The following is a 72,089-nucleotide window of genomic DNA, read 5'->3' as shown; positions in this document are numbered from 1 at the left end:
ACTAGCTACCAAACGGTGTGTGGCGGAGGGCACAATTTTCATCATAGTCATATTTCCGCCCCCTCTGTTCCACTCGCGGATCGCGCAAGGAAGAAACGACTGAACTCCTGAGTACGAGCTCTAATGTCCCTTATCGTTGAATGGCGATCATTGCACAATATGAAAGTTGGTGGTAATAATATATGCTCTACATCCTCGGTGAAGATCGGATTTTGAAACTTAGTGAGCAGCACCTTCCGTTTAGCGCGTCGTCCATATGCAAGTGTGTCCCACTTAAAACTTTCTATGAAATTTGTAACGCTCTCGCGATGGCCAAATGTACCAGTCACGAATCACTTGCGGCTCTTCTTTGGACCTTCTCAATCTCTTGAATCAGACCTAACTGGTAAGAATCCCATGCTGGCTAACAATACTCCAAGACTTGACGAACTAAAGTCTTGTAAGCAATTTCCTTTGTTGAAGGACTGCATCGCTTCAGGATTCTACCAATAAACCGCAATCTAGAGTTCGCCTTAGCCTTTGCTTGTGTAATCTGATCGTTCCATTTGAGATCATTTCGAATAGTCACACCCAGATACTTGACGGATATTACCGCTTCTAAAGACTGGGAATTTATTTTGCACTCGGGCATTAATGGGGATTTTTACTTTGTTGTACGCAGTGGGTTACACTTACTAATATTGAGAGATAACTGCTAGTCATTACACCATGCATTTATTTTCTGCAAATCTTCACTGATTTGTTCACAGCTTTCGTGTGGTACTACATTCCTGTAGCCTACAGCATCATCGTCAAACAGTCTAATGTCGCTGTCAATACCATCAACCAGATCGTTTATGTAAATCGTAAAAAGCAGAGGACCTATTACGCTGCCCTGGGGCACACCTGATGTTAATCTTGTTCTGTTGAAGTCTCCTCATTCAGGACGGCATACTGCTCTCTGTCTGTTAGGAAACTTTCTATCCAACCGCATATGTCATCGTATATACCCCAAGCTCGCACTTTTTGGAGCAAGCGACAGTGCGGTACTGAGTCGAACGCCTTTCGAAAGTCGAGGAACATGGCATCAACCTGCGAGCCGGTATTTAGAACCTGTTGTATATCATGCACAAAGGGGGTAAGCTGTGTCTCGCATGACCGCTGTTTCCAAAAACCGAGCTGGTTTCTACAGATGATCTTCTCAGAGTCTTGAGAGATCATTATGTCTGAAAACAAAATATGTTCCATGATTCTACAACCAATCGATGTCAGTGAAATTCTTGTACACAAAGCATTCTCCATTTCAGATGAACAAAGTCTGACGGTTGAACTGCTGCACTTGGAATCCGTCTTCCTCGAAATGAATACAGCAACCGACAGAGTCAATGGCTCTGCAACGCGAGAGTCCCAAGAACGCACATAGAAGAAGATGAGAATACTACTTTCAGACTGTATGGTGACAAAGTGTTGTCAAAAACAGGCAGACAACTGCGAAATCACTGATTAACGCCTATTTTTCTCGGGGCTCAAAAAAGCAGGTGTGTTCAAAGTTCTGTTTGTAGGCAGAATAAATTGTTTTAAACAAACGATGTGTTCAGCTGAAGATAGATGTAGAGAATATGAGCTCCAACCCGGTTACTGCAGTCCAACAAGTCTTCAGTATCAGTACACTGCATTGGAAATGGACGTAAAACGAATTACCAGCAAACGAGAGTCCTCGCGACCAGTGAAAAATTTTGGGACCGCATTTTTAAAACAGCATTTGAAAATCACGTGACTGATAATTTAATGAACAGGGACAACGGATTGCAACTGAGAGGGCATGGGAGCCAATAGTGAGATACAAGGTAGTGAAAGAGGACACTAGAATGCGTGACGCGACAGGGACGGCGGATGAAAGGCAATTGCGATTCTCCCCTCCACCGTTGCAGGCTCACGCACCGCCACTGTGGAGCACGTCGGGAGACTGACGAGGTCTGAACTCTGGACCGGCAGCCATAAACACCGCCAGCTTGCATCAGGCACTTCATTTCATTAGCACCATCTTATGATGGCAGAACGATAGGGTACGGCAGTACACCCGCCGGCCACGGAAGCTGTAAATACGCCGGAAAGTCTCAGATGACATATTGCGTAAAATTTGTTTTTGAAAGAATTAATCTCTCTTTCCACACCACTTCATTAGCCACGCAAGAAGTTCTGCAGACTGTCCACAAAATGAAACAGAGACTCGTGAGCTCCAGCACATCAGCCACGTAACGTGCGGGAGCGTAGCACGTTGTGCGCCACTCGAAATTTCGGCCACGTTTATCGGCAGCGCCCGTTCGGCTGCAGTGAAGCGCGGAGGGCACACGTGGTCGGTGTAAAATAATTAAAACCAGTGCGAGAACATTTTGCGTGATTAAGCCAATCCCGAACGTGATTGGGAAGTCGTTCACAAAACATAAAATCGTTAAACCGAAATTATGTCAAAATGCTAGGCACAAATGAGTAAACTATGTAGTTATCAGTTCCAGTAGTGGGCACGTGATAAATATTTTGGGAAACAGGTAAGAGGAATGAAACATTCAATTTCAGTAAACGAAATGTTGTGAGACAGGAACTCATTCCCCAATTGCTTTTGAATAGCCTGTCGATGCAAAGCGTATTTGTTTCAAAATTCCACAGCACACGCCTACCCGCTCCCCCAAAGCTCCACACAACAAGGTGTATAGTGGTGGTGAAGCGGTGCCGGCATTGTACTAAAAAAAAAAAAAAAAACCCACACGTCTGTACCAGAAAAGTCTGGCTTTTTTTACAGATGACGAGAGGAACTGAGTATGCTATGTAAAAGGAGAGTAGAATCTTTTCGTAGGTTGCGCGTCTGACTTTTCCAGTTGCTGTGTAGTCCGCAATATCTATAGCGGCGGAGAAGAAACCATCAGTACTCGAAAATGGTGGAAAAGACGAACCACTTTTGTTAGTTCATCTACGGAATTTGAAAATTAAATGCTGTTTAGGAAACCGGCTTCCGTTATGGGCTATTTTGCAATCCACCATCATGGATTTAAATTGGTATTTAGATGAAGTTTGTCGCTAAAGTATAATGTCGCCTCACAATGTCTCCTTTCAGTCGTTGCAAGAAATTAACCGATTTATTAACGGCACAGTATTATTTGTAATAATATCACTGTTGCTCAGTGCGTGATTAGTAGCATAGCTACATGAATGAGCATGAGTGATGTATTAAGGATTATTACTATGCCATGTTGTTATGTGATTCGGTGCTACATTATACAACATTATTAGCAATACCTACGTCAGCCTTCCAGTATTGTCAATGTTTCTCTCGTTTCTCCATTTCAGGTTGTCAGCTCTAGTTCAAAAGTAAAACATTATCACTATGCGTACCTTGAATTTTCTTATAACATGGCATTGGGTACTCTCTTGCTCACGGTCACATTTCGTGGCTAACGAGGGTACTCTAATAGTGAAACCCGCTTGTGTTACAGCAGTGAGACAAGAGGACGAGATTGACAGAAAGACGGAGGAGAAGAATATGTATGCAATATGCATGATATACACATATAAGAGCAAAGATACGTGTATAAGGTTCCTATGTAAATAAAAATCTTACAAAAATCATAATAAATCAGCACACATCAAAAAAAGTTTTGCATCACCCCAGTTCCCAGAACTCCTGAAGATAGACGTTGACTATGGTTAATGTATCACATACACAGTTCTTTGACTGCAACTGCAGTGTTCGGATGCAGGCTGAGTTGGCATCCCTTCGCTCCCAGCTTCAGCCAGTGTTGGCTTCGGTCACACAGCTTGAGGTTGTTGCCAATGGGCATCACTGTGGGGGTCTGGATGGGGGTTTGTCGAGGACGGCCAGCTCGTCCCACGCATATCTCGATCGGACTAAGACTGTGGCTGCCCAGGGTGCTGCCCACATTGAGGCTGACCCCTCATCTGTGGTAGAGTGGGAGGTCGTCTGGAGGTGTGGCAGGGGGCGAAAGACATTCCGGAGGGCTGAACGGAAGGCCTCTCCAGTTTGTCTGACGAACCAGTTTCAGGCTCTGTCTCAGGCTGATGGTTCAAATGGTTCAAATAGCTCTGAGCACTATGGGACTTAACATCTATGGTCATCAGTCCCCTAGAACTTAAAACTACTTAAACCTAACTAACCAAAGAACATCACACAACACCCAGCCATCACGAGGCAGAGAAAATCCCTGACCCCGCCTGGAATCGAACCCGGGAACCCGGGCGTGGGAAGCGAGAACGCTACCGCACGACCACGAGATCTCAGGCTGATACTGATCTTCGGGCGGACATGGCTGCTTGTCCTATTCCAGAGGTTGCCCCTCAGTCTGCAAGATCCGGGCGGTCGCAGAGGGTGGGCTTACTGGTAGATGGGAGCTCCAACGTCAGGCGCGTAATGGGGCCCCTTAGGGACATGGCAGCAAGAGAGGGGAAGAAAATCAATGTGCACTCCGTGTGCATACCGGGGGGGGGGGGGGGGGGGGAGTCATTCCAGATGTGGAAAGGGTCCTTCCGGATGCCATGAAGGGTACAGGGTGCACCCATCTGCAGGTGGTCGCTCATGTCGGCACCAATGATGTGTGTCGCTACGGATCGGAGGAAATCCTCTCTGACTTCCGGCGTATATCTGATTTGGTGAAGACTGCCAGACTCGCTAGGGGGAAGAAAGCAGAGCTCACCATCTGCAGCATCGTCGACAGGACTGACTGCGGACCTTTGGTACAGAGCCGAGTGGAGGGTCTGAATCAGAGGCTGAGACGGTTCTGCGACCGTGTGAGCTGCAGATTCCTCGATTGCGCCACAGGGTGGTGGGGTTTCGGGTTCCGCTGGATAGGTCAGGAGTCCACTACGCGCAGCAAGCGGCTACACGGGTAGCAGGGGTTGTGTGGCGTGGACTGTGCGGTTTTTTAGGTTAGATGGCCTCGGGCAAGTACAGAAAGGGCAGCAGCCTCAGAGGGTGCGGGGCAAAGTCAGGACTTGCGGGGCCAAGCAGCAATCGGTATTGTAATTGAAAACTGTCGAAGCTGCATTGGTAAAGTACCGGAACTTCAAGCGCTGATAGAAAGCACCGAAGCTGAAATCGTTGTAGGTACAGAAAGCTGGTTGAAGCCAGAGATAAATTCTGCCGAAATTTTTACAAAGACACAGACAGTGTTTAGAAAGGATAAACGGCATGCAACCGGTGGGGGCGTGTTTGTCGCTGTTAGTAGTAGTTTATGCTGTAGTGAAGTAAAAGTGGATAGTTCCTGTGAAATACTACGAGTGGAGGCTACACTCAACAACCGAGCTAGGTTAATAGTTGGCTCCTTTTACCGACCTCCCGACTCAGCAGCACTAGTGGCAGAACAACTGAGAGAAAATTTGGAATACATTTCACATAAATTTTCTCAGCATGCTATAGTCTTTGGTGGAGATTTCAATTTACCAGACATAGACTGGGACACTCAGATGTTTAGGACGGGTGGTAGGGACAGAGCATCGAGTGACATTATACTGAGTGCACTATCCGAAAATTACCTCGAGCAATTAAACAGAGAACCGACTCGTGGAGATAACATCTTGGACCTACTGATAACTAACAGACCCGAACTTTTCGACTCTGTAAGTGCAAAACAGGGAATCAGTGATCATAAGGCCGTTGCAGCATCCCTGAATCTGGAAGATAATAGGAATATAAAAAGAGGAGGGAAGGTTTATCTGTTTAGCAAGAGTAATAGAAGGCAGATTTCAGACTACCTAACAGATCAAAACGAAAATTTCTGTTCCGACAATGACAATGTTGAGTGTTTATGGAAAAAGTTCAAGGCAATCGTAAAATGCGTTTTAGACAGGTACGTGCCGAGTAAAACTGTGAGGGACGGGAAAAACCCACCTTGGTACAACGGCAAAGTTAGGAAACTACTGCGAAAGCAAAGAGAGCTTCACGCCAAGTGTAAACGCAGCCTAAACCTCTCAGACAAACAGAAGCTAAACGATGTCAAAGTTAGTGTAAGGAGGGCTATGCGTGAAGCGTTCAGTGAATTCGAAAGTAAAATTCTATGTACCGACTTGACAGAAAATCCTACGAAGTTCTGGTCTTACGTTAGATCAGTAAGTGGCACGAAACAGCATATCCAGACACTCCGAGATGATGATGGCATTGAAACAGAGGATGACACGCGTAAAGCTGAAATACTAAATACCTTTTTCCAAAGCCGTTTCACAGAGGAAGACCGCACTGCAGTTCCTTCTCTAAATCCTCGCACAAACGAAAAAATGGCTGACATCGAAATAAGTGTCCAAGGAATAGAAAAGCACCTGGAATCACTCAACAGAGGTAAGTCTACTGGAACTGACGGGATACCAATTTGATTCTACACAGAGTACACGAAAGAACTTGCCCCCCTTCTAACAGCCGTGTACCGCAAGTCTCTAGAGGAACGGAAGGTTCCAAATGATTGGAAAAAAGCACAGGTAGTCCCAGTCTTGAAGAAGGGTCTTCGAGCAGATGCGCAAAACTATAGACCTATATCTCTGACGTCGATCTGTTGTAGAATTTTAGAACATGTTTTTTGCTCGCGTATCATGTCGTTTTTGGAAACCCAGAATCTACTCTATAGGAATCAACATGGATTCCAGAAACAACGATCGTGTGAGACTCAACTCGCTTTATTTGTTCATGAGACCCAGAAAATATTAGATACAGGCTCCCAGGTAGATGCTATTTTCCTTTATTTCCGGAAGGCGTTCGACACAGTTCCTCACTGTCGTCTGATAAACAAAGTAAGAGGCTACGGAATATCAGACAAGCTGTGTGGTTGGATTGAAAAGTTTTTAGCAAACAGAACACAGCATGTTGTTATCGATGGAGAGACGTCTACAGACGTTAAAGTAACCTCTGGAATGCCACAGGGGAGTGTTATGGGACCATTGCTTTTCACAGTATATATATATATGACCTAGTAGATAGTGTCGGAAGTTCCAGGCGGCTTTTCCCGGATGATGCTGTAGTATACAGAGACGTTGCAGCATTAGAAAATTGTAGCGAAATATAGGAAGATCTGCAGAGGATAAGCACTTGGTGCAGGGAGTGGGAACTGACCCTTAACATAGACAAATGTAATGTATTGCGAATACACAGAAAGAAGGATCCTTTATTGTATGATTATATGATAGCGGAATAAACACTGGTAGCAGTTACTTCTGTAAAATATCTGGGAGTATGCGTGCGGAACGATTTGAAGTGGAATGATCATATAAAATTAATTGTTGGTAAGGCGGGTACCAGGTTGAGATTCATTGGGAGAGTCCTTAGAAAATGTAGTCCATCAACAAAGGAGGTGGCTTACAAAACACTCGTTCGACCTATACTTGAGTATTGCTCATCAGTGTGGGATCCGTGCCAGATCGGGTTGACGGAGGAGATAGAGAAGATCCAAAGAAGAGCGGCGCGTTTCGTCACAGGGTTATTTGGTAACCGTGATAGCGTTACGGAGATGTTCAGTAAACTCAAGTGGCAGACTCTGCAAGAGAGGCGCTCTGCATCGCGGTGTAGCTTGCTCGCCATGTTTCGAGATGGTGCGTTTCTGGATAAGGTATCGAATATATTGCTTCCCCCTACTTATACCTCCCGAGGAGATCACGAATGTAAAATTAGAGAGATTCGAGCGCGCACGGAGGCTTTCAGACAGTCGTTCTTCCCGCGAACCATACGCGACTGGAACAGAAAAGGGAGGTAATGACAGTGGCACATAAAGTGCCCTCCACCACACACCGTTGGGTGGCTTGCGGAGTATAAATGTAGATGTAGAACTATTAGACGGACGGGGTCCAATAGGCGATCAGTTCCAGTCATTCCACCAGGAAGAAGGTACATGGCTTGTGTTGTCTGTAGTTCAACCATGTCTAGACCCTTAATACTGCGGTACTTTGTGCCAGGAAGGGTTGTCAACAAGGGGAGTGTCCAGGCGTCTCGGAGTTAACGAAGGCAATTTTGTTCGGACATCGGAGGAGATACAAAGAGACAGGAACTCTCGATGACATGCCTCGCTCAGGCCACCCAAGGGCTACTGCTGCAGTAGATGACCGCTACCTAATGATTATGGCTCGGAGGAACCCAGACAGTAAGGCCACCTTGTTGAATAATGCTTTTAGTGCAACCACAGGACGTCGTGTTACGACTCAAATTGTGCGCAATAGCCTGCATGATGCGCAAATTCACCCCCGACGTCCGTGGCGAGGCTCGTATTAGCAACTACGACACTATGCAGCCCGATGCACATGGGCCCAACAATGGACCGCTCAGGATTGGCATCACGTTCACTTCACCGACGAGTGTCGCATATGCCTACAACCAGACAATCGCCGGAGACATGTTTGGAGGCAACCCTGTCAGGCTGAACGCCTTAGACTGTCCAGCGAGTGCAACAAGGTGAAGGTTCCCTGCTGTTTTGGGGTGGCATTATGTGGGGCCGACGTACGCCGCCGGTGGTCACGGAAGGCGCCGTAACGGCTATACGATACGTGAATGCCATCCCCCGAGTCACAGTGCAACCATATCGGCACCATATTTGCCAGGAATTCGTCTTCATGAACAGCAATTCGCGCCCATATTTGCACATCTTGTGAATGACTTCCTTCAGGATAACGACATCGCTCGACTTGAGTGGCCACCACGTTCTCCAGACATGAACCCCACCGAAGATGCATAGGATAGATTGAAAATGGCTGTTTATGGACAACGTGACCCACCAAACACTCTGCAGAATCTACGCGGTAACGCCGTCGAGGAGAGAGATAATCTGGACCAAGAGTGCCTTGTTGAACCTGGGGATAGTAGGCGACGATGAATACAGTCATGCATCAGTGCAAGAGGATGTGCTACTGGGTATTAGAGGTACCGGTGTGTACAGCAATTTGGACCACCACCTCTGAAGGTCTCGCTGTATGGTGGTACAATACGCAACGTGTGGTTTTCATGACGAATAAAAAGGGCGGAAATGATGTTTATGTTGAACTCTATTCGAATTTTTGTACAGGTTCTGAAACTTTCGGAACCGAGGTGATGCAAAACTTTTTTTTTATGTGTGTAAATTTGCTTGCTTCTTTATTTTAATTTTACAAGAAAATAAGAGTTAAATAATTGATAGATTATTAGTAAGTATTATACCACTGTTCCGTTTCATGTATTTTCAGATGAAAACAAACTGAAATTTTCCTTCATTAATGTAAGAGGCGATCAAAAAGTTTTCGTTTGAGAGCGATGCTGCAGCGTACAGTATGTAAAACGTAGCGCTAATCCGACGTGAGCGTATAGACCCAAGCACCAACACGCGGGTAAGAGGTTCGTATCTTTCCGATGTGTGTACGTTAAATGCGGAAACGTGAATTAAGATGCAGTTATCACCAAATGCTTCCGAATAGGACCACCGTACTATTATTCTTTCCTTGGCTATAGAAGGACAAACACTAGTAGACCTTCATTTGAGAATGGAGAAAGCACATGGGGCAAAATGTCCGTTGAAAACCACCATTGTGGAATGGTGCGCTAAGTTCTGCGCTGATAACGCAGTTCTCCACATCGCTAATATCGTAACGTTGAATTAAGCCAACTCAAATGGGTGGCTTTCTAGCACTCACTCTATAGTCTGGATATCCATACATGGTTTCTACGATCACATACAAAACGGCCTTCAAGGGCCGACGATTACTGTCGGACGAGAATGTGCACCAGGCAACTACATCTACATCTACATCCATACTCCGCAAGCCACCTGACGGTGTGTGGCGGAGGGTACTTTGAGTAACTCTATCGGCTCTCCCTTCTATTCCAGTCTCGTATTGTTCGTGGAAAGAAAGATTGTCGGTATGCCTCTGTGTGGGCTCTAATCTCTCTAATTCTATCCTCATGGTATCTTCGCGAGATATAAGTAGGAGGGAGCAATATACCGCCTGAATCCTCGGGGAAGGTATGTTCTCGAAACTTCAACAAAAGCCTGTTCCGAGCTACTGAGCGTCTCTCTTGCAGAGTCTTCCACTGGAGTTTATCTATCATCTCCATAACGCTTTCGCGATTACTAAATGATCCTGTAACGAAACGCGCTGCTCTCTGTTGGATCTTCTCTATCTCTTCTATCAACCCTCTCTGGTACGGTTCCCACACTGGTGAGCAGTATTCAAGCAGTGGGCGAACAAGTTACGGACTTCTTCATACAACAGGATGCAGTGCTTGTGCGGGTGGTATTATCAACCAGGTGCGTAGGTGCGATGATTATCTGAATGTTCACAGCAATTTTCCCTCACTGGCAAACCGATTCTGTTCTGCATGGCGTTCTATCGGAAACGTTTTGATTGACACTTGTACATCACCTCTGCTATTGTTACATGCCACGTTTTTTGTCACTAGACTCTTCCTAGCTAGTGCTCTCCTCTTATGAGCATAATAGAATGGCCGAATGAATCACAAAAATAATAATATCTGCAATTACTATTTCTCTCAGACAGAAAATTGACCAAATTTGTGCAGACAGTGTCTTTTGCTTATAACAGATGGCCTTACTTGTTACAGTTACAGAAGAATGGTGCTTATTTCAAAATACGACAAACTGATTCAACAATAGAATTTAAGGTATATACAAATGAAAATTATGCTACGCCCTTATGTTTAGAAAGTTTCGGACTTAAATGATGTTAATGGCTATATCTATCACTTCCACATCCTTTCGACTTCTTCCTACCCTCTCTCTCCATCCAGCCCTCCTCCCCCTCTCTCTCACTCCCTACTCTCTGCATCTAATCCTCCTCGGCCATCTTTCTGTCCATCTTCTCCTACATCATATCCGGTCCTCTTGCTCCACCACCTCTCTACTGTCCATCTCCCCCTTCACTCTCTGTCCATCATCTCCTCCCATAACCATCTATCTACCTCCTTCTCCCATTCTCTATGTCCATTTTATCCACCACTCTGTCTCTGTCTCATTCCTGTCTCTAACTACCTATCTTTTCTTTCCCTTTTCCTATTCAGAAGTGCCTGTCTGCACATATACTCCCTGAAATACATTACAATTCCACCTGCACAGCATGCCAGTAGTGCAGGGCAGCCGAAGTGCTAGGTGTTATCATGATGACAGCTGTTACCAAAACGTTGCCATCCCCCACCACGACTGAACAGAACGACAAGAAAGAGATTTAACCCTTGCATGCATCAGAGGCTGGACTCTTAAAATTGCATGAGAGGAGTCTACTAGGCCCCTACCTCAGAGCAACTACAAAAATCTGTTGATTAAATGTGATATGATCACATCAAATAATTTTGGTGCTAATGAGAAAGTATTTACTATGGTAGTGCAACCTTGATTTTCGTATATGAATTCTAATATCATAAATTATGTCACAATTTTACTGAGCATACTGTAGAAGTTCTTCTCACTGGATAAACCTACTTTATAACTAATAATATTACGTTCTTGCTAATATTTCTTTTTATATTTTCTGCGTTTTTATTCTCTTTTTCTGTGTGGACACATGGAGAATCTGCTTTGTGGTGATCTTCCTTTTCCTGTTGGCGCGTAACTCCACAACGTGCCACACGTAGTAGCGTGGGTTGTTGACTGTCTTTACTATTTGACGCTGCGTCTTTTCTTCCCCTAATTCCTTCAAAGACATTCGCTTTTTACCATATCTGCCTTCCCTTACTGGATTTTGGGATGTCAATGCCAAAATAGACACTGAGCATTTATGTGTGCTACATCCATTATGTCTGTCCATAAGTCAAAAGACTATACTCTTGACCATTTCTTGCATTAATACATGAATGCCTTGAGAGTCAACTCATGATTTAGTCTATTATTGCCTTATGTCCTTCATTTACTGTATCTCTGTGATACGGAGAACTGACCAGTATGAAAGTTTCGCTCTTTAAGGCGCACAGCCCACAGTTGTTACGACGCATTCAAAACCATATAATGAGGATAAAAAGTCTCTGGTCTGTGAATGCTTATTTTCTCGTGAAATTTTCTAGTTGTTTCGCCTCAAACTTCCCATTGTTGTAATTTTTTCCTGTAATACTCTCCAAACAATAGAATATTTGAGAAAAAATTTACATTTTAGTGTTTTGAGATTTCTTCCCAACGTTTTTGTTAGTGTCTTTCTTGAAGTAGAAACAAAACTGATTCGTTCTGACTGATCCAGGTTCCAAAAAATGCATTCACATGATATTCTGCCAACTATTTTCTTGATACTAGTAAGTGCCTACTTTCCAAGTTAGTAGAAGTTGAAAAGAAAAACATAACTACAAAGAAGATAACTGCAAAGAAACCATTAGTAACAGAAGAAATACTTCAGTTGATCGATGAAAGACGGAAGCTCAAAAATATTCGGGGAAATTCATGAGCAAGAAATGAAACATACAGGAAGAGCAGGGAAGCTAAGGCGAAATGGCTAAATGAAAAATGTGAAGAGATCGAAAAGAAATGGTTGTCGACGGGACTGATTCAACATACAGAAAAGTCGAAACAACCTTAGGTGAAATTAAAAGCAACGACAGTAACATTAAGAGCGCAACGAGAAATCCGCTGGTGAATGCACAAGAGAGAGCGGATAGGTGGAAAGAGTACACTCAAGGCCTCTATTATGGGGAAGACTTGTCTAACGTGATAGAAAAAGAAACAGGAGTCGATCCAGAGGAGATAGGTGATCCAGTACTAGAACTGGAATATAGAGGAGATCTGGGAGATTTAAAATTAAAGAAGGCAGCAGAGATAGGTAACATTATCGGTACATCAGAGTTCCTAAAATCATTGGGGGAAGGGCAACAAAACGACTACTCACATTGGTGTGTGGAATGTATGAGTTTGGATATATACCATCAGGTTTTCGGAAAAACATCAGCACATTTCCGAAGATAGCAAGAGTGGACAAGGGTGGGAATTATCGCGCAATCCGCTTAACAGCTCATGCATGCAAGTTACTAACAAGAATAATACAAAGAAGAATGGAAATGAAAACTGACAATGTGTTAGGTGACGATCAGTTCGGGTACAGGAAAGGTAAAGGCACTAGAGAAGCAATACTGACGTTGCGGTTGGTAATGGAAGCATTACTGAAGAAAAATCAACACACTTCCCTAAAATTTGTCGACCTGGAAAATGTGAAACGGTGAAACATGTTCGAAATTCCGAGAAAAATAGGAGTAAGCTATAGGTAAAGACGGGTACCATATGGACAAGAAACAATAGGGAATAATAAGAGTTTAAGACCAAGAACGAAGTGCTTGGATTGTAAAGATTGTAAACCAGGGATGTAGTCTTTCGCCACTAGTTTTCCATCTGTGCATTGAAAAAACAATGATAGAAATAAAAGAGAGGTTCAGGGATGGAATTAAAATTCGAGGTGGAAGGATATCAGTGACTCGATTCGCCGATGACATTGCTACCCTGAGCGAAAATGAAAAAGATTTACAGAATCTGCTGAATGAATTGAACAATGTAATGAATACAGATGGACTGAGGGGAAACCGAAGAAAGATAAAAATAATGAGAAGTAGTAGAAATGGGAAAAGTTAGGAACTTAACATCAGGCCTGCTGATCACGAAGTAGAAGAAATTAAGGAATTCTGTTATTTAGGTAGCAAAATAACCCATGATGAACGGAGCAAGGAGGACATCAAATGGAGAACAGCGCTAGCGAAAATTGCATTCCTTTCGAAGAGAAGGCTGCTGGTATCAATCACAGGCTTTAAGTGGAGGAAGAAATTTCTGAGAATGTACGTCTGAAACACAGCATTGTGTGGTAGTGAAACATGGGCTGGGGGGGGGGGGGGGGAACCGGAACAGAGGAGAATCGAAGCATTTGAGGTGTGGTGCTAAAGACGAATGTTAAAAATTTGGTGGACTGATAAGGTAAGGAATGATGGAAATCTGCACAGAATCAGAGAGGAGAGTAATATGTGGAAAACACTGAGCCGGCCAGGGTGGCCGAGCGGTTCTAGGCGATACAGTCTGGAACCGCGCGACCGCTACGGCCGCAGGTTCGAATCCTGCCTCGGACATGGATGTGTGTGATGTCCTTACGTTAGTTAGGTTTGAGTAGTTCTAAGTTCTAGGGGACTGATGACCTCAGACGTTAAGTCCCATAGTGCTCAGAGACATTTGAACTATTTTTTGAAAACACTGACAAGGAGAAGGGACCGGATGATAGGACATTTGTTAAGACATCTAAGAATAACTTACATGGTTTTAGAGGGAGCTGTAGAGGATAAATACTGTAGAGGAAGAGGGATATTTGGATAAATTATACGTAATATGTGGGTGCTACCCAGAGATGAAGAGGTTAGCACAAGGGAGGACTGATTATAGACCGAAATCGATCGTCCGTAATAAAATATGCCTCTAGAGCAGTGTATCGCATAATCCAGTCCTTAAAACCAAATTATATTTAGAAGGATTACGCAGAATATAAAGTAAAATATTTTTTAGTCAGTTTGCGGATAAAATCGACAGTTGCCACGTCCGGAGGTTATTATTGCAGTGTTAACCAGTTGGAAGCTATGTTTAAAATTTCAAGTTTCTGTCTCATCGATAAGTAATAATCAACTGGAAAATGGGAACCCAACACACATACAAGATAACGACCTAATATAAATTTGGTGAAAATAGAAATTACAAAGTATAGTTCTTACAAGCTGCGTTCAATAAGTAATGAAGGCCATTTTTTCTGAAAGCAGGGTGGTTTTGTTCTGGATTCCAATACATCATACTATTCCCCACTCTTCTGGCTACATAACCCTATTTTCCAAATAATGTCCGTTCAATACGACAGCCTTAGGCTATGTTAGTTGTGGCGTTCGCTTTGTTATTCAGTGATTTGGTATTTAACTAATTCGTAAATGAAAATGATAATGTTATTATATGACAGTGAGTAATTACAAAATATATTTTTCTCCCGGCTAAAGATTTGGTCAAATTGCTAAAGAAATCCAAGCTAACGTTGTGTTAAAGTGTTGTCAGTAAGATGTGTAAGTGTCATTAAATCACAGTCCATCCAACACACTGTATACAACTCTTGATTATGATGGAAACAGTTATCTTCAGCAAAATGATCAATAAAACCACCGAATATTAGCCGCGCAATGCACTGACGTACGTTACCTGAAACAATATCCTTCGCAACTCGTGCGAAATTAATTTCGGCTCCATACATCAGCAAGAAAAAGTTTTGTTATATGGATCGTGCTATGAGCACTGTTTTTAAAGAACCAATCGGATTCGAATTATTTTCATTAAAATGAGTTCGAGACCACCGGTGCACATTTATTTTTTCACATTTTTATTACCTTCGGCATTTATGTCTCCAGAGTTACGTAATTTGAATTTGCCGCTGAGATAATTCTTAAGTTGGCGGCAGACAATTGACAGAGACTTTCTATTATTATAGCAAATTTCCTTTTAACAGGATAAGTATTTTAATCAATTCAGATTAAACTTTACTTTTATATTGTGCACTATTTAGACTAATTTTCATCAAGCAATCCTTTGATACTTTCGTAAGAAACATTGATAAAAATGCGATACAAATCGCTATCATCAATGGCTGCGCTCCTTGCAGCGGAAAGAAATAATTAACAGAGATAATACTTCTTGGGAGAGGAATTAAAGTTACAAATAATTATTCACACATACTTTTAATAATAAAGAACTGTATTCTCAAGTAATAATTAACAAATAATTACAATTCTTAACAGACCTCAGTTTGATATACGTCTTGCGACCGCAACCTACAAAATCCAACCAAAAAAAGGTAAAAACAAAGGAAGATGAACGCAGATCATAAAAGGAATTTACAGTTACCATTGTCTTTGTGTGATACACATCGATATGTTCAATTACATCATAGAATATTATACAAAAAATAAATATTTATCATCATTTTGTTTTACTTTACTGTTTTGTATATGTCGGATAGATAATGTTTATAGCTGTTAGAGGCATAATTTCCTGTCATTGCACTGTAGCTAAAATTTATCTCGTGGATGTTACATAGTGCGTAGGTCTATGTGCACGCGTGGTACCATTCCACTGGTCGACATCGCAGCAAAAGTCCTGCTACATCAGTAACTTATCGATAACGTCCCCATCATCCGCAGGTGTGCAGCGAGGCGTTAGATTGTGATCCGTCAATAACGTCGAATTGTGAGTCTCATATGTGTCTGGCCGGACAGCACACGGGGAATCGGGCAGATCTGCGATGACGACTGATGCCTCGCTCAACGACTCACCGTGCTTTTGTTTACTTCTGGATCTCCGTAGACATTGTGCAATCTCCCATGAATATCTGCGATTCCCTGGTTCTCCACGAAAAGAAACTCAATGACAGTTCTCTGTTTGAAATGCACCTCCATTACAGATGCCATTTAGAAGGCTAAGTGGAGCACCGCCACCTGCCGGAACTTGATGAAAGGTTAGGCGCCGAAGCGGAAATATTCTACGATGTCCCACAAAGAAATAATGCCTTTTTTCAGACTGAAACTGTCAGAGAAAAATGCGTTGCATTACTTATTGAGCGCCCCTGGTACGGCTGATGTGTTGGCCGCTAATATGTTCCCCAAACCGACGGTTGCGGGGCCCCAGAGGGACCGTGTACAGCCGGGCCTGGCCTCGTTGTGAGCGCCTCCCTCGTGTGGCGCCAGACAGAGCAGAAGCGTGTTTCTTGCCCGCCCGTGTCGCTCCGACAGGTAGCCCCTGCCCTACCCTGCGCTTCCTGGCGGCTCGCGTGCGCCTCGTTAGCCCCGGCAGAAGGCATCGCGTGTGCCTTGTTGCTGTCTGCCAGCAATCAGCCGGCCCTGTCTCCCATCCTACCGCCCGCGCTGCTCTTTTGCTCGCACTCAGCGCCAGAGCAGAAGCAACAGCGTGCTCCAAATGGAAGCGACACCGCTCGATGACGGTTGTCGGCAGCTGGTGTATGGGGGCGGCTTCACGGCAGAATTCTAACGGGGCGGTTTCCTGTCTCCCGCCGACATAATAGACGTTCGTTACTGAAGAATTCTGCACCCTGTGCAAGCAGTAATGTAAGCTATGGAGAAATTTGAAGTGGGAACTGAACTTCAAGAAATAGAAACACACCCATGAAAATCTCCGATTTTATACTAATTATTGTAAAACGAAGGAGTTTCTGCAGGAAAAATCACAGTCAAAACCATATTCCTGGATGTTTTTGAGGATGGGTTCGATGAGGATCAGTTAAGCCTTAGGAAAGGTAATCGCAGCATAGAGAAAATTCTGACGTTGCGGTTGATAATAGAAGCATGACTAAATCAAAATAAAGACACGTTCATAAGATTTGTCGACCCGGAAAAAGCGTTCGACATTCTAAATTGATGCAAGATGTTTGAAAATCTGAGAGAAATAATGGTGAGCTATAGCGAGGGACGGGTAATATACAGGGTGTTTATAAATGAATATCGGAGTTTTTAACGATATATAATATTTATTACATTTAACTTACAGTTATAAATGATATTTAAAATGAAAGAGCAACTCAAACAGTTGTGTTTGGCACCACCTCGCTGGGATAGCGAAGGAAGCAATTGATTGAACTTCACTGTACCGAAGCGCTGGATGGGCAACAAGGGGCCCAATGACAGAGCTTGTTTTGCATGGCCTATACGTTCACCCGACATACCGCCATGCAATTTTTATTTGGGGCTTCATCAAGGATCGTGTGTACGTGCCTCCGCTACCAGCAGAATTAAGAAATTGGATTGATGCAGCTGTTGCTACAATCACTGAAGACACATTTATCAACGTTTGGGAAGAACTGACCTATAGACTTGATGTGTGGCGTGTGACAAATGATGCTCACAATGAACATTTACGAGGTTCTCGGTAAAACTGTTTGATTTGCTCTTTCATTTCACATATCATTTATAACTGTAAGTTTAATATAATAAATATTATAAAGCGTTAAAACCCCGATGTTCATTTATAAACACCCTGCACAATATGTACATCAGCCGAGAGGGAATAATAGGAGTGGACGAACAAGAACGAAGAGCTCGGATTAAAAAGGGTGTAAGACAGGGATGAAACCTTCGCTACTAATGTTCAATCTGTGCATCTTAGAAGCAATGTTAGAAATAAAAGATTCAGGAATGGATGTAAAATTCGACGTCAATGGACATCGAAGATAAGATTCGCTGATAAAATTGCTATCCTGATTGAAAGTTAAGACGAATTACATGATTTGCTGAATGGAATCAAGAGTCTAATGAGTAAAGAATACGAATTGGGAGTGAATCGAACAAAGACGAATGTAGTGAGAAATAGCAGAACCGAGAACAGTAAGAAACTTGACATCAACATTCATGGTAACGAAGTAAATGAAGTTAAGGAATTGTACTACCTAGGCAGCAAAATAACCAATGACGGACAGAGCATGGAGGACTTCAAAATCTACTTGCACTCTCAAAAAGGGCATTCCTAGGCAAGATAAATCTACTAGCATCAAAAATACGCCATAATTGGAAGACATTTCTAAGATCGTACGTTTGGAGCAGAGCATTTTATGGTAGTGAAACATGGACTATCGAAAAACCGGAAAAGAAGAGAATCGAAGCATTTGAGGTGTGATGCTACAGACGAATGTTGAAACTTAGGTGGACTGATAAGGTAAGGAATGAGGAGGTTCTGCGCAGAACCGGAGAGGGAAGTAATATGTGGAAAACACTGACAAGAAGGGACAGGATGGTAGGACATCTGTTAAGACATCAGGGAATAACTTCCAGGGTACTAGAGGGAGCTGTAGAGGGCGAAAACTGTAGAGGAACGCAGACATTAGATACATCCAGCAAATAATAGAGAACTTAGGTTGCAAGTGCTACTCTCAGACGGAGAGGTTGGCACAGGAGAGAAAGTCATGGCGGCCCGCATCAAACCAATCAGAAGATTGACATTATGCCGCGGTCGAATGGGTTTCATATAAATCCCAACATTTCGTCCCCATATGTGAAAAACATTTTCAAGGATATCATACTTTCTGTAAGCGTCCGATGCATTCCCTTGCTCGCTACTGACAGCAGCAAAATTCCGTTTACGCTTGCTTCCACGAAGTGACGTGACGGCATCTGCCATGAATATCAGAGCGCATGTGGCCGTCATCGGTTGCGGTCGTCCGCTGTTACTATCAAGGCATGCTGAAAGACTAGTACACATTCAGCATCTGGATCCAGGTATCATTCAATTTGAAGCACTTCTACTTCCTATCGAAGTTCCTTGGGTGTTAACAATATGTGTGAACACTCTTATAGCCTCTCATGGTATCCTCTTGTTGCTGTCAGTACTTGATGTGGTGATCTCCTGGATGCAAAGCATGTTCCGCAACAGCTGATATATCAATCACTTACCTTCTACAGTGGCTCTACTATAGTTCAATTCTTTTATCTTGGCGGCTCGCGCATGCCCGCCCAGACGCGGGAGATTGCTGCGTTGCCAGTTGCACACGACGCACGCGCCAATAGATGCAGCGCCATAGGATAGCATAGTTCGCAAGCTTACGTTTAGGGGGGAGCACGCAGTTCATGAAGTAAAGCTACCACAGCCGCATTAACCCTTTCGCTGGTACAAAGACGTTCTCCCTGCATTCCGCGCTGTGCGCGATTTTGTCACTGCACTGCTCGCCTGTGCAGACACATCGTGTTCCGACTGCTTTGACACTCTTATCATTCGATTCCACAAAAATTATTTGGCCCAAAAATTAGATTTTTACATGTCTTCTTGACTGATACCTTCCCCCCATAAATGACTTAATTTTGTTTCGATGTTCAACGCAGTTATTATGCAACATTAAATATTGTAAACCATTGTACGAAATTTTGAAGAGTTTGCAGAGGTAAAAGTTGAGGGGGGAAGGTATCAGTCAAGAAGACGTGTAAAAGTCAAATTTTTGGGCCAAATAGTTTTTGTGAAATCGAATGATAAGTGTGTCAAAGCAGTGGGAACACCATGTGTCTGCACAGGCGAGCAGTGCAGTGATGACAAAATCGCGCACAGCGCGGAATGCGGGGAGCACGTGTCTGCAGCAGCGAAAGGGTTAATGAAGAGACAAAGCACTAGAAATTTCAAAAAATTGCATTCAAACGAACATAATTCGTGAAGTAATGCACTTCAATATTGTTTTCAAGCAATGAAAATATCGCACACCACACAAGGCTTGAACTCATAACCTTTGGCATAGAAGCCCAACACCTTAACCATTACGCTAACACAGCTCGTCTACATGCAGAATGCCATGAGGACTCTAACATGGCACGCAAAGTACTGACAAAAACTGTTGGTATGACTATGAATTACTCACGCTTCGTCGAAGTACAATAGGAAATAAACAAGTCTTTGTTGCGAAAAAGCGGTTCGTGAGATTGATACAAACACCTTTCCTTGCTATCGCCTGAATTAGGAGTCTTATTGCTTGTTTGGTTTAATTAATTAATAGAATTTGAAGCTATTGGTATAAAGAATGCTTTTTCCAAACTTTCTATAAAAGAAAGTCTGCTATCAAGGCATTGCTTTTGTTCTATTACTTTATTTATGACTGAACGTTCCTAAAACTGAAGACACTCGTCCATGCTCTGCACTGCAGTCGAGATCTGGCAACGTCGTTCTCTGTTCATTGGCTGACTGTGTTTTGTGACGCCAGATGCGCAGGACGAACCTAAACTCGGCAGCCAACATAAGTGACGCGCACTTTAGTCGTTTCTTGACTGTTATTTTTGTAGTATCAGCGTACATCTCCTCGCAACTACACGGAATACTTTGAATTCCTGCTTTTTCCAGTGGTTTGCAAGCATCCTTTGCCAATAGGCAAAACTTTATCTTCCGGGTGGGTTTGTAGATTACCGCCATGTTCAGCTTTTTTTCCCAACTTTTCTTCTATGTGGTCAGTAACCTCCTTGATGAAAGGGAGGAAAACATTCCGTTTCACAGACGCTTGTTCATTGCTACGATTTTTGCACGGCGGTCTTAATGCTCTTTTTATCTCAGTGGATGAAAAACCATTCACGAGCAAAGTATTGGCAAGGTATTTTAATTCTGTGTCAAACAGCTCTAGTTCTGTTCCTTGCTCCGTCCGCTAACTTCTTTTTTTTATGATGCTTCCCTTTTGTTTTGGGTGATGACTTGAAGCCCCTGACCTCCGGAGATGGGGACCACTCGTTGGATATCTATGTGAAACCTATTCATCCACGGCAAAATAGTCCGGAATGTATTATCCATTGTGTACTAATTATGTTGAAAAAGGCAGAGGACTTCGAGATCAGTCGAACTGACTGTCACTCGAATAATAAAGAAAAAAATGAAGCGGAAGTAATTGAATGGAATCGAAATAAGTTACATGTTAATGCTGCTATTGCATTGTAATATGAGACTGTGAAAGTAATAGACCCGTTTTGCTATCTAGGTATGTAAATTACTGATGGGGACGAAACAAATCAGGACATATATTATATACTGCCAATAGCAAGAACAACTTCATCGAGAATAAATTTAAGTGTATGCTTATGTTGATGTGGACCAAAGGCCACAAACAGTACTGACGATAAGCTTCAGAACGGCGATATTACAACGGAATGCTGAAAGTTCGATCAAAAGGTCGAATAACTTATGAAGACGTAGAGAATAGAACTGAGGAGAGACAGACTTTGTATCATACATCGACTAAAAAAATGAACTGGTTAATAAAATACATTTTGAGGTGTCCTGGAGTGGTTAATTTTGTAATGGAACTGTGGGGCGAGGGAGGTAGGTACTGTGGAAGGAGACTAAAGAATAAATGCAGCAAGTGTATTCAAAGTAATACACACATCAAGAAAAGCTTTGCATCACCTCGATTCCGAGAGTTCCGGAACCTGTACAGAAAATTGGAATAGAGATCAACATAAACATCATTTCCGCCCTTTTTATTGCTCATGAAAACCATATGTTGCATGCTGTACCACCATACATTAGACCTTCAGAGGTGGTGGTCCGAGTTGCTGTACACACCGGTACCGCTAATACCCAGTAACACGTCCTCTTGCATTGCTGCATGTCTATATTCGTCGTCGCATACTATCCACAATTTAATCAAGGCACTGTTGGTCGAGATTGTCCCACTCAACGGTGAGTGGTTGGTGGGTCACGTCGTCCATAAACAGTCCTTTTCAATCAATCCCAGGCATGTTCGATAGGGTTCATGTCAGGAGAACATGCTCGCCACTCTAGTCGAGCGATGTCGTTACCCTGAAGGAAGTCTTTCACAAGATGTGAATGATGAGGGCGCGATTTGTCGACCATGAAGACGAATGCCTCGTCAATATGCTGCCGATGTGGTTGCACTATCACTCGGAGGATGGCATTCACGTATCGTACAGCCGTTACGGCGCCTTCCATGGCCACCAGCGGCCCCACATAATGCCACCCCAAAACAGCAAGGAACCTCCACCTTGCTGCACTCGCTTGACAGTGTGACTAAGGCGTTCAGCCTGACCGGCTTGCCTTGAAACACGTCACACCCACCGGAGAAGAGAATGTGATGCCAATACTGAGAAGTCCATTCGGCATGATTTAGGGCCCAACTTTACTGCGCTGCATGATGTCGTGGTTGCAAAGGTGCACCTCGACATGGACGTCGGGAGTGAAGTTGCGCATCATGCAGCCTACTGGGCACATTTTCAGTCGTAACACGACATCTTGTGGCTGCACTAAAAGCATTATCAGACATGGCGTTGCTGTCAGGGTTCCTCCTACCCATAATCCGTAGGTAGCGGTCATCCATTGCAGTAGCAGTGCTTGGGAGGCCTGAGCGAGGTATGTCACCAACAATTTCTGTCTCTCTGTATCTCCTCCATGTCCGAGCAACATCGCTTTGGTTCAGTCCGAGACGCCTGGACACTTCCTTTGTTGAGAACCCTTCCTGGCAGAAAGTAACAATGCGGACGTGATCGAACCACAGTATTGATCATCTAGGCATGGTTGAATTACAGACAACACGAGCCGTTTACCTCCTTCCTGGTGGAATGATTGGAACTGATCGGCTATCGGACCGCGTCCGTCTAATAGGCGTTTGTTCATGCATGGTTGTTTACATCTTTGGGCGGGTTTAGTGACATCTCTGAACAGTTAAAGGAACAATATCCAAAGTCAACGTCAATCGTCAGAAGTTCTGGAAACCGGGGTGATGCAAAACTGTTTTCGACGTGTGTAATTCAGATATGGAAATACTTGTGCTGGACTGACCAGCGTGAAGAGGTGCAGCAAATAAGTGTTCCGATGACTATGTCAACAATGAAATCAGTTCAAGAGTATGGTAGTGCCGCTGATCCGACAGTCGATGGTTCGGTGTGCCTTTATCAAATATTGATGTCATGTTTGTTTGCTCCGTCAAGTAATGTTGTTGTGATTATGTATACCGTATTTATCTCAGAAGTTTTCAATTATTCTTTTACTGTTTCGAAACAATCTAAAATCAATTACACTATCCGGTGCCTCTTCAACTACGTTTATATAATCAATCGAGTTCTCACGAAAATAAGCCACTACGGTGAGATGACAACTTACTACGCATAGAATTTGGAGTGGCAAGCATTTCAAATTTTTAGAAAATTTTCTACTGAGAGGCGGCCAAATACTTCACAATAGCTACAAAAAATAAGTAATGCAAGTCGAAGATGTAAATACTCACGTTTTGTTAGGAAGGCACGAGGCAAGTAACAGTAAAGTGGCACATTTGTTGAACATTTAGCTGTACTGAAGGAATACAAAGAAAATTTGAAGATCGTAACGCATTCAGAGGAGGATAGGTAACACCACTGACAAGGATACATCACCAACTTGACGTAATAGTTTAAGGAAAAAATGCACACGTGCAGGATATCAGCCTCAGCACTCGATCCCGCGTGAAAATTTTGGCCATAATAATGATGGTGACACCCTGTTATGGCCTTCTGAAGGTACAGGGTTGAAACTTCCGCGCGCACCTGTTGTCAGTCAGTCCCTCCACCCCAACGCAACCTTCTGATGCCCGAGCGCGAAGTTCTGCGCAGCAGAGTGACAACCAGAGTCCTCCTATTTGCGGGCAATTGAAAGCGAGGAAGGAGTGGATACATCTGTCCAGCGTATTTCGAAATTTCGTTAGACTACACGTGTTATTCTACGTGAAAAATATTAAATAGCATGAATAAATAATGTGTCAATCTTACGCATATACATTCAGTATTATTTTAATCACATTCTCATATTGGTTTGTGTAGCTACAGATCAAAAATAATATGTCAAATAAACTGAAGAAACATTATGAAATGAAGTTAATGATTTTTGATTGACAATTTAATTGTACCTTTACTGTTGAAGAATGGCTCTTCGCCAGCAAATTTATTTCGCTTTTATAATACCAGCTTTGAAATACAACGGAAATAAAACACAATGGCATGTTAGTAACTGAACAGAGCTGCGCTACTTATTTATAGATGCACTCATTCATTTAATTAATTTAAAGTGAATTTTTTGAACTGCAATGTAGAAATCTTAGGAGCACAGAGATCTCAAGCATGAGCTACTGGTTGGACACCTCGCACTTCGAACAAAGCGAGTTACCAAAGTCAGTAATTCACGAAACTCTTTGTCAGTTCACTGTACAGTAATTCGCACTCGACCAGCAGTAGTCCAAGTAAATGAAGAACAACCGGTGTGAGTGAAAGTTTAAAAGCTGTATTTTTAAAAATCTCATAATGACATACTGTCACAATTTTTGCATATGATCAATTACAGAAGCTGATATGCTGTAAGTTGCCAGATGTATCCAGGATGATAGCGATGACGTCTCCCAAGATAGCAGCCTGTGGTCTTTGCAAAGCTCATGATGTCATCCAAGTTGGCGGCCATGACGTCATCCAAGATGGCGGTTTTGCCAGGAGGTTTGAAATTTTGCAGATCAAATTTAGGAAGTTCAAATTCCATCAGGACAATGCAACACACCTCTAATAGCCTAAGAAAATGGCCGGAGGTCACTTGGTCTGCTGCCACTAACCTAAGTCTTCCGACCGCCACCTCTTCCTAGCGATTGGTGGGAAAAGGACTCAGCCTGTGCTGGGCTGCTGGAGAGAATAAGAAGTGTACTTTATTTATTTTGGAACAATTTTTTTAGGGATGGAGTTTGAGAGATAGTATATTTATCACACTAAAAGAAAACACGCACCTTGACATGCTTGGGGTCATGCCAAACAGCCAACAGACCTGTAAACTACTCCTAAATTACCGAAACAACGCTCTACTGACACAACTCCTAAATTACCGAAATAATTTCATTACACAGCACAAAGACATGGAAACTACTCCTAAATACTGATGTGCAGACACGAAATCAACTCGTAACGGTCCAAATAACACATAGCACAGCCTATATACCTGGTCACAAAATAATGCAACAGACATCCAAAGAACGTGCACATGCACCGCCCGCCACCCCCTGCCCACTGGACCGCACAGGAGGCTACCAGACATGCTCCCAGAAGTTGGAATGCGAGGACAGACCTTGCGGTAATCAGCTGCCAAGCCACACACAGGTATCCATTCCAGTCCCTCAAGCATGACCCAGCGGCATCCCTAACACGTTTGCTAATTGTCAAATGTCAAAATCACGCACTGCAGACCTGTTGGCAAAATAATGCAACAAACACCAACACATCTTTCAGATCGTTATAAGATAATGCATGTGTAACGCTCACAATGCTTAAACAGCCGAATATAATCCAGTACACAAACACTCAGTGCACGCTAAAAACTCTTCCGAACTATCAACAGCCGGCCGCGGTGGTCTAGCGGTTCTAGGCGCTCAGTCCGGAACCGCGGGACTGCTACGGTCGCAGGTTCGAATCCTGCCTCGGGCATGGATGTGTGTGACGACCTTAGGTTAGTTAGGTTTCAGTAGTTCTAAGTTCTAGGGGACTGATGACCACAGATGTTAAGTCCCATAGTGCTCAGAGCCATTTGAACCATTTGAACTATCAACAACCGCAACTGTCAGAGGCTGCAACACACTCTGCAGGGCCCGCCGGAAGCAAGCTAACACAGGAGCGCTGCCGATTCCATGTCAAAGTCACCTGTACAGTTGAAGTTCTTTGAGTGTTATACTGACATAGCATGTCTATTTAATAAGCACAAAGTCATCCTCTGTGCTGCGCGCACGTGTGTTCACCGCTGCTGGCGTGATCCCTCTCTCTACCTGAGGCCTGGCGAAGACCTAACTGCCGAGTGACTCACCCTCGCAGACACTAGAGAAATGTGTTCCAGAATAGCACAGGGTGCGTTGTTCTATGCCATACTAACAGAGTATGTGAGACGTGTATAGCAGTGATTTTGACACAACACCAAGAAATGTGCTCGCATAGCTACAAACCGTCGCAACCGCATTTAACATGTTTCTCAATCTTATACTGGTGTCACATGGCTATGTAAAATAAGAACCAAGTCAACCTCTCGGAAATTGTATAGTTGTATAGTGTCCTAGGAATAGTTAACACTTGCTTTTGTAGGAGCTTTTGTGATGTTTTGCCTTGTATGCATGGAAATTCTTGCCCTTACAGAACCTGTTCACCAAAATAGCGCAGAATAACGACGAATGCATTCCTTCTCGCGGTCCTAACGTGGCACCACCTCCATCAAGTGTTACCCTCCATGCATTCAACACACGCAAACGTTCTCACCACTGTGTAGAGACTCCTATATCCCAGCACAAAGAATGTCTAGTGTAAAGAATGGAGCATTATGATTAGTTCTTATCGAATTTGCGCTCTGAATTATTGATGCAGCCAGTGTGAAAGCACTATCAACCTTTTTATTTTCTTTCTGGGGACCATAATTTCAGCGGCAAAGACTATTTAACACAGATCGGCATATTGCACTGGCAATTAAACCTTACAAACTTCCCTAAATATCGTCAGATAAGGAAGGACTCTTACTCAATTACACTGCGCTCTCCCATCGAGAACAGCAGCTTGAATATTAGGACATGAAACTGATCTGTGACTCATCAATATATCACAGCGTACCCTACATAACCTCAAATACGGAAAGACTTCAAGTCAATTAAACTACTCTCCCACAGAGGACAGGAGCTTGAATATTACAACGTGAGACCGATCTCTGACCCAGCAATAGATCACCATGTATCGTGTTGATCTAATAAACATACGATTCATATTCTGTGCCATACAAAGTCAGCCATTTTATATTATTTGCACACATACCGCGAAGACAGACAGCACCGTAGGGATATTCGTGGCACTAGATATTTACCTGGAGGTCGGGCGGTCATTGACACCCAACGCGTGACTAGAGTCCCCTCAGTGAATTGAAGTCACTCTCAGAGCTGTTCTACAAACTCAGCCTCGTTTCCGCCCATGGAACAAACACGTTACTCTTTCTGGTCCAGACCTGCTTTCTTGCTTGCTCGCTTTTCTACACCCATCTCCAGACTCTGGGATTACAAGAACATACCTAATTTCACATGGCTTCCTAGAATATCATACCATTTTCGAGGTACTTCTCCATATCAAGTACTCAGCAGTATCCTACTTATTGCTCGAGCAACATAATTCCAAAGATATAGACTGGACATTATTTCTTTACAAAACTGAAACATTAGCTAGGTGGGCCATGCTGTAAACCACTGATTAACGTCTGCGAAGACATTTACGCGGAAACTCGGAAAAATATAGAAAACTGATATTTCCATTTGCGAATACCTATATTGATGTTGTAGCAGATTCCAAATCCTCCTCATAATTTACAAGGCCAACTAAGGTGTTTCTCATGTCTAGAGAACTGGCAAAGGGGTCTTCCAGATGCTAGTTGCACACCCCACAATCGATCTACTCTCAAGTAAATAAAGGTGCGAAATGTGCAGAAGCAGTCAAGTGAACTATTGACATTGGAGGGAATAACGCTACAGCGCAAACACACCTCCATGTCTTTTCTTCTCTAATTTCCACGCAATCAAGAAAGCTATCTAACACATACTAAGTAATAGTTCGCTGTTCGTTCGTCTAGAGGACAACACGGTCAAGTCATCTTTATTCCTACACTCCAGCAGGCCTCTTCATTTGGACAGCTCCTACCGTTAATGGGTAACGTGGATCATCCCCATACAGGTCACCGGCGCTGCCAGCGAAGCACGTACAGATAGATTCATCATCATAAGAAATCGGTCACCTATGTTTTTTATCCCTGTACTTACAACTAAATGTTATGATCGTGATTTCAGTTGAACGACATTCAACAGTGAGCAAAGTATCAGAAATACACCCTTTTGACGGCTGCGGCTCTGGAAATAGAAATATAAGTACCATTCTTATGACCTGACATACACTTCCCTTTGCTATCACAGTACCCGACGTCAAATCCATACCTTCCTTATGAATGGACATAGTCGTTTCCTCTGCTCTTGTCAGAACACAAACACATACTTTATAAGGCTGATACTCAAGGCAAATCTATCACGCACCTCCTACTACTAAGATTAATACTTTGTCAGCAACTGATCGCTGACGAAATACACTCCTGGAAATGGAAAAAAGAACACATTGACACCGGTGTGTCAGACCCACCATACTTGCTCCGGACACTGCGAGAGGGCTGTACAAGCAATGATCACACGCACGGCACAGCGGACACACCAGGAACCGCGGTGTTGGCCGTCGAATGGCGCTAGCTGCGCAGCATTTGTGCACCGCCGCCGTCAGTGTCAGCCAGTTTGCCGTGGCATACGGAGCTCCATCGCAGTCTTTAACACTGGTAGCATGCCGCGACAGCGTGGACGTGAACCGTATGTGCAGTTAACGGACTTTGAGCGAGGGCGTATAGTGGGCATGCGGGAGGCCGGGTGGACGTACCGCCGAATTGCTCAACACGTGGGGCGTGAGGTCTCCACAGTACATCGATGTTGTCGCCAGTGGTCGGTGGAAGGTGCACGTGCCCGTCGACCTGGGACCGGACCGCAGCGACGCACGGATGCACGCCAAGACCGTAGGATCCTACACAGTGCCGTAGGGGACCGCACCGCCACTTCCCAGCAAATTAGGGACACTGTTGCTCCTGGGGTATCGGCGAGGACCATTCGCAACCGTCTCCATGAAGCTGGGCTACGGTCCCACACACCGTTAGGCCGTCTTCCGCTCACGCCCCAACATCATGCAGCCCGCCTCCAGTGGTGTCGCGACAGGCGTGAATGGAGGGACGAATGGAGACGTGTCGTCTTCAGCGATGAGAGTCGCTTCTGCCTTGGTGCCAATGATGGTCGTATGCGTGTTTGGCGCCGTGCAGGTGAGCGCCACAATCAGGACTGCATACGACCGAGGCACACAGGGCCAACACCCGGCATCATGGTGTGGGGAGCGATCTCCTACACTGGCCGTACACCACTGGTGATCGTCGAGGGGACACTGAATAGTGCACGGTACATCCAAACCGTCATCGAACCCATCGTTCTACCATTCCTAGACCGGCAAGGGAACTTGCTGTTCCAACAGGACAATGCACGTCCGCATGTATCCCGTGCCACCCAACGTGCTCTAGAAGGTGTAAGTCAACTACCCTGGCCAGCAAGATCTCCGGATCTGTCCCCCATTGAGCATGTTTGGGACTGGATGAAGCGTCATCTCACGCGGTCTGCACGTCCAGCACGAACGCTGGTCCAACTGAGGCGCCAGGTGGAAATGGCACGGCAAGCCGTTCCACAGGACTACATCCAGCATCTCTACGATCGTCTCCATGGGAGAATAGCAGCCTGCATTGCTGCTTAAGGTGGATATACACTGTACTAGCGCCGACATTGTGCATGCTCTGTTGCCTGTGTCTATGTGCCTGTGGTTCTGTCAGTGTGATCATGTGATGTATCTGACCCCAGGAATGTGTCAATAAAGTTTCCCCTTCCTGCGACAATGAATTCACGGTGTTCTTATTTCAATTTCCAGGAGTGTAATATTGACCGAAAATCAACGAGGATTGGACATATCTCCTAAGTTTTTCTTGCGAGTGCTACCACCGTGTTCTAGAAATAGAGGTTTAATCGTCTTACAAACCGCCAGATTTTAAAAACAACATGTATGTTACTGTCACAAGTGGTCTTCGTTCTACATGTGCACACAAGTATCTGTGTTAAATGGTATACCGGTTTTCTAATTCCACATGTAGCATTACCTACAAATCACGTAATTTTTCCATACAAATATCGAGACGGAGATCGCCTGTGTCTATATTATCAGACGAGCAGTCTCGTTATACATAGCGCACGATTCAACCTTGTCATAAAATCGCACAATTTTGAAAGTGATTCAGCTAAGAGACGTGCCACCGCGGCCGGCAACTGGAAGACTTAGGCGGCGTTGTGGAGAGTTTTGAAACTGCTTTCCAAAAGTGATTGACGACCTCTACCTTTAAACTCACGTGACACAGTGACGGAGTAACTGATGCTCTGTATTCCATTTTGAATGATTCCTCATATTGCAGTGATGTATGCGATCACTGTTTCGGTGATATCTGTCCCCAGAAGGTGTTGTCCCTCCACCAAAACTCTTTCTCCAACGACGGCCGGGATGGCCGAGCGGTTCTAGGCTGTACAGTCTGGAACCGCGCGACCGCTACGGTCACAGGTTCGAATCCTGCCACGGGCATGGATGTGTGTGATGTCCCTAGGTTAGTTAGGCTTAAGTAGCTCTAAATTCTGGGGGACTGATGACCTCAACAGTTAAGTCCCATAGTGCTCAGAGCCATTTGAACGATTCTCCAACACAAACAAGCTATATCAGTCAGTCATTATGTGGTAACCAACAGCATACCAGTGGAGGGTTGGAACGGAAAGGACACCACCAATGTACTAAAATTATAAGCATTACTGTTGATTGTGTGAACAATTTTACGAATTTTTAAGTAATTTCGACACCCACCAATGATGTGACAGCATTTTTCCCGATTTCAGTACCATAGCTAAACATCCCATTACCCACTTAGCAAGTATCATTACGAATGTGCAGTATGTCCATGCATTGTTAATTCTCGAGCACACCCATCACCAAAGTATATCAGACAGCACACTACATATTTCAGTTATTGACTAAGTGTTATACTTAGTAGTAGGGGATGCGTGATAGGTTTGCCTTGAGCATCAGGCTTATAAAGTATGTGTTTGTGTTCCGACAAGTGTAGAGGAAATGACTACGCCCATTCATATGGAAGGTATGGATTTGACGTCGAGTACTGTGATAGCAGAGGGAAGAGTATGTCAAGTCATAAGAAAGGTATTTATATTTCTATTTTCAGAGCCACAGCCATCAACAGGGAGTATTTACAATACTTTGCTGACTGTCGAATGTCGTTCAACTGAAATCGCGATCGAAACATTAAATTGTAAGTACAGGGATAAAATACCTATCTGACCAATTTCTTAGGATGATGATTATACATGTGCGTGCTCTGGAGTGCAGCCCTGGTCATCTGTGTGGGGATGATTCACTTTTCCCATTAACGGTAGGAGCTGTCCGAATGGAGAAGCCTGTTGGAGTGTAAGAATAAAGTTGACTTAACCATGTTGTCATCCAGACGGCCGCATAGCGATCTAGTACTTAGTATGTGTTGGATAGTTTTCGTGATTGCGTGGAAATTTGAGATGACAAAACATGGAGGTGTGTTTGCGCTAGATCGTTATTCCCTCCCATGTCAATTGTTCGCTTGACTGCTTCTGCACATTTCGCACCTTTATTTACTTGAGAGAAGATCGATTGTGGGGTGTGCAACTAGCATGTGGAAGACACGTTTGCCAGTTCTCCAGATATGAGAAACACCTTAGTTGATCTTGTAAATTATGGAGAGGATTTAGAATCTGCTACATCACCAATGTAGTTATTCGCAAATGGAAATAACAGTTTTCTCTATTTTTCCGAGTTTCCGCGTAAATGTCTTCACAGATGTGACAACCCTCTAGTTAGTCAATGGTTTACAGCATACCCCACCTAGTTGAAGTTTCCGGTTTGTAAAGAAATAATTTACAGTCTATACTTTTGGATTTATGTTGTGCATACGAGTGGTAGGGTAGTACTTTATGTTTGATATCGGGAACTACCACAGAAATGAAATGATATTGTAGCAAACCATACGAAATTAGGTATGTTCTTGTAATCCCAGAGTCTGGAGATGGGTGTAGAACAGCGAGCAAGCAAGGGAACGGGTCTTGACGAGAAACTGTAATGTGTTTGTTCCAAGGGCGGAAACGAGGCTGAATTTACAGAGCAGTTCTGAGAGTGACTTCAATCCAATGAGGGCACTGTGGTCATGCGTTGAGTGTGGATGCCCACTCGACCTGGCAGTAAATATCTAGTGCCATGAGTATCCCTACAGTGCTGTCTGTCTTCGCGGTATATGTGCAAACAGCGCAAAATGGCTGACTGTGTATGGCACAGGATATGAATCGTATGTTTATTAGATCAACACGGTACTCACTGATATATTGCTGGGTCGGCGATCGGTTTCATGTCATTATATTCAAGCTCCTGTCCTTGGTGGTAGAGCACTGTAACTGAATAAGAGTCTTTCCGTATTTGACGATATGTATGGTAGTTTGTGAACTGCCGGTGCAATATAGCGACCTGTGTTAAATAGTTTTTTGCCACTGAAAGTCTGGCCTGCAGAAAGAAAGGCGGATAGTGGTTTCACACCAGTGGCATCAGTAGTTCAGATGGTAAATTCGATGAGAACTAATCATAATGCTCCATTCATTTCACAAGGCATTCTTTGTGCTGGTATATGGGTCTCCCTACATAGCGGTAAGAACGTTTGCGTATGTCGAAAGCATGGAGGGTAAAACGTGATGGATGGGCTGCCACGTTAGGAACACGAGGAAGAATGCATTCGACATTGTTCTGTGCTATTTTCGCAAACAGGTTCTGTTAGGGCTAGAATTTCCATGCATACAAGCCAAAACATCATGAAAGCTCCTACTACACAAGCGAGCGTTAACTACACTCCTTGAAATGGAAAAAAGAACACATTGACACCGGTGTGTCAGACCCACCATACTTGCTCCGGACACTGCGAGAGGGCTGTACAAGCAATGATCACACGCACGGCACAGCGGACACACCAGGAACCGCGGTGTTGGCCGTCGAATGGCGCTAGCTGCGCAGCATTTGTGCCGTTTCACAAGGACGTGTTATAAGCCCTCTGCTGTTCCGAATCTGTACAAAGCAGGAGACAATCTGAATAGCCTAATTAGAATGTTTATAGATGATAATGTCTCCCACCGTCTAGTAAAGTCATCAGAAGATCAAAACCAATTATAAAATGATTTACACAAGATAACTGTATGGGGCGAAAAGTGACAATTAGCCTTAAATTAATGAAATGTGTGAGGTCATTCTCTTACGTACTATACTTCGTTTGCACGATAAATCGCTGTCAATTCAACTAAATAAACATAGCATAGATTACAGTTATCAAATCCGAAGTTGGAATGATCACATAGAATATGTTGTGATGTAGGCAAACCAAAGACTGTGTTTTACTGGCAGAACACTTAAAAGATGTTACATATCCTCGAAAGAAGCTTGTCCATCCTCTGCTGGAGTACTTCTGAGCGGTGTGGGACACTTACCAGACAGGACTGACAGAGGACATTGAAAAAATTCAAAGAAGCTCATTTTGTAATACCACGAAATTGCGGAGATATGATATGAGTCCTGGCCGGCCAGGGTGGCCGAGCGGTTCTAGGCGCTATAGTATGGAACCGTATGACCGCTACGGTCGCAGGTTCAAATCCTGACACGGGCATGGATGTGTGTGATGTCCTTAGGTCAGTTAGGTTTAAGTAGTCCTAAGTTCTAGGGGACTGATGACTTCAGAAGTTAAGTCCCATAGTGCTCAGAGCCATTTGAACCATTTGATATGAGTCTTGTCTTGGTAAACGCGTATTTTCGTTACGATGTGTTGTTTTCATGACATATCTATCATCGGACTTTCTCTCCCGAATGTGTTTTGCTGGCGATTACATACATGGGAGGAATTATAATCGTAATAAAATAAGAATAACCTTAGATCCCACGGAAAGATTTCAGTGTTCTTACAAGGGAATGGTCCTATAAGACGAGTCGAAACCTTCCCTGAAGTTTTTTACACAGGAAGAAGACAGCGAAAGAATTGCACTGTCAAAATTTTAGCTTCTAAGAAGCATTGCAAGGATTAAAAAATGATAGCTGAAAGTTGCCAAATTCATAGCGCGCTAGGCGGCCGTAGAGATGTACAACCATACTGGCGCTGTAGCAACTGCGCATGCGCAAATATGCACACACAGCCGCGGTCGGTGGTACATTTGTAAACAGGAACCCGATCGTAATTTGTAACGGATGTTTCGGGTTACGGTTCGTTGATAGTTTTCCTGATATTAAAGTACACAGTTACTATTACACAGTTACTATTCTCTCGAATTAGCCATTCAAGTAACATCTATTACAAATTATCCGTTGCTTTTTGTAGTGTTGGTAAGTATTGACAATACACACAATGTTGAATTAACGGTTATTGTGCTTTCGTAAGGCATGCCTGCTAATAGTATCTTTCTTATCTTCCATTTCCACAGTAATGAGGAATCCAACTAACGTTCTCCATTTAGCAATGAGGAAATATGAAGATCGTGGTTTCCAGCCGAAATCACCTATTCCTCTTGAGGACGTATATATGTGTCGTTTGTTAGTTGATTTCCCGAGATTCATTCGAATGATATCGACATTTCGTTTGAAATTGTAGGTGTGTTTGAAGGAATAGGAAATAACTGTGACGGTTCCACAAATTGTGGTTCGCACGACGTCAGTTGTGCCAGTAACAGTTCTGAAGAAGAATATCTTCAAGCCTAAAACAAACACGTACTGCAACAGCTTTCATCGATAAAGAGAATTCAGTGAAATATTGGTTGCACGAAGGAATGAAAAACCTTTTGAAGTTACGCAGTGTGCGAAGGTGTTTTCATATTGTAAAATCGGACCGTGAACTGTAAAAATGTAAGATTGAGTTACATGAAGTATGAAATATGCGCCAAACGGAAACCCGAAACTATCTGAATGAAACACTGTTCGAAAGATTTAGAATGCTAGTGAGAGGCTATGCACCGTTACCGATAGAGATCTACGAGACCGGACCCTCCGAAATGCATCTGACATGAACATTGCTAATTTACAGACTTCGTCAACCTGGCTACGGAGGTTCAAGAAATCGTATGGAATAGGAAGTCCCAAAATTACCAAGTTTACGTCATGTAAACGTGTAGAACAGCTGCCAGTGATAGACAATGCTATAGAGAAAGTCATAGGTGACGTAAAGACGGAATTCGCTGTTATTCCCACAACTGCTGTTTATAGCGCTAATCAGCCAGGTTTCGTGAAAGAAAATGGTTCAAATGGCTCTGAGCACTATGGGACTTAACATCTATGGTCATCAGTCCCTAGAACTTAGAACTACTTAAACCTAACTAACCTAAGGACAGCACACAACACCCAGTCATCACGAGGCAGAGAAAATCCCTGACCCCGCCGGGAATCGAACCCGGGAACCCGGGCGTGGGAAGCGAGAACGCTACCGCACTTCGTGAAAGAACAGCATGCACACCGCACTTTATCGTTTCGGGGTGAAAAAAAGACGGAGTCGGTTTCACAATCAATGAATGGAATGACACACTCATATACGATAGTGCCAGTGTTAAGTATGAGTGGTTTACTGTTTCCGCAGCTGTATATCTGTTGAAACGTCCCCTTAGAAAAATTTATGAATGACTGTGCTGATAAAATTCTTACATTATTAGATTTTCAAACACCTGAGCAAAACTGATCCTGCTTAGACATTTCTCTCTTTACTTATTCTGATCATCAATAAACTGACACACAATATTTTCAGCGCAATGCAATCTGACTTCCAATAATCCCTACAAAAGAATGGCCATGACTGACAATACCTATAACTTTCATGAGTCACTTACCTCACAAAAATCTTCGTTACTCGAATTTCTCTCCCCACATCCACCACTGCTGGCGACTCACTTCCAACTGCGCCACAGACTGCACACAGCACAGTCTGTGATTTTTATACAGAACGCTACATGGCGTTACCAACATAGAAACCTAAACAGCCTACTTACACTGTCTTCAAGAACCGCAAGGCAAATTACGACCAAAAATAAAAAATGGGCTGTTTAGTTACAAAAATCTTGTCATCGACGTATCAAAATCTGGAAAAATGGGAAATAATAACTTTCAACATTTCGTTCGAAACATATTCCTACCAGCTGTTAGAACTAATTCATTACTTTTGTTAGATTCATGATCTGGACATAACGGCGCCTCTGTTTTTGTGGAGGACGGCGAAAAATCTACAAATCTAACCTGTATTCCTCCTGGAACTACTAGTGTGACTCAACCTCTCGATAAAGATTTTTTTCGACAGTGGAAACCATTTTTCAGGAAATTATCAGACAATATAATTTCCAATACCTCTCGCTCGTGTTAGTTTTATCAGCGGAACAGTATTCTTAAGCTCCAGTCATTTGTGCGTTAGCCGTTTTCTTTGCCACGCTTTATGAATTTGATCAAGTACGCCTAGTATACAGTGCAATACGCAGAACAACGGCCGGAACCATTTATGATCCCATCTCAGTTCTGTCTAAATAAAACTAGTGGTTACTGCGAAGTGCCTGACTGCGTCAATTTCTCCTCAACGCGTTGTGCCTGCTGCAAGAATAATGTTTATTTTTGTCATTCAATAGACACTTTGCATATTTGTGACGACTACAGGGAATAAACAAAGAACTGTGTGACTAATAGTCAAATCTACAAAAAATGGCTCTGAGCACTATGGGACTTAACTTCTGAGGCCATCAGTCCCCTAGAACTTAGGACTACTTAAACCTAACTAACCTAAGGACATCACACACATCCATGCCCGAGGATTCGAACCTGCGACCGTAGCAGTCTCGCGGTTCCAGACTGAAGCGCCTAGAACCGCACGGTCACCGCGGACGGCAGTCAAATCTACAACATTCAAACATTATCATAAGGAACGGCCTAAAGCAATTGTTATTAATTGCAGTACTGCAAGACATTTCATTTCAACAAATTACTAATCCTCATTGATGGAAGTCGTCTGTGACATGATTTTGTTTTCTCTGCTAGCCACATTTATCAGAATTACATGTGCAAGAATTGAACTGTCGATATGAAGTTATTAAAAAAATAGTTTGTATTGTTTAAGCCAGGTTTTCACTGGAGCAAACAAGTACGATCAAAAGAGAATTCTGTCTGGTGTACTCGGTAACCCTCTTGCAGGTCTTTCAACTGGACGCCGCTGCAGCTACCTACGTGTCCCTAACCTTCCGCAGATAAGTAATTGGAAAATGGAGATATGCAGTTTAACGTGAAATCCGAAACAATTGTCTTTCGTGGCCAGTCCAACATCTATGAGAAGCTAATGCTTCGGCAAAAGTCATGGTGAAAAAGTTGTGATCTGAACGGAATTTGATCCTGCGCTCTCTGGATCACAAAGCGCGCGTTTTGCCACTAGATCATTTTCGTTCTAGAAAAAACAAAAGGAAAACAACAATATTACCGTTAGACCTTACTCGCTAGCTGTGCTACCTCTTAAGATGATGCTCGACCTCGGTAATTGTGTTCTCTTTACAAATTTCCCCTCAATGGTAATGAGAAACCAGGGAGAAATTGTAGTCGACATACAAGGAAAATTTTGGACCAGTACTAAGGAGAGATGGAGATGTAATTTCGTGTAATTTGCACGATCTCTGCGCGAGCCACGCTTCGATACAAATCGAGACACTTTAATTCTTGCGTCCCTGCGCCATTCTGCATACTTCGTCGAGAACAGAGCACTCGCCATGCAAAATAATCCTCACTGAATAGCAAAGTTTCGCATTGCGGCTCTAACAGGATAGAGTTGTATCCTGTGTGCCGAATATTAGCTCCAAAAACTAAAAACTAACAACACAGCGTTCATAGGCAATGTTCGCTACCTCGTATAGTACAAACGATTCTACCTATATACAAGAGAATGGTAGTGAATTTTCTGCAAATGGTAATTCACACATGTTCGCCCCATTCGCTCCATTGTAAGCCAGCCCTTAGGTGCTTAAAATTGGTGTTTGTGGACTCCGGATAATTCCACTACGCGGCACTGCGTGACTGATTAGCCGAGTCGCGCTAGGCGGGCAGGGCTGAACAAACAGCTCTTAAAAGCTGCTCTTTGTGCAGAAAAATTGTGCAAATTAAGCATTTTTTATAAAATGCTTGCAGTGCCTCTTAGCAGCTAAAAGTTTGGCAGTGCATTTCTTTTGTTGTTTTTTCCTGTGTAAAAAATTTCAGGGTAGGTTTCGACATGTCTCATTGGACCATTCCCTTGTTAGTCCAGCGTGCTGTGCTGTCAAGCGTAGAACGGTAGAGAAATTGTGTGAAAGTTGTTCGATGAACCCTCGTCCAGACAAATGTGAACTGAAGAGTAGCCATAACGATGTAGATGTAACACTCTGCTAGAAATTGATGTTTGTTACATAAAAATGAAATATGTAAAGATCTTTTAATGCCTGGACTGCAATTTTCATTATACAATCAAAGCACAGTGACTTGGTTCTATTGATTTCTACAACCATCTTCAGGTTGTTCAAATCGTAAAATATCGGTGAACATTCATTGAAAAGCATTATTATTGGTTCAAATGGCTCTGAGCACTATGGCGCTTAACTTTTGAGGTCATCACTCGCCTAGAACTTAGAACTACTTAAACCTAACTATCCTAAGGACATCACACACATCCATGCCCGAGACAGGATTAGAACCTGGGACCGTAGTGGTCGCGCGGTTCTGGAGTGTAGCGCCTAGAACCGCTCGGCCACCCTGGCCGGCCATTATTACTAGCCCAGTCCTGCAATGATATGCATTCGTATTATGGGACAAAAAGACTAAAACGGTATGTAGTTAGAAACTACATCGCGAATGAACCGGTTATAAACGGCAATGAAAAGGAAAATGGCCAGGTGCATAAGTTAAAACTGCATCACATGCCTATTATTAGCTATTGTACAGCAAGCGTTATTGTGAGAGCAGTATACTATGCACAACGGTAACAAGACTTGTAAACTCTTCCATAGCCTAGCTCACAAAGGAGTGATCCAGCAAATTGTGTAAGATAATCACCTTAATAAAATTTACACAAGCTGTAGATTAAAAGGGAAGTGCCACAAAGCCAATCTGCCTGTAACACTCGTCAGAATTGACTGTTAAATGTAAATCTGCTACTTTTTTAACTGAAGGTCAAGATAGCAAAACATCTCTTTATTGATAACTTGGTTTCAGCTCATTGCAAAGTCATATTCATTTCAATATAACATTATTGTTTTGGTGAGAGTGTATATGGCACCGGGCATTTGGCGGATTATCTGTAGAGCTAAATCGCTCTGATTAAACTGAAGGCTCGTGTGGGCAAGTACACTCTAAAATAATAGGTTGTTATTTTTACGGCGTTAACCTTTTATCATATATAGATCCAGTGTTAACATTGCCACAGTATACGAAGTGACAGAGGCAACAATTACATAGTCCATATGTGGATGTAAACAAGACATACCACTCTCAAAGGTCGCTACAAAACGAGGAAATATCTGTACAACGACTGTCAGAGAACTGACATTCGATTCACGTCTCCTGAAATGGGAAAGCTTCACTGCGTTGTTACAATGTATACCTTTAATTTGTTGTCTTATATTGGATGTTTCTTACCACGGATTTGATGACGAGGTTATGCAGAAACATGTAATTATATGATAAATAAAATAAAAAAATACTGACGACCCAGACAAGCGTATTGTCATTCATTGCTTCAGATGGACGCAGATTTCCAAGGAGACGTCTTGTCTAAAGTGACTGAAACTCTAACTCTTTAGTGTCCCAAAGTATGCTTGATTCATGTATGCGATCGATAAATTGTTCAATTATGATAGTCATAGACCCTTAACAGCAACGTAATGTACGTAATTTGGATGGATTTTCAATTTCTAAGGTACTGTACAAAGAACTGCGTTTTGATTTAGCCTTTTTCCCTCTGTCGCAACTATATCAACGTGTCAATGAATTTGGTGGCGAAAGTGAGTACTGTACCTTCACGCGTTTCATTTCTGTAATCTTAGGACTCGTCTCCTCCATATTCTATGGCTCTGAGGGTAGTGAACGCTATCCGTAGAAAAACTTCCTTCAAAATGAGCAACAATGTTCGCACATGCCTTTTACAAGGCAAACTAGAAATGCATCCAGTTTTGCAGTCGTACCTCTAGAGGTGGTGCGTTCGGCTGTGGATGGAACCAAATTGGCGACCTGAACTCGCCTTTGGAAATTTCGCGTCCACTAGCTTGAAACGCGTCCCCTGCTAGAGAACCCCTGGACGCTGTTCACACAAACTGACGCAATGTCAACAGTGCTTCAAAGGCGGGCCGCGCACACAGGAAACGTCTGGCTCTTCTAAAAGGAAAGAGGTGTTCTCCCCCTCTGTTTGTGCGGGACGTCCGCCTACGGCGTGGGCCTCTGGCCGCCCACCACAGGCTGATCTGCTGTTGGAGCGGCTGTGTGCATTTCGGTTTGTCTTTCGCAGTTCTTCCCAAGGGGAAAACAAGTTACGTCACCTGAAAGTTTCCAAACATTATCAGTTCATTACCACGTTGTTGAGACATTCGTCTGGCGTGCTGCTCCCTGTACAGGGCTTGTTAAAGGTCCATTACACATTTTCAAAATTCGTCATAGGTAAATGGCTAACCTTAAAATAACATACGATATTGTATAACAGACTAAGGCAGTTTGGATCACCTTTTCTCCTTCATTTTTCCGAATTTTCATTTCAATTGTTTCCACTGATATTTTTGTGCAGAAACATTGGTACATTGTTTCATCATATTTACAACTAAGTAAGTAAGGCTTCTCACTCGTTGTATAATCAGAAAGAAATATTTAGTACAATAATTTCATCTGACGCCCCACCCAAGAAGCAGATTCCACCGCAGTTGGGGCAAGTTGGCTCGAACAATTTAAACATTTAATTTCGTTACGATATTGATCGCATAACAGAAAAATGTTGATTTTAATACTCGCAGTTTATTTTAACATAAATAATTACAACTTAATGACAAATGCTACAATCATAACTTGTGATATCATTGTTACACACGGGTAGTTCAATAAGTAATGCAACGCATTTTTGTTTCTCGGTCATATTCGGTTGAAAAACATGCCGAATTTGTTGTGGGACATCGCGGAATGTTCTCACTTCAGCTCCTATAGTTTCATAAAGCTCCCATAAGTGGTGGCGCTACATGTTGCCTTCAGAATTGCATCTGTAACAGAGGTGAGTTCCAAACAGACAGTTGTCACTGAGTAGTCCATTAAATTTCGAGCATGCAGCCGCGCAAATAAAATATCCTCCACTGATATTTCGGCCGTGTATCGTCCGGCCATCCTCAGAGTGAGTGACAAGTGACTCACTCTGAGTATGGCCGGACGATACACGATCGAAATATCGGTGGAGGAAATTTTATTTGTGCGGCTGCATGCCCGAAATTTAATGGACTATTCATTACGCCGCGAGAAGTTGAAAATGCACAGCTGTCACTGAGTTCCTTTTGGCGGAAAACCAGAGCGTGGAAGATATTCATAAGCGCTTGCAGAATACTTACGGAGACCTAGCAGTGAACAAAAGCACGGTGAGTCGTGCGTAGGCGTCTGTCATCATCGCAACAAGGTCACGCAAACCTGTCTTATCTCCAGGCTGCCGACCGGCCGTACACAGCTATGACTTCTGTAAGTTGGATCGCGCAGACACTCCCATTCGAGGTGACCGATGGGTCACAAACAAACACATCGCTGCCCAACTGGACGTCTCTGTCGGTACTGCTGACATTCTCACCTATCACAGATGACCATAAAAAGCACCGAAGGACCATCCTTGAGCAACTGCTTGAGCATTACGAGGTAGATAGTGACATTTTTTTTGTCGAACATCATCACAAGCGATGAAACGTGGGTTCGTTAGTTCTAACCAGAAACAAAACGGCAATCCATGGAGTGGCTCCGCATCAATTCTTCGCCGAAGAGAAAGATCAAAGCTTCACCCTCAGCCGGTAAAGAAATGGCGTCAGCGTCCTGGGACTCTGAAAGAGTTATTCTGTCTTATTTCCTTCCTCACGGTGCAACGATCAACCTCGAAGTGTATTGTGCAACTCTCAGGAAACTGAAGAAACCACTTCAACGTGTTCGCCACCGGAAAAATGAAAGCGAACTTCTTTTTCTCCACGTCATCGCAAATCCTGATACAAGTCTGCGCACCCGAGAGAAATTCACAAAACTTTAATGGACTGTTGTTCCTCATCCACTCTACACCCCGGATCTCGTACCTTCCGACTTCGATCTGTTTGTCCCAATGAAGGATGCACTCTGCAGGAAACAGTATGTAGATGGTGTGGAGGTTACTGAGGAAGCAAGACGTCGTCCACTGGAGTGTACCACCTGGTCATAAACCCCTCCAAATAAGGTGGCATAAGGTCGTGGAATTGAACGGAAGTTATTTTGAAAAACAGAGGTTTTTAGCCAAAACAGTGGAGCAGGATATCGTTTGTAAGAATCCTGAATAAAACAAACCGGCTTTCAGAAGAGAATTCGTTACATATTGAGCGCCTGGAGTAATAAGAGTTCGACAAAAGTGCGTTCAGAACTGTTATGTCTTCGTCTGAGTGCCTGAGAGAATCCGTTTTTCACTTGGACTGTTGTGAGAAAATGATTTACGACTTCCACAGTTAGGACACAGGATAACCTTTCCTCATCTACGTCACCTTCAAGGATATTCCACGGAATGTGTACCGTACTTCCTTTACACATATTATTTGAGGAACTGTTTCAAGTGATTTAGCATGACCGTGGACAGTTTTCTTCGAAACCAAGTTTTTACTCAGAACATAGATATTTCTCATGACTTTTTTGATTTCTGGCTGGGGAGGCTTGTTGTTCACTTTGTAACGCGTCTTTCACCGGCTTTTATGCCAGTACTGCTCAAGTTCTTTTCGTTTGTTCGCTGTCTATTTCTAGGTTGCGATTTCTCAAGTGACCGGACTTCTTCAGACTTTGGGAAGCAAGGTTAGTCAGGCTATGCGACGTTTAAATTAACAGACGTTGTTACTGAAAACATGGGCCGACCATTGTAGTCTTGAGCATTTGAACGGTCAGATTCAGCAACTGAACCAAAACCGAAAGCATTAGGATCAGGCCCGTCTGCTGTCTACGCAGGCATCAATGATAACAGAAACTAAAAAAGAAAAAAAAAATTGCATAGGTGATGCCAATATAAAATCATTGCTGGACACAATTTTATTACGCAAAAATTGTATTCGGTATGATCTTTGACTCCACTGGACCTACTGAAGTCAGTAAGTTTACTTACTTACAAAAAGACATCGAAGAAGGTGAGCCGACGTTCCCCTATTTATATGGGCCATTGTGTCCCATAGCCATATTGGCATTTAGTTCATATGCGAAAACATTTTTAACATTTATCGCTCTATGCATTGTCGAAATAATCCTCGGTCTGTGGACTATAATCGTTGTACACACTTTTTTAATAAGAGCGTTGTCTTGAACTACACAACAAAATATCCTGAGGGAGTAAAATTTAGTTTCAATAATACGGAGTTTTGTAATGCGTGTCCTTCGTTGCTCGTCAATCTAAGTGCTCTGATGCATTTGTGGAAACACGACAGCACTGTTGTTACCAGGCTTCTTGGTCGGTGACGTATTCTAACGGCAGTTTAACGAGGTAATACGAGTTGGCCATCGTGCCCCAACGGCCATTGTGCCCTGGTCACCCCTAACTGAAAGACGAACTATTAAAGCTTCATTTGTATTAATTAATTAATTTATTTACTTATTTGGTTTTTAATGTGTTCTCGCAAAGTTAGTTCGGTGTTGCTACAGACCGAAGCTGCTAAAAACGTCGGCGAATAAGACAGAGAGCACTTTGGGTGGTAGAATTCGTACGTACGTTGGCAATCGGTAGTGCGTGTGCAAAGACCTTTCTGTAGCAAGTTCCACGAAACTCCACTAGCTTATAACAGCATAAAGAGGTCGTACTAGAAGTTCGAGGACGATGGTTGTTCGTGTGATGCGAAACGTTCGAGCTGACTAAGCTTGTCGGAACAGGCAGTCGATAGAATGAGGAACCTGCTGCTTCAAAGTCTCACAAACGCTTGCTTTCAAGTAAGATCAAGCAAGGGCACGATATAACAGTGTGAGCCAACAGTACGGAAAGTGCTTCGCCAGGGAGTAAAGTCTTATAAGTTGCTGCTTCTGTTAGCCATTAGACATGACTTCAAACTGCACCGTCTGCATGTCCGCATTGATATGCAAAACCATCCTGAAGATGATAATTTAAAAGCAAATTAGTCCTCGGTGACGAAGCTACTCTTCATGTTTCGGGAATTTCAGTCGGTGCTGTACACGCATATGGGAGACAAACAAACCACATGCAACCGTCAACCGCGTCCGGGATTCCGAGGAAGTCAACGTGTTCAGTGTAGTGTCCAACACGACAGTCTGTGGACCTTGCTTCTCTGTCACCTGCTCGACATACTACAGTTAGCTTATGCCGCAAACTTGAAGGTGGTAACAAGGATTCCATCTTTCACCACATTTACACAATTGCGCAAGATATTACCTGAATGACATTGAGCCGTGTGCAGCTCGCGTTCTTGCCGTTCATAACTTGGCATCTTTTATAATGGTGGTGGCGTCTCGATTCCTTCTTGTGTTGATGGCGCCACTTACTTTGCTAGTACAAAATTTTGAAAAACACAACTCTCAGTCGCGAACACAATTAATTAAATTATTTTGCTCGTGACTGAGGGCTGTGCTTTTCAAAATTTTGTACTATACAACAGTCGTTGATTGACAGCAATGTTAAAAAACCTTTAGTTTGCTAGTGTTGTTTGTCTGCGAATGGCAGCAGCAGCGGTTATCGATAGATAGTACTGCGGTACAATTTTCGGTGCGATCACTTGTATTTCCGGGTCGTCGTGTGTGTTGGGCAGTTCGGCTTCGTACGGAGTAGCGAGGAGGTCGGCAGTGCGAGGGCAGCTTGGGACCGCTGGTGGCGTGCAGGCACTGTCGGATTGAGGGGCTGTAGCCGACGACCAAACCCAGGACGTCTGAAGTTGAGTGAACTTCATCCATTAGTGAAAGCTCCAGTGTTTGAGATGTCGCTGTTGTTTGCGTGTTGCTACTCGCAGGGTCAGTGAGACCAACCGCAACAAGGGGAGTCTGTCAGGTTGGCAGAAGCTATTAGCCGCTTCGTACTGTTTGATGTTAGTTTGAATTTGGCGTTGTTATTAGTGAAGTGCACCTAGCGGTATCTTACTGCCTAGTGGCCGCTAACGCCCCAGTTACCTGCCTTGGAGGTTAGTGTAATTTGTGGCAGTGTGCTTTTCCTCGGCTTGCCAATGCTGTCCGGCAAGGCATGTAATTTGACAGCTTTCTTGATTGGGGATGAGTAATTGTTTTCTTTGCTTACCTTGGTCATAGTGGTTCCTTCTGGCTTTTGGTGTTTCAAACACCAGACTCTGGAGATGCTGTGCTATCTGTCACTTCGCCCTCGCCTGAATTATTCCATCGTTGTACTGGTTATCTGGCGTTAGGTGGATTTGGTTAGAGAGTTAATTGACGTTTAAACTGTGTCCAGTCTGATTTGGCCTCCTTAGGTGAACAGTACTCTTGGATGCCAGTCTCACCGCTTGCACAGCTGTGGTGACCCTCCTCAGGTCGATCTGTGGAGCACTGTCTGTGGATCACTCCGTCTTACTTGATCAAATTGTCATAGTTGGTTAAAATTTACCTTACTGTTTCAACGTGTAATTGCCTTCCTCATTTGTAATTCAAGCCTTCAGCCATTAATTATTTGTAACAATGCTTGTCGCTTTCAGCCGACAAATAATTTTCAATTCTGTCTTGATAAGGCCTTCAGCCGTCACTATAGCTTTTTACAGTTTGTTAAGATGTTTAAAAAGGTTTTAGTATTTTTAACATGTAACTGCCGTCCTCATTTGTAATTCAGGCCTTCAGCCGTTGAGTATTCTGAAATTGCTTCTGCCCTACAGCCGACAAATAATTTCGAATTTTTTCTTAACCAAGGCTTAATCATTTTATTGTGTGTAACATTGCTTGTGGTCTTCTGTCATTACTATAGCTTGTTACAGTTTTTTGATTGTTTAAGACAAAAATATCTTAGTATTTGCTAACGTGTAACACTTTTCCGCACGTAATTCAGGCCTTCAGCTATTGAGTATTCTGAGATGGCCTTCAGCCAACAAATAATTTAGAATTCTTCCTTACTAAGGGCCTTCAGCCGTCAGTGTAGTAAATTCCTTTAAAATGATGGTTGAAAATTATTTCCTCAATAAAGCGTATGTGTTTACAGTAACGAACGGTAGCTGATTACGGCCCCACCCACAATCGTTGCCTTATCCTGCCTCTCCCTGACTACCAGGTCACAGATACGTTGCAACGTCGTTTGATAGACCAGTTGCAGTCGGTTACCTGGTGGTAATCGAGTAGCCACCACGGTCGCTCGACGTCTTGCGATTGTTTTCTCGTGGGAGTACAACAAGGATAGCGTCTATGTACCATTTCTGCCTCAGAATTTCGAAGAGTTTTGGCACGGAATTGTAGCAGCCGATCTCACTGACACACCCAATGTGCTGGGTGGAGCGTGTGCAGAACTAGACCGTCAGTTAGATGTATGCCGTGTGACGACTGTTTGACACATAGACCATTTAAAAACGTCGTACAAATATGAGATTTAGTCTTTCACATATTGTATTCTTCGTCATTGAACTCGGCCGATTTTTTGAATTGTGTAATATATGCAATTCTGCAGGTCCACTACTTTTCCGCAAGGCACCATGTGGGTATGGCTGATTACATACGTTGGTCATTTTAGCCTCGTTTTGTTCTATTCGCGGACGGTGCAGAGGAAGAAATGTTCCCTCTATCGCTGTGTATGTGACCCAATCACTCTATAAAGAACCAGACGCTTTATACAGATCGGTGCTGGATCTCGCCTGTTCAGTGTAAAATATCGAATTGAAACACTTTCAGCCGTCTAAATTGCCAGTTATTTTGTTTGAGCTGCCATCTTCAGGCCCTCTGCTGATCGAAGGGATCGCTGTGTCAAAAATCTACGGATACCAGTCACTGATTGGTATCCCCTGTTTTGACTGGAGCCGGGCTGGGATTCTTCCAACACGTCGGTCAGCGGCCTGAAGATGGCATAATGCATGGTGGAAACTGGCTGTTCAAATAAAACAAATGGAAATTCAGACTGCTGAAAGTGTTTTAATTCGACATTTTTTTAAATGTAGACGCTAAAAGGGTTACCAACTTTCTGTTTGTAGTGTATGCATTTCTATTACAGCTTTTTTTCTGCACGGAACTAATAAAATGGAGTAGCTCTTCGAGGTAATATACACACTATTCTATGATGGATCTAGAGGGAAAGAAACATTTTAAGCAAAAATATGAATATCAGTAAGTGGAACCCATTTCATCAGCGACTACTCTTGTCGCAGGGTACCTTTGAGAAGCCAAAGCGGGAGGTTCGATTTTTAGTCACACCTCGAAAATGGAAGAGGATTTCAGACTGAAGTAACATAGGCTTCATTTTGCTTCATTTACGCAATACGTCTCTGCATGAGACCATACACAGATGTGGTAAAAAGTAAACTCCTGTCTATGGATGAATTCCTGGAAAAAATGAAGAAGCAAGAAAGCTGAGTAATAAATTAAAAAAGCAATTTTAAATGTGAGAGCTTTCTGTGAGCTATGGTCTCACTAAATTGACTTCTAAACAACGTCAAAGTTGATACAGAGACTACTGGAGTCGCTTTTGATGAAGCGAAACTCGCGTGATCGCATTTACATATTTTTTAGCGCCGGCCGGGGTGGCCGAGCGGTTCTAGGCGCTACAGTTTAGAACCGCGCGACCGCTACGGTCGCAGGTTCGAATCGTGCCTCGGGCATGGATGCTTGTGATGTCCTTGGGTTAGTTAGGTTTAAGTAGTTCTAAGTTCTAGGGGACTGATGACCTCCGAAGTTAAGTCCCATAGTGCTCAGAGCCATTTGCACTATATTTTTTAGCGTTATAAAGTCTCCGATATTACTTGTAATACACAGAAGATTCTTACACAGGACCCAACGGACATGTACAAAACGTAGGAGTCATGTGAGGCGTCATCGTAAGACAACACTCGTGTGCTGGCCGTCAAAAGCCCGACAAAGCGATTGTAAGTACCTGAGGACCCCGTGGGATGGCGCCAGCGCTGCAGCATACGCATATCGGGCGTCACACCTCCACTCTTCGGGAAGACCATTCGACACCAGCACCGTCTCCGGCGCTGGCATAAATGACGCCGACGACAGCGCTCGGGGCCCAGTTCGTCAATGCATGTCGTCTTTTCAGTTCGACAGCTGAGCTCCAAGGCATAGCAGGTCACAGTTAGGTCTTTGAGAACCAGCGCAACTAGAAAGACTGTTCAATGTTGACAAGGGACTTTATTCACAGGCGGGAAATGCTTTTTATATTCTCCGTGACTGTTTCTCAAATCATAATCAAATGTGTTTGATTATTCAATTAAAAGCACCGTGTACTCACATTCTAATAGTTACCCAGCTACCCTGGTCTGTCTCCTGCTTGCTAGTCTACGGATTACTGTTGTGATCACTCAAGATACAACAGCAAGTTGGTGACGAGGTCAATTACTGCAACCTCCACAAAATCATTGAAAAAATTACTTGTTGTTTTTGCGTCGCAGTACCAGGGCCTGGGCTTGTTTGTGGATATTTTTGTTGTAGATCATGGAGACGGTATTCACTTGCATTTGTGTTTCTCTTGTTTTGTTAGTCTCATACTGCTTGTTTAACATGGCTGGGCCAAATTTGCGCACACTGCCGCGACGACTGCTGAGCCCGATTTAACTCAGCTTATACAGTAGATGTTGAAAATATCATTTCAGTTGTAAATTATGCCTGACTAACCCTACACACCAGACCAGGCACTCTCGCGCTTCCGTCTGATTGGGCCACTCTGTTTGGGCCACTTACGGATTTCCTATGTGGAACTCACTTTGAAGATGATAAGAGCCTGTCTCATGTAGTGAAAACGTGGCTATGAGCACAGAACAACAGTTCTTACCAGCAGGCTAAGCTGCCAATGTAAAGCCATTAAACAAGAGGAGACTATGTAGGAAAATAGCGTCTACCCAAGACGAGTGAGCGGCCATACATTTGCAGAGATACAGACACATGAATGAGTTCACTGCAGAGTTCATACCGACATGTAAGCGAAGGGTGGACATATACCATATTAACGCCCATTAATACGTGTCCAGACAGTTTTTTGCATAGTGTATAAGTAAAAGCAAGACTGATACTGGCACAAAATTCTAACTCTTAATAATAAATATGTCATGAACCACAAACTGGGTTGGCGGCATTATCTATCGAACGACCGTCGTAAAGTTAGGTGAAACACAACGTTTCACATAATTGTTAAAAAATATTGTACCTCCTAACAAACAGTTATTAATTACGAGTATCACTTATTATTTATATAGAAGGTAACAGAAACAAATGAACAATATCTTCATATTCTTGGAATAAAAAAACACTTTTCCTGGACATGCATCCAACTGTCACGGCGACATTAGCATGACTCGTTTAATGAATTCTGCCCTGTAAAGCGCATAGCAGTTTTTTCTCACTGTGATTGTTTTAAGACAGATAGTACTTACATATTAATTTTTTGATTTAGGTAATCAGTCTTATGACAGATTTGATGCGGCCTGTCACGAATTCACCTCCTTTACCAACCTTCTCATCTAAGAGTAGCGCTTGCAACCTACACCCTCAAATATTTGTTGGATGTATTCCAGTCTCTGTCTTACCCTCCAGTTTTTATCCTCTAGTACCATGAAAGTTATTCCCTGATGTCTTAACAGATGTCCCATCGTTTTATCCTTCTCCTCGTCATTATTTTCCACATATTCCTTTCTCCGCCGATTCTGAGGAGAACATCCTAATTCCGTACTATATCAACAAACTTTTTTATGCAGTATCACATCCCAAATGCTTCGGTTATATTCTTTTCCTGTCTTCTCATACTTCATTTTCTCATTACTACACAAAACTGTGCTCCTAACGTATGTTATAGGAAATTTATTCCTCAAATTAATACCTTGACATTACTAAATTTCTCTTCGCCATGAGTACCCTTTTGCCAGTGCTAGTCTGCTTCATATGACCTCCTTTCTCCGTCCATCCTGGCATTTTTGCTGTCAGAGTAGCTTCCGTCTGTTTGGGCCACTCTGTTTGGGCCACTAACGGATTTCCTATGTGAAACTCACTTTGAAGATGATAAGAGCCTGTCTCATGTAGTGAAAACGTGGCTATGAGCACAGAACAACAGCTCTTACCAGCAGGCTAAGCTGCCAATGTAAAGCCATTAAACAAGAGGAGACTATGTAGGAAAATAGCGTCTACCCAAGACAAGTGAGCGGCCATTCATTTGCAGAGATACAGACACATGAATGAGTTCACTGCAGAGTTCATACCGACATGTAGGCGAAGGGTGGACATAAACCACATTAATGCCCATTAATACGTGTCCAGACAGTTTTTTGCATAGCTTATAAGTAAAAGCAAGACTGATATTGGCACAAAATTCTAACTCTTAATAATAAATATGTCATGAACCACAAACTGGGTTGGGGGCATTATCTATCGAACGACCGTCGTAAAGTTAGGTGAAACACAACGTTTCAGCAGAGGGCCTGAAGATGGCAGCTCAAACAAAATAACTGGCAATTTTGACGGCTGAAAGTGTCTCAATTCGATATTTTACACTGAACAGCCGAGATCCGGCACCGATCTGTATAAAGCGTCTGGTTCTTTGTAGAGTGATTGGGTCACGTACACAGCGATAGAGGGAACATTTCTTCCTCTGCACCGTCCGCGAATAGAACAAAATGAGGCTAAAATGACCCGCGTATGTAAACAGCCACACCCACATGGTGTCTTGCGGAACAGTAGTGGACCTGCAGAATTGCATATATTATACATTTCAAAAAATCGGCCGAGTTCAATGACGAAGAATACAATATGTGAAAGACTAAATCTCATATTTGTACGACGTTTTTAAATGGTCTATGTGTCAAACAGTCGTCACACGGCATACATCTAACTGAAGATCTAGTTCTGCACACGCTCCACCCAGCACATTGGGTGTCAGTGAGATCTGCTGCTACAATTCCGTGCCAGAACTCTTCGAAATTCTGAGGCAGAAACGGGACATAAACGCTGTCCTTGTTGTACTCCCACGAGAAAACAATCGCAAGACGTTTTCATGTATAAATTTTTTTATTTTAGATTTAACACAGAAGGCGAACAACTATGCCCTTGTCTCAGATCATTTTAATACGAGCACTCTGTTCTTAGTCTTCCACTCTTACTCTTTCTCTTGATTGTTGCAAATTTTATATATTACACGTGTTTCCCTATGGATTACCCCAATTTTTTTCAGAATTTTGAACATACTGCACTATTTTACATAGTCAAACAATCCTAGCAACGGCTGTTGATTTTTCTTCAGCAAATTCATCCATTTTTAATTGCAACTTCAGGACTGCGTCACTGGTGAATTTACCTTTTAAGAAGCCGAACTGATCGTTGTGTAACAGGTTCTCAATTTTCTTTCCAATTCTTCTGTATATTATTCTTGGCATCGACTTGGCTGCATCAGCAGTTAAGCTCAATGTGTGATGATTCTCACACATGTCGGCTCTTGCTATTTTCGGAATTGTGTGAACGGTGTTTTTCTGAAAGTCTGAAAGTATCACAGTCTCATTCATTCTACACAACAACTTGAATAGTTACTTCCCCCAATGACTTTACAAATTCCGGTGGAATGTTATCCATCCCATCCGCCTTATTTGATCTAAAATATTTTAAGGTTCTTTTAAATTCTGATTCTAATACTGGATCCCCTATCTTTCCCTGTCGTCTCCGATTTCTTCTTTTATCACGTCATCAGACAAGTCCTCCACCTCATATGTGCCATCAGTTTATTCCTTTCACCTATCTCCTCCTATAATTTCTTTCTCGATTTCTTTACATTTTTCATGCAGCCGTATCGCCTTACCTTCCTCGCAATTCCTAGTTATTTCATTCTTAAGTGACTTCCCTGTACTCCCTTCTTGAGTGGATCAGTTAAAGTATTACTTCTTTTACGCATGGTTTCTTCGCAGTTATCTTCCTTGTAACTATGTTTTTGTTTAGTGAAATCCATTCTTTTTAAGCTGGAGTGCCTACTGAACTATCATTAGCGCAGTGTCTATATCCTCTGAGTACTTCAAGTGTACGTGTCCCATTTCTTTGGGCGTTGATTCTTTCTACAATGCCTCTTAAACTTAAGCTTGCTCTCCATGATCACTAAATTGTGATCTTTAGTCTGTATCTTCTCCCGTGTAGGCCTTGCAATCCAATATCTGATTTTGGAATGATTTTACTTTCTGGATTACCCCTTCATTGTCCTCATATACTTTCTCTATTTCTTTATCATTTGCTTGCAACGTCCGTATGTATGCCTAAACTCTTGTGGTTGGTGATGGTTTGCTGCCTACTATGATGAGAACAACCCTATCACTGAACAGTAATTCATTATTAGACCCAGCTTTCTATTCATAGAGTATCTACCGCCATTACATGATTTGCTTGCTTAGCCTGTAGCTCAGCGTGTTCGGTCTGAGTGCTGACTGGTCTCTGTAATAAAAAAAATAGAAAAAAAGACTGAGTGAAGGGATGAACAACGAACTTCAACGGATGTCGACTGAAATAAGACTTGCACTTGGCGGCTGAACGTCCCCGAATGGGGCCTCCCAGCCAACAAAGCCACATGATCATATCATTTGTTATTGCTATCAATATTACCCCACACTCATCTTCTTTTATTGTAATTTCACTGACCAACACTATCTACACCTGTGCTTAGCATTTCCCTTTTCAGATTTTCTATCTTCCCTAGACGTTCAAACTTCTGCATTCCACACCCCGACTCACATAACGATATCCTTTCGTTGATATTACTAGTTCTGTAATTACTCACTTCACTGGCTAAATTATTAACACCAAAGGCCATTAAATTTTTAAAAAATGTGACGTGTTACTTGGCATCGTCTGCACGTACCATTGTAGTCATCTGCAATGGCATGATCATTCTGACATGTGATATAATTAAAATGGTGATTATGAAGATTTACATATACCACACATCCGGCGTGATAAATCAGTTTAATGTTTCAGTTCGTTGCAAATTCTATTTGGTCAGCACAAACAACGTATCTTCCCTTCTTCTACTGGACGTTAGTATAATCTGATAAGTAAGGAAAGAAAATATAGATGAATTTGTGTATTTTATTAACTCACAGGCAGCAATACGTGTAACAGTATTTAATCTTTAGGTAACAAACAAATCATAATATTAAAACTACAGTGTAGGTGTCGTAGAAACTATATATAGCGTAACACTGAAGCGTAACTGAGATACGTTATGAGCCACATTTCCTGCAGTTGGCAGTAGTCAGACAATTACCGGTTTTATACCTGTAAATCAGTCTTTGTGCATGATAATAAGCACATAATTGTAACTATACCACAGAGGTAATGAGACCAGTCATACTGATACAAAGAATAAGAGGGAAATATTAACTTAAAGGAGTAGTGTACGCATTTCTTTTGAGATATCTTTTTGTTTAGCAACAGTCAAGAGGAGAAAGTAAGAGTGGAAGACCGAGAACGGAGTGCTCGTATTAATAGTGGTCTGAAACAAGGATGTAGTTTTTCGCCTTCAGTGATTAGTCTATCATAAAAAAATTTACACATAAATAGGAAAGGTTCAAGAGTGAGGTTAAAATTCAAGGTGGATGGATATCAGTTACAAGATTCGCTTCAAAGTAATGTTCTCGATTTGCAAGCGGCATCATTTCGCATGTACTTAGGTTAGTTAGATATAAGTACACTACTAGCCTTTAAAATGGCTACACCAAGAAGAAATGCACATGATAAACGAGTATTCATTGGACAAATATACTAGAACTAACATGTGATTACATTTTCATGCAATTTGGGTGCATAGATCCTGAGACATCAGTACCCAGAACAACCACCTCTGGCCGTAATAACGGCCTTGATACGCCTGGACATTGAGTCAAACAGAGCTTGGATGGCGTGTACAGGTACAGCTGCCCATGCAGCTTCAACACGATACCACAGTTCATCAAGAGTAGTGTCTGGCGTATTGTGACGAGCCAGTTGCTCGGCTACCATTGACCGGATGTTTTCAATTGGTGAGAGATCTGGAGAATGTGCTGGCCAGGGCAGCAGTCGAACAATTTCTGTATCCAGAAAGGCCAGTACAGGACCTGCAACATGCGGTCGTCATTATCCTGCTGAAATGTAGGGTTTCGCAGGGATCGAATGAAGGGTAGAGCCACGGGTCGTAACACATCTCAAATGTAACGTCCACTGTTCAAAGAGCCGTCAATGCGAGCAATAGGTGACCGAGACGAGTAACCAATGGCACCCCGTACCATCACGCTGGGTGATACGCCATTATGGCGATGACGAATACACACTTCCAATGTGCGTTCACTGCGATGTCGCCAAACACGGATGCGACCATCATGATGCTGTAAACAGAACCTGGATTCATCCGAAAAAATTACGTTTTGCCATTCGTGCACACAGGTTCGTCGTTGAGTACACCATCGTAGGCGCTCCTGTCTGTGATGCAGCGTCAAGGGTAACCGCAACCACGGTCTTCGAGCTGATAGCCCATGCTGCTGCAAACGTCGTCGAACTGTTCGTGCAGATGGTTGTTGTCTTGCAAACGTCCCCATCTGTTGACTCAGGGATCGAGACGTAGCTGCACCATCAGTTACAGCCATGCGGATAAGATGCCTGTCATCTCGACTGCTAGTGTTACGAGGCCGTTGGGAACCAGCAAGGCGTTCCGTATTACCCTCCTGATACCACCGATTCTATATTCTGCTAACAGTCATTGGATCTCGACAAACGCGACCAGCAATGTCGCGATACGATAAACCGCAATGGCGATAGGCTACAATCTGACCTTTATCAAAGTCGGAAATGTGATGGTACGCATTTCTCCTCCTTACACGAGGCATCACAACGACGCTTCACCAGGCAACGCCGGTCGACTGCTGTTTGTGTATGAGAAATCGGTTGGAAACTTCCCTCATGCCAGCACGTTGTAGAAGTCGCCACCCGCGCCGGCCTTGTATGAATGCTCTGAAAAGCTAATCATTTGCATATCACAGCACCTTCTTCCTGTCGGTTAAATTCCGCGTCTGTAGCACGTCATCTTCGTGGTGTAGCAATTTTAATGGCCAGTAGTGTAGTTCTAAGTCTAGGGGACTGATGACCTCAGATTTGAAGTACCATAGTGCTTAGAGCCACTTGAACCATTCTTTCTGTATCTCTTATTATAGCAACAAAAAGGTTTTGTAATTCACTCAATTTAGTATATGTAACACATTTCTTCCTTTATCTTTGTAGCATGTCCATTGATACGAAAGGAAATTCCAATAATGCTCTTAATGCCAACTTCTCCCCTCCCCTTTCCGCTCTCTCACTCCAGCAACCGGCGACTTAAACGCGTACTTGCGATATTACAAATAGTTTTCTCTTGTAATGCTGGTGAATGTTGTTTATCAGTTTTGTGACAAAGCGAAGAACGGTTAAAGTAACATTAACGGCAACCTCTGACTTCTAGCCGGGCGGTGTGGCCGATCGGATCTAGGCGCTTCAGTCTGGAACAACGCGACCGCTACGGTCGCGGATTGGAATTCTGCCTTGGGCATGGATGTGTGTGATGTCCTTAGGTTGGTTAGGTTTAAGTAGTTCTAAGTTCTAGGGGACTGATGACCTTAGATGTTAGGTCCCATAGTGCTCAGAGCCATTTTAATCGCCAATGTGACTTCTAAGCGAAACTAGTTCTCCTCCAGAACGTCGTGATTTGAAGCATTTACTTTTAGCTCACTGCGGGGGTTCATATATAGCGATCTTTGTGCACGGCCTGTGATGACAGCGAGTGAATATTCAGATGCGCGGCGCCAGCTGCCACCGCCAGCTGTGTCTCGTAACTGTGTGTCGACCACAGGGATTGCGGTTTCATTTGTGGTCGCCGCGTTCAAACGAGAGCGCAGCAAGAATTAATGACGACACCCGTAGGAGAGGACCCAGTTTGCTCATTAAACAACTCGGTTTAATAAACCCTCTCTTCAGCACCCCGGAGTTACGAGGTGCATTCCGTAGTTAATGGAACGAAACAGATGAAATATTTCCGCGGGCTCTTCCCAATTGTAGAAACGTTGTTCGTTTGTTAAGTTGTTGCAATGTTCCGAGCTCTGTAGGTGAGAGAGTGACGCGATTCTGTTTGTTTTCTTTTTTGTGTCGTCTTCATATTGATAAACAGGGCCCATGTAATTGAATACAGGGGTATTGTGTTGTTAGCCTGTTCTCTTTCACTGTATACATATCCATAAACGGATATTTCAGCTTTGCCACTACCGAGGACATTTTACGTGGAATTTAATAGAGATAGATGTGTTAAGCTTTTCTTATTTTCCAACACCCTTTTTTGTGTATCACTCAGTATTTTTGTAATGAAGTTTCTTTCAAACGCCTCTAGTCTTTCCATGCTATAGTTCAGTTCTAAGCAGTCACAGCGTATGAAACATCCGAGCATACAATCTTCATATAAATATTCTGATCTCCCCACTATCGTACGGTCCGTTAGCGGTGTATAACTAAAGAATCACTTGCTTTTAGTTAAACCTCAAGCCCCGTTTATAGTTAAACTATGGTCTGTCAATTTTATTAATTCTTACGTTTATTGCAAATATTTCTATTCCACTCTGTTGTGTGGGTTCCTCAAGATTATGTGATGCATATTTGCTTTTCTATGTATTCTGACGCATGTTATTTTGTCATGTTTTTCAGCCAAAATTCTGGGAACAAATCCGTTTTACATTTCTCCAAGAGACTTATTTGAGTAAGTAGCCCTGTTACATTTGTTGAAAATATTACGCTCGTCTGCAAAAGCTAAGAAGCAGACGTTATTCTATTCAGCTTCTTTTTTAGAATTATTGGTTACTGTTTTACCAGTATTGAGTTCCAAATTCGGGACATTATCAGTAGTATTCTAAAACAAAGAGAAACAATCAATGCGATGACACAACCAACAGCCTTCCAACAGACCTCTTTCTACTTTGTAACAATCCTTTTTGTGGTTTGTAGCTAGTTAGCTCCCAGCTCCCAGATGTTCTATAAACAAATATTAACGAAATTTTTGACTGCCTGCTTATTGAGCATGAAGTCTCAAGAACGAAGTATGCGATGTTCACAGCAGTTTCCAAGTTTGAATTTTGCTTCTATGTCGTAATAAGATAAAAATTTTGTGACAGGTACAGTGCGGATATGCTGAAATAAATACCTCTTTTCCTTGGGAAGGTGGGTATGGACGATCATTTGCCCCACCCAAAGTAATGACCGCTCTCCAATCTGTGATTTAGCATAAATTTTATTTCTCTTGCTAGATACTCTTCCTGTCACCTTATTTTGATGTGAACCCGAGACACGAGGTAGTATCATCTACCTGTGGTAAAACTTGTTCTCTGTGTCTCTGTGTTTTTAATCTCTTATTTGTTGTGTTTCTGATGCAGAAATCTCAGTCCAATATTTCGCATAAAGATATCTAAAACCGCAAATCACACTCAGCTAAGGTAGCTCATCTCACCGATGACTATTACCTCAGAGCATTGTTCAGAGTATAGCGGTATAATCTTGTCATACAGCGCATATTACACATAACGACTTGTTATCATAGGAGTTGATGTCTCTCCCGATTCGTCATACAGCAGAATGCTACATGTTCAAATTTGCTTCACTTTGTATGAATACCAAATGTAATCGCAAAGGAAATTTGCCCAATTTTAAGCAAAAAGTAGGAATATATATGACATTTGCAAGAGGCGCGTTCAAGGCAGCGTATTATGTACACTTGGCAGCACAAAAATTTACCCACTGAAACCGCAGCCAGAGCTGGTCTGGTACAGCACCCACTTCATTGAATGGAATATGCCATTTTTTCTATTTAAGAGTGTCCTGGGATCATTCACAAGAGGAATCATTGCTTTAAATATTACAGGAAACTCATAGCCCTTAGTTCAGTATTCCAGATCTGTTCGCAGAAGGCCCAAAAACGTTACTGCAAATAAAGCACGCTGGTATTACCTGCAGATTAAGTGCGTATTAACTGAATAGGTATAAGTTCATAAATTCTGCAATTCAAAAAAACTTGTTTTTCGGCGTAAAAGAAACACTATTGTCGTTAAATATATTGCATATGAAGCACTCCATTGTATTATGTCAGACACATATCGATGATGTACAGTCGATTTCCGAAAGAAGATGCGACAGACTTTTAGCTATAAACAAGTGAGAGTCTCTTCTCGTGGAAACTGACCTCCCTGGAGACATGTTCATGATTAGATTATATTAGAGACTAGATTAGTAGTTGTTCCATAGATCATGAATATGACTCTTCGTAACGATGTGGAACGTGTCAGGTTAATAAAAGGTGTCTATACAAGACATTACGCTACACAAAATATTACATGACACTTAATATCTTTTTCGGGTAGGGAGGGGGAGGGGGGGGGGAGTTACAAACTTACTATATCCAAAAATTCATCTAATGAGTAGAAGGAGTTGCCATTCAGAAATTCTTTTAATTTCCCTTTAAATGCTATATAGCTCTCTGTCAGACTTTTGATGCTATTAGGTAAGTAACCAAAGACTTTTGTGGCAGCATAATTTACCCCTTTCTGAGCCAAAGATTTAACCTTGACTAGTGAAGATCATCCTTTCTCCTAGCGTTGTAGCCATGTACACCGCTATTACTTTTTAATTCGTTCGGTTGTTAATAACAAATTTCATAAGTGAATATATATATATATATATATATATATATATATATATATATATATATATATATATATATATACAGTGAAGATCCCTAGCTCTTTAAATAAGTGTCTGCAGGATGACCTTGGATGAGCTTCAGCAATTATTCTGATTACGCCCTTCTTTTCTACAATGAACACTCTTTTACTCAGTGAAGAGTTACCGCAGAATATGATGCCATACGAAAGCAGAGAATGAAAATAGGCATGGTAAACTAATTTACTGAGATGTATATCGCCAAAAATTGCAATGACTCTAATAGCATAAGTAGCTGAACTCAAACGTTTCAGCAGATCTTCAGTGTGTTTTTTCCAGTTCAACCCCTCATAAATGCATACACGAAGAAATTTTGAATATTCTACCTTAGCTACCGATTTCTGATCAAAGTCTATATTTATTAATGGTGTCATTCCATTTACTGTGTGGAACAGTATACACTCTGTCTTGTCAAAGTTTAATGAGAGCCCACTTGCAGAGAACCACTTAATGATTTTCTGAAAAACATCGTTTACAATTTCATCAGTTAATTCTTGTCTGTTGGGTGTGATAGCTATACTTGGATCATGGGCAAAAAGTACCAACTTTGCATCTTCGTGAATATAGAATGGCCAGTCATTAATATACACTCCTGGAAATGGAAAAAAGAACACATTGACACCGGTGTGTCAGACCCACCATACTTGCTCCGGACACTGCGAGAGGGCTGTACAAGCAATGATCACACGCACGGCACAGCGGACACACCACGAACCGCGGTGTTGGCCGTCGAATGGCGCTAGCTGCGCAGCATTTGTGCACCGCCGCCGTCAGTGTCAGCCAGTTTGCCGTGGCATACGGAGCTCCATCGCAGTCTTTAACACTTGTAGCATGCCGCGACAGCGTGGACGTGAACCGTATGTGCAGTTGACGGACTTTGAGCGAGGGCGTATAGTGGGCATGCGGAAGGCCGGGTGGACGTACCGCCGAATTGCTCAACACGTGGGGCGTGAGGTCTCCACAGTACATCGATGTTGTCGCCAGTGGTCGGCGGAAGGTGCACGTGCCCGTCGACCTGGGACCGGACCGCAGCGACGCACGGATGCACGCCAGGACCGTAGGATCCTACGCAGTGCCGTAGGGGACCGCACCGCCACTTCCCAGCAAATTAGGGACACTGTTGCTCCTGGGGTATCGGCGAGGACCATTCGCAACCGTCTCCATGAAGCTGGGCTACGGTCCCGCACACCGTTAGGCCGTCTTCCGCTCACGCCCCAACATCGTGCAGCCCGCCTCCAGTGGTGTCGCGACAGGCGTGAATGGAGGGACGAATGGAGACGTGTCGTCTTCAGAGATGAGAGTCGCTTCTGCCTTGGTGCCAATGATGGTCGTATGCGTGTTTGGCGCCGTGCAGGTGAGCGCCACAATCAGGACTGCATACGACCGAGGCACACAGGGCCAACACCCGGCATCATGGTGTGGGGAGCGATCTCCTACACTGGCCGTACACCACTGGTGATCGTCGAGGGGACACTGAATAGTGCACGGTACATCCAAACCGTCATCGAACCCATCGTTCTACCATTCCTAGACCGGCAAGGGAACTTGCTGTTCCAACAGGACAATGCACGTCCGCATGTATCCCGTGCCACCCAACGTGCTCTAGAAGGTGTAAGTCAACTACCCTGGCCAGCAAGATCTCCGGATCTGTCCCCCATTGAGCATGTTTGGGACTGGATGAAGCGTCGTCTCACGCGGTCTGCACGTCCAGCACGAACGCTGGTCCAACTGAGGCGCCAGGTGGAAATGGCATGGCAAGCCGTTCCACAGGACTACATCCAGCATCTCTACGATCGTCTCCATGGGAGAATAGCAGCCTGCATTGCTGCGAAAGGTGGATATACACTGTACTAGTGCCGACATTGTGCATGCTCTGTTGCCTGTGTCTATGTGCCTGTGGTTCTGTCAGTGTGATCATGTCATGTATCTGACCCCAGGAATGTGTCAATAAAGTTTCTCCTTCCTGGGACAATGAATTCACGGTGTTCTTATTTCAATTTCCAGGAGTGTATATTAAGAACAGCAGAGGGCCCAAGACCGAACCTTGCGGCACCCCATTCTTGATTGTTCCCCAGTTTGAGAAATCACCAGTTTTTTGCACATTATGTGAGCTGCTTATTTCAAATTTCTGCATTCTTCCAGTTAGGTATGATTTAAACCATTTGAGAGCATTCCCATTCATACCACAGTACTTGAGCTTATCTGTTCCATGATTTGAGAGATCACAAAAAATCCCAACGGGTACTTCCGGTTACACAGAGCATTTAATATTCATTAGTGAAAATATATTTTGCATTTTCCGTTGAAAAACCTTTCTGGAAACCAAACTGGCACTTTTTAAAACTGTATTTTTATAAAGGTGTGAAGCTACTGTACAATATATCACTTTTTCAAGAAATTTGGATTACACTGTAAGTGACTGACATCTGTCGTGGTGTATTATGTCTCAAAGGGCACCATTCGTTATACAACCAACGACAGTATACGGGCAATGTTAAGTATTTGCACCACATCGCATTCAGTTGAGCCTCATTATTCTTGCGCCATCTCTCAATCATCAACAAACGATTCGCGACCGCTCTTGTGAAGGAAAGGAATTTGACAGATCGGAGTGTGTGGCACCAAACGGCGTTCCTAAGCACACTCGTAAGTCGGTTTTGAGATACTGGAGAACCCGGTAAGCATGTGGGAATTGTACTTTGTCGTGAAGCAACATGTGTCCAGGGTAACGAACGTGTCAACACGTCACGTTAAAATCCTCTTTCGAATGACGTGCAGTTGAAACATACTACTGTGTTTTTAGCGTCGGTGGACACAATTCGGCGGCCGGGCTACTTAGCAAACGCGCAGTCATCGCGGAGAGCCTCTGTGATGATCATCGACTTTAATAATTCGCGTTTCTCAAGTACAGCGTCAGTCGTGACTGGCAGAACGTGATATTTTCCGACGGATCGGTGTCGTCTTCAGTGAATGACGATCCAGTGCTAGTATACAGATCTAAGTGCCCGTTTCGACCCCAAACACGCGAATGAGTGGTCTTGCAGTAGCTGAGAATCTTTGACAGTTTGAGGCTGGAAGTGCTCCCGTGGATTCGGAATTCTTCGCACGATAGGTGGTCCACTTGATACTGCCTAATATACCATCATTATGAGGCTTTATGACAAGTATCGGTGAAAGAAACGGAAGGGATGGGTGGGAATTCGTGACTTCCAGTCAGCTGCAGTGGCGAAATTTGAAAATTTGTACCGGAGCGGGACTCTAAGACGGATTTACCGCTTCTCACGAATGGTTGCCTCAACCGTTTCGGCCTTCCGGCAGGGTCCATGACCGACTCTTCAGTTGAAGCTAATCGCACACTACAGTGCAGCCTCCTTCGTACTCCAATCCTCTACTCGCAAACATTTGATTTCCGTAGGAGTTTCTATGTGTTTAAAGGCAGCATCCTTATGCTAAACGTCAAAAACTTGTTACTCCTTCTAACCACACTCACTTTTATAAGTGTTCTTTACTTTTATGAGCAGATCTGTACACACCCAATGTGATTGGCTCCTGCATAACATTGTGAGTAATTCAGATTAAAGCCACAGTCATTTTTAGGCCTCCATACCTTAATCGGTAAATACAGAACCATGTTAAGACTCCTTTTCCACAGGAAGGGAAAGAAGTATCAACTAGCAATTTGTGTCAAATACTGTCTACGGTCACTTGGTCGTGTGAAAAATTTACGATTCTAAGTCATTGAAATCAAATGATACGACCGTCTATTAAGATCCCTTTTCTCAGGAAAGAGTAGAGATATGCTGAAATCTATGCTAATTTCCAAGGTCCCTTGATGCATAAAAAATTTTGTTTCTAAATCACTGCAGACAAAAGATACGGCCATTTACGCCACATATTTTGATACTCGCAAACTCTCTTATCAAAACCTGAGATAAAATATCTGTTTGAACGGATAAGTCCGTAAGGAACCCCGGAGCACGAGGTCTTCTCGCACGAGTAGGTTTTCTTTTTATTTGTTCTTCTTTCTTTGTGCTATGAATTGTACAATAGTATGCGAATTTGCAAGTCGCTTAAAATAGGGTTATTTTGTAGCAACCAACAGGGCTAATGCCAATACACTGACAAAAACGTGAAGCACCTATAACATATGGTAGGAGTCAATGTAACTTCATATATGTACACACCACTAGTAGGTATGTATGTAATTAGAACAGCATTTCCTCGTGTAAATTTGGAATAGCCGCTGGAGTGCATTAGTGTTGTTTGTGCTGCGCCATGAATTAATGATTCAAAGCACAGTTGAAGCCCTACCCATGTGGTAGTTTGCCTCAGCGATGACGATGCATTTCAGCCTCGGCAGAGTGCACACGGAATGGCAGAATAGCTGAGCATATCACCACAACGAGGCGAGGAGTGTCCTCAGAGAGCAGTCTGATGTGGAGCAAGGAAGCAGCAATAGCTTGGATCCAAAGTTATCGAGGGGGATGAGGCTGTAGCAGCAGGACAATACTTAGCGCGATCGTCCTGGAGGGCTGGTTCAAGGAGTAGGCTGGCGAGCAATGGCACTTGAGAATACGGCTCTTGCCAGCGGGTGATGATGTGCATTGAGGACGAAACAGCCTGTGTCGTCATGGGGAATTGAAGGGTAAAGCTCGAGTGTAGCTGCAGAGACTGCATAGAGCCATCGAGGAAGCACAACTGAGATGGCGTCAGCTGTATTGAAGGAGCTCGAAGCTCGAGTGGGGGAACTGTGAGACCAGCCAGGTAGAGTCTGGGCCTGAGCTGGCAGAGACTTGTTATCAACGCAGAGGGTCAGTTCATGTTCTGAAGGACTGTCTTCTTGGCTCCAGAGAATGTAGTGTGGTGAGAACCAGCCAGAAGTGAGCCGTGTTGTGGGCTCTTGAACGCCGTCGCATGAGAAGAATGGAAAATCACTTGTACTCGGCGGAAACAGTGATGAGCAGACAATTGTGTCTGTTTCAGATATAGCTGTCCGTTTGCTCTGTTGTCATGAAGGTGGAGGCGCTACAAGGGCTAAGTGAAACTAACCCAAAATCTTTAAGAAGGCAAAGCCTCGCGGTGATAACACTGAGTAAAAAGTTCTCGGAATTCCAGTCGAGTCCAGAAATTAAAATTACACGAGCTTTTTGCCCAGGTACTCCTTGGCCATTGACAAGTGGTATGACTGCTAGTGGGCTGCTGGTGCGTCCCTTATATACACTAGGTACCGTCTGTGACGTTACTGGTGCCCGCGGAATCGCCATATACGGGCATGCGTTCACTCGGCGTTCGATGCGCCCTCTTCAACCGCTCCATCGCTGGATTCCACGCCGTTCTCAGCTGCTGGCCACCGTCTCTATTTTCGGTGTTATTGGCGATTTTTATTTCAAGGGCTTCTTTAATTACACAATTCCAGAAGTCGTTTGTGCGAACCACAACGGATATTTCGTCAAATTTTATTTGGCTTGCTTTTTCTATAGCATGCTCGGCTAAAGCAGGTTTCTCGTGGTAGCGTTGGCGATAGAACCCCTCATGCTCCTTCCTGCGTTGTTCCACAGTGTGTACTGTTTGTCCGATGTAAGACTGGCCACACTTGCAAGGCATCTTGTAGATTTCCAAATATTCTGAGACCTGCTGCGTCTTTTACTGGTCTCAATAACTGTCGAATTCTCGTCCGAGGCACGAAGATCGATCTGATCTTGGGTCGTTTCAACAGACGGCTTGCCTTGCCCGACACAGAGCTACAGGAAAGCAAAAACGTAAGTTCCTTTTCCTGTTACTCGTCGGTGGTCTCGTTATGAGTCTTGCTTGAAATAACTTCATATATTTGATGGAAGTTATAGCCGGTGCACCTAACTTTGCATAGGTTGCTCAGCTCATGGGCAGGCTATCAGCGTCTGAAATCATTCTTGCATGATGTTTGTAAAACAGTGCGCTTCAGTGCCGGGTGATGGTAGCTGATGCTGTGCAAGTACAGATCGGTGTGGGTGGGTTCTCTGTAGACACCCATTTCGTTTGCAGCTGAATTTTAATGTTAACTCAAAATTAATCTGTGCATACAGAAGTATAGTTTTGGAGCCCATTATTCATTGAGCACAGGAAAACTAATCACCCGTGTATAGGACAGGGCATGCACAGTGAAAGGATCACTGTGTGTCCAATATGCCTTACGTATTTTTCTTTTTAGAAACATAACTGATGTGATTGTTGTACGATAATAATGGAAACGTGCAAGAAAAACAGGGACACACAAAGAGGATCAGTTTGGCTAAGAATTTGCAAACATGCACCCACATAGCTCGATTCATAAACGAACGCCAGTTAAATTGCATCAGTCTTACTCGCTATCAGTCACGACTGTCATCACAATACCACTGAAACAAAAGTGAGAAGCGAAACAAGCACGGAAGGTCCTATACAAAAGGTAAGCGATACTCAGAAGTCTTCAGAGTACCACATGTGTTGAGTAACACAGAAACCGCGATACCGACAGAGGAGTTACACATGCAAACTGACGGGTTTAAAACTGGCCCGGTAATTCATCAATTTAACTTGAAACAAAACTCTGTGAGGATCTATTAAAAACCATAATCTACATGAAACGCTCCCTGATACCTCGTGCACACTATCACAAGGAACGGTTGTCTTTATTACGAGAATTACTTCCACGAACTATCGGAAATGCTGGAGCAACATTACTTAACCGAATATATGGAAGAAGGATCATTGTTAGAACCGATTTTAAACCACTAGACCTAATAAAGACAAGTAATCAGGTGTGGCTGGAATCGCAGAGAGACACTGCATAATTTAAGGAATTAAAAATCACGAAACTTACGAAATCACTAAACTTCAGAAACCATGAAAAACACTATTTAAACAAATTGAATGCGGAAGAGTCCGGAAAATGATCAGTCACATTTAACCAACCCAAACATGCACAGACCCCTGAATCCCAGGTGTCAGGCAGAGTGCAGCAAAAAATTCTTAGTTAGCCGGACGGTCTTGTTCGGCGACCGTCCCCAAGAAAGGAGTGTTCAGTTTTTCTTGTGGTACCTCTTTCCCCCAGACAGGCGTCCACTAAAACGCAGCGGCCACTGTGAAACAGGTGTTCTCATGCCAACTTCTGCAGTCTAACGTCGCTTGGCTTCTCTTGCCAGCGATGGCTCTGTTTACTGGCCGAGCCAAGCATGTGATTACGTCCTTTGCGAATTGGCGGAGTTATGAAACCTGTTAGCCGACTGCTACCACTGCTGTTGCTGTTAATAAGAAGAAGGATATGTGGCAAACATATCGTTGTTGTTGTGGTCTTCAGTCGTGAGACTGGTTTGATGCAGCTCTCCATGTTACTCTATCCTGTGCAAGCTTCTTCATCTCCCAGTACCTACCGCAACCTACATCCTTCTGAATCTGCTTAGTGTATTCATCTCTTGGTCTCCCTCTACGATTTTTACCCTCCACGCTGCCCTCCAATACTAAATTGGTGATCCCCTGATGCCTCAGAACATGTCCTACCAACCGATTCCTTCTTCTAGCCAAGTTGTGCCACAAACTTCTCTTCTCCCCAATCCTATTCAATACTTCCTCATTAGTTATGTGATATACCCATCTAACGTTCAGCATTCTTCTGTAGCACCACATGTTACAGCCTAAAGATATCAGTCAATTCCTTAATAATTTTTCATAATTTACTCTGTTTAAGTAAAGGGATGTTTAAAATCTCTTGTTCTATGAAACCAGTCGGCTCAAAACTCGCCTAACCTGTTTCAAAACCCGGAACTCGTAAGAAAATGTCAGCAGGAGATGCCTCACTAAGAATTATAGAGAGAGACATACGAAATCGTTTACGTTATCTTTTTCAGACACTCTAATGGGGAAAGGGCAAGTGATTAGAAGTTGAGTGGCCCACATGAAAGTTTATTAATTTGGTTTCATTTCCACATTTATATTCACGCTTGTCCCTGTGGAAAACAATCTGAATACAATCTAACAAAGCTGCTTCAGAACATCACAGTCATTCGAGCAGGGTACAAGCAAATACATACATAAAACAGAGGGTTATAGAGTTAACAATCATGACATTTAAAATGGAAAATACACGAAAGGACATCCTCTTACACTCTATACGAATCTTTCCCAACATACATGTTTGACAGGAACGATCAAAACACAAAACAGAGGTCAGCTGTACTCAAAACATTATCGAAGTGTAAAAATCAGTATTGTTGCTTGTATGTCAAATTTTTTGAAGTTTAATGTATGTACATGACTCAGTTGAATATCAAACCGTTCGTGTGTAGACAATACAAAAGGAACTTTATAGATGCAGTCAAACATAATCAGCGGTCTTTCATTATCTACATCTAAGGAGGCGCTGCATACATTAAATGAACCGGAAAACCATAAGGAGAGTACTAATAAATAACAGGAATCAATAGATAAAATATCTATTATATATTTCTATCAAGAAAAATCAAATGTCTAACCTGGGAAATAATTAAATCTTATGATGAAAGCCTTAGTATTCTTGATTTCAAAAGAATAACATGAGGTTTTTTTTAAAAAAAAACTATGACAATAGGAATTTTTTTCACTTCAGAATACATATTGTCAAAGGAATGAGAAAAAAATTTCCACAACTTATCTCACTAGTTTGTTTTACTATGCAGATTAACAAACTGATTGGTTGTCCACGTTTTGAATCATACTATTCTCCAGCCAGTTTCATACACGCAAGAAAAAATGCATTTTCGACTGTATTTTCAAAGGAAGTTCAGTCACTCCTTATTTCTGATCTGGGAACTACAGGAGTACCTGTTCACCGGGGGCATAAATACACACAGTACATAAAGTCCTGATCATTATGGTATTTCTGAGTTCGTTGTCTCATAGGAAAACGTGGCACGTAGCAGTCTGAATGGTAATGAGAATATCAATTTCTCTTAACAACTCTACAGGGAGACAAATGTCTCAGCAACTCAAGGCTAACGCTGTTAGAACATTGGGAGACATCTGTCCTTCAGGCACATCACTGTAATGCTAGCTTAACTTCTGAACGTCCAATGGCCCTAGTAGATAACTTCCTGCCGCTCGCACTGGCTAGCAGAATGCTTGAACGCTGGCTTTGACGTAAAGGTATTACTTTTATGCCCAGCCTCAGCGAGTTTTCTAAGGCAGTTTACACGTCATGTCTTCTGTTGTGAGTTTCAACCCTTAAGGATAACATACTGTCCGTAAAGCAGATTCCATAAGGCAGATTCCACTTGAACTGATACGGATTTAATTACGACATATTGCACTTACCGTGTCTTATTGCCATTCTTTTAGATTTATTTATTTACTGGCTGTATTCTATGTCTTTCCAGTATTGCAGTTTATGTCTCTCTTTCAGTTTCCTTTGTCGATCTCCTTAACTGACTTCCTCCCCAATTTCCATAGTCATTCCTTCCATTATTATCTCTCATAGACTAGGCAGACACTTCAGCAGAACTTGACTGGCCCATTTAATCGTAAAATTAATCATAGCAACAACATTTACTCATTTCTTTTCCTTAACGGTTTTATAGCTCTAAGAATTTATCATATTCTAAACAGTATCCAAGCCTGTTGTTGATCTGTCTCTTCCCACCTTCTTATTTATTTTCATAATACGTTACCTCGCATTACAACACTAAACGCTACTATCGAGATTTAAAAAAAAAAAATCTTTAATTCACGCACAATAAAACCGAAAGGTGGGCACAAACTCACAACATACTCTTCAACCTCTGCACTTCTAACTCATTCCAACAACCTGTAAGACCAAGGTTGCAAACGGTACTCTGACGCTGGTCACATAAGTACATGCGGCACAAAAATGCCTTTACAGGCTCCGTGACTTCACCGTACCCCTACATGAACGAAACAGAACAAAATGAACTGGACATTCATTTTAAACCCCAAAGCGAAGAAAATTTTCGCTATGACCATCTCGAACGAAACAAGTTCCCCATCACCTTGTCCGCTCCTGCAGCTTATTTAGTCGCCCCAAGGATTTCACATTTCTGGTGAAACTAAAACATAAAACCAATTATACTGCCATGAAATTTGCCGTAACTACAACATTTAAATGTTGCCAAAGACCACAGTCTTCCGATATCTAGAAGTTACCCTTCCGACAATATTAATTTACCTTTAACTCCGATAACTTAACAAAAGTAGTCTTGTGTAAAGAAATTTACACACTGAGGGTATTACAACACACCGCTAGTGAAGTTAAAGGAAAAGCCTTAACAACGGAACGACAGCAGCAACATGACAAACATCTTCAGGAGGCACACAAAAAATAAGCAGCACACATCACACAACGAACTATGATGGACACACCTAACATAAATTGTCACGTTTAAAGACAAACCACAATTACCGAAAAAGATTCTAATGTCTCAGCTCTTCCACAGAAATTTATTCCACAGATGACTCGTTATTTAATACACGATGGCTTATATAATGTTTTTTTTTTTGGTTTATAGTCTCAATTTCTACAGCACCGAGTAAACGATTAGCCTTATTGTAAGAGCGCCTGGGTAGACAGATAAAAAAACTTATTGCTGATCGTTTGTTGGACTGGTGATCAGATCTTATTAAGACATTGTGACTGACGCAAAATACCTTAACTGTTGAGTTCCAATCCGAATGTTTATTCCTCCAGTCTACTGAATTTAATGTGGTGTACAGTCAAGGACGCCACTATGGCATGTTGCAATACTCGTCTAGGAGGGAGATAACGAAGTCTTTTATTCTGTCCCCTGGTGGCTTATTTTTCAACAATGTGATGGGTGGCAACGAAGTTGAATTGTAAGTCAGCTCTGTCATGAGGTCCTGGAACACTGCAAGAAATACTTATCGTGAAGCAAGCTGCTGCGTACAGTACAAATGACACAATTTTCTGAGTTCCTTCATCAGTTTCTCTTAGGGAACTGATGATGGGTTATGGGCCGCGATGATTAGTAATTTAATTCAATGTCGCCTCAACGTATGCAATATTTGACGTGATCCAAATTGCTGTCTATTGTCTGAGATGATTTTATCCATAAGTCCAACCACCTTCAAAAAGCGCTTCAAGAAAGCACTGGGCGCTAATGTTGTGGTGGTCTTTCGCAACTGAGTAGCAGAAGGGTATAGCGAGGTCAAAAGAAAAATTACGCCTTGCACAAGGAAAAGGTGCAAAGAGTTTAGTTCCTCCTAACAGACGCAACTTTACGGGAGCAACCTGAACCGAGCCTCTGCCTTCTGACAAATCTTGGACGTCACGATCACTTCCGTGATTCATTTTACATATTCTTGAAATAATGGTTTCACCTGGCTTTGTTGAAACATTTCTTAGGGCAAATGTGTGCGTATCTCAGACAGACATACCACAAAAGCTTCTTTAACAGCTTTTCTGATAGGCCCTTCGAGATTATGACACCAAAATGGAATACCTTCCCTTCACGAGTAGTACTGCCGTGTAATTATTTGATCTATAACCGCTGATTTTTTTTATGTCAAGGAGGATGGGGTCCTTGCCTTGCTCTTTGGCAGTCTGTCTCATTAAGATGAATAAATATTTGTCAAACACCTAGTTCTTTATGTAGAGTACTGTTCAATGATTCCCTTCCATTCTACCTCCATTTATTGAGTCAAATAACCTGCTCTGCAATGGTCCAGGTAGATGGCAGTGATACAAAACTCTTGAAGGTGTAATAACCATCATGCAATTCGCAGTGTATAAGTTTGCAGTTAACAAAAATCGTAACCCCTTTATGTTCTGTGTATAATTCAATGTTTCGCTCTAACGAAGTGAAACTAAAATACTAGAATCTCATATGACGACAGGGGTGTCCACCTATGTGCCCGAATAATTTCACTAACAGTTTGACACCATTTCGCTTGCAAAAGCTATTATCTTACATTCTGTTGTTCTTCTGTCTCTTAGAACAGGCCTACGAGGTTCACTGTAGTGCTGTGGTCTTGGCACCTATGAAGCAAATGACCTGGAACAATTCTATGCTCCTCTCATGTCGTCTCAGTTATTTGTGTTTTATGTAGGTATCACGGGACCCCAAGACGCAGTGATTCATCTAACATATTGTCGAGGCCACGAACAAATGCCGTAGAGGAGATATTAAATCCCAGTTCGAGTTTGCTGAATTCATAACACTTCAGAAAACAGAGAAACGCGAGCTGTTGTCTGCAAGATGTCTCAAGCTCAATTTGGCAGTAAGTGGACCTGAACTCAATATAGCAGAAAATCCATACCCTATGGAATCTCTGCTGGAGATCTTCGAGATCCTCTTACCGATCTTCCTTCAGCGTAATGACACTACTGATTTGCTGAGAGTCCAGAACGAGTCGTATGTCACCGTCCTTACGTGGTACTACAAGAAGTGGGCTTTTGTATGAGCTGGTCGACAATGGACTGAATCTCCTCTAGTGCATTTTACTTGTCAACCAATGGATGCACAAAGAGTTTTGTCTGTTCCTTTATCCTAAATTTATAGTAAAAGTTCGTAATAGTAACTATCACAAGTAAAAACACAGAAACATATTTCTAGAGCCTACTTAGCATCTAGAATCATACATTATCTTGCAACCAATATTGTCAGCTCTTTAGCATTATCCAGGATTCCCCAAGTGAAGGCAACCTGGAGCTGCACACCTGATAACAGAGAAGGATAGGGACTGTGTCAAGCAATGGACTACAAAGCAGCAAAGACCGATCATTCGGGACAAGGTAAGACTACAATAAGTAGAGACGAAAGTCGACCAAATTCCAGAAGAAGTTGAATATAAAACAGTAGAAACAGACGAGAGG

This window comes from Schistocerca piceifrons, chromosome 6, assembly GCF_021461385.2.
Source record: "Schistocerca piceifrons isolate TAMUIC-IGC-003096 chromosome 6, iqSchPice1.1, whole genome shotgun sequence".
NCBI lineage: Eukaryota > Metazoa > Arthropoda > Insecta > Orthoptera > Acrididae > Schistocerca > Schistocerca piceifrons.
The sequence above is the reverse complement of the archived record's forward strand: the minus strand, read 5'-3'. Positions refer to the sequence as shown.